This window comes from Dipodomys merriami, unplaced genomic scaffold (genome assembly GCF_024711535.1).
Source record: "Dipodomys merriami isolate MVZ:Mamm:240054 unplaced genomic scaffold, mDipMer1.0.p SCAF_3, whole genome shotgun sequence".
NCBI lineage: Eukaryota > Metazoa > Chordata > Mammalia > Rodentia > Heteromyidae > Dipodomys > Dipodomys merriami.
In genome coordinates, this window is record NW_027204492.1 from 32,463,827 (window position 1) to 32,535,915 (window position 72,089).

Consider the following 72,089-nt stretch of genomic DNA (forward strand, 5'->3'; position numbering starts at 1 on the left):
GGTATTGAGACTTGAATTCAGGAACTTGTACACACTGGTCCATTTGCCTGTTCATAGATTGAACTCTACCACTTAAGTAATACCCAGCCTAGCTTTTTGCGGGTTATTTATGAGACTGAGTTTCATGGGATTTTTCTTTCCAGACTGGCTTCCCAGTACAGTCTTGTGGACCTCAACCTCTTGAATCCTTTGTAATTTTTAATTTCAAATACAAATAAACAAATATTTTAAATCTATGCTCTTTAAAATTATTGGGTCTTTGTTATGAGTCTTCGATGCAATGAGGTTATATTAGGTACTTTACTTATGTGTATGTTTAATATGGAGGACAATTTATTTTATATTATGAATTTTATGTGTTTAGTCTTGATATATAGGAAATTTCTTAATTTTTCACACTTAATTTGGGCACTGTCACAAAATTTAAGGTTCTTTTTTGTTTAGATGTGTTATGTACACTAAGGATAATTAATGCTTATACCCCCTCTTTCTTTCTTTAACCTTATGTTGACAAGAATCTCCAGCATATTACCTCTTATTTATTTATTTATTTATTTATTATTTTATGTGCTGGTTCTGAGGTTTTATTTCAGTTCCTAGTTTCTTTACTTAAAGCTAGTGCTCTATTGGTGGGCCATAGCCCCTCTTTTGGCTTTTTTTCTGGTTAATTTGAAATAAGAGTTCTTGTGGGACTGGCTTTGAACCACAAGTCTTAGATATCAACCTCCTGTGTAGGCATACAATATGAGCCATCAGTGCCCAGAAAGAATATTATATTTTAATATCATCTGGTTCATATCTTCATTTTATTTTTACTTTCTGGGAGCAGTAATGGTTCTTTGGTAAGTTATTATTTATTTGATGCTTAGGATATTTTTTAATCAAATTAGGAGTTATTCCACATATTTCTAACATTAAAAAATTAAACTATGATGTAGGATAATATTCATATGTTTGTCACAGAATTTTACTGTCATCTGATAATATAACCCTTTTTTCCTCCAGTGGTATACTAATGTAATTAATTTTGATAAATCAGACTTTCTAATATTTTATTACTCATGCTATGTTTTTCTAAAAATCCTTGTAAAGGTTTTTTAGTCTCTTTAGTTCCAAATTTTAAAGACTGTAATGAAATAATATTGCTTTATAAATATTTTGAAATAAAACATATGTCAACATGATTGCCATTAGGTTTTATTAAAATATGTAATTCAAATCTTTGCTGGAAGAAAGCTTGCTCACTTTAACCCATTCCTACCTTCATTTCTTTACCTCTGAAAAACTCTGTTAAAATACATTCACTCACTTATTTGCTGTTTTATAATTGTTTTATAATTATGGACATTTTATGTCTTTCAATGTCCACATGTATATAAGTTATACAAACTGGTTTTTTTGTCAGCAAAAAAATGAGCTATTTATTCTCATCCTCTATCCTATCAGTGGCATTATCCAAGTGATTTCAGGCCCCAATGGCACCTTTTTGTGTTTCCTAAGTTACATGTCTATTTATCCTGTTGAATGGATATTTGTATTTCTTTTTCCTGGTCCTAGAGAATGAGAGCATACCAATCCAATACAAGTTTCTGTTCTGAACACAACGGTGTCTCTGGGAACATAGGGTTCTTTCCCTCACCATCTACGTAATTCCTTTTCAACTCAGTTCCACTCTGATCTGTCAGTCAGATCTTCATTCCTTAGTTCATTTATTCTTTTGTTATAAGTTAGTTCAAACAAATAATTATCTAATTCAGCTAGCCCTGAAAGCTTCACTAAAGCACCATGATTATGTTAATTTTTAAGTTGTTCAAAGAGCAAATTTCCTTTTTAAAAAAAAGTAATTTCCTTATGTAATTTTATTAAGAGGAATACAACAGAACACACATTAAAACTAATGCAGTAGAAAATGTATAAGCAAAATGATGTGTAGTAAATGGATAAAACACATACTGCTTTTTCTCCTCCCAGATTTATTTTCTACATGGCCTGATCCATCTAGCAGAATAAACTATTAGCAAATTCTTAGTGTGGCAAATCCTTCAAAAAGATGTTTCAATGTGTTATCTTTGTAATCGTCTATGTATATTCTTAATGTAAAATTGTAGTTTTTCTTAGCATATTTTTCAAAGCTCCTCCTATAAAAGCCTATTAGTCAGGAAATATAACAAAGATGAATCAAAGGAATGTTGAGACAGAAGAATTTCATATCTATAAAACACAAGAAAAAATAGTTTCAGAAGACAAATTTTAAAAATGAAACAAGCTGATGTAGTGAATATCTCTTGTAAGCTTTATATCTATATTATATATATGTATATACATATATATATATATATATATATATATATATCTCAACCAGGTAATTACACAGACAAATTTAGGCCTATATTTTCTCTTGTTGTATTTATTGTGCACAGAGAACTTCAAGTGCAACAGAAACAATAAAGCACTGTGTGTAGGCAAGATTGCCAAGTGATATTGAAACATACCTCCTTACTGTAGCACTAATTTTTTAAATAAAATACAAATATTATAATGTTTGATTAATTCAGTGTGCATCAAAGTTACACAAAATCTTTGTATTATGGCTTTGTTTAAATTTTAATTAGTTTGACAAAAGTCACAGTTACTTGGAAGCAGATTTATAAAATAGTTTTATCAGTAGAGAGGATTGTCTTGTTGCTTTTGCAATGTCACAATCTGAGAAAACTGTAATTTACATTCATATAGACTTTTATACAGCCTATCTGCCCCAACAATGAGTACTTCTGAATTTAATTACTTGGTATCAAGAAAGAATCACAGGTATTAATTCTACAATAGCAATTCAAATTACATTTTATCGTAATGGTTAGATAAAATTCTAAATATAAGTCATTCATAACATTTCTGTGGTTTTTAAAAAACCCAGGCAAGACAATACAAACATAAGAAGGCAAACTATTTCTCATTCACTATAGTTAGTGAGTCTTTATTCTTTTATATATTGTGTTAGAATTGCATCACTATAGCGAAATACTTGAGATGATTTGACTGTAGAGGGAAATGGTTTATTGTGGCTCACAATTTTAGTTTCCAGTTCAAGATCAGATGGGTTTATCCCTTTGGGCTTCTGGTGAGCATACCTAATGTCAATGGTGGGGAACAGATGGCAAAACCAACTGTTTATCTCATGATAAGGAAGTAAAAAAGAGAAACAGGAAGGAACCAGAGTCTCATAAAACCTTTCAACATCAAATTCATAAAGAACTTAGGATTTCTTATAGAGTTTCTCCTAAAGTTCCACAGCAACACCCAACAGTGTTCCCCAGGGATTGAGATTTAACACTGAGCTCTTGGGAGGCACATTTAACATTCAAACTATAATACACATAATACCTTTTATTTTATATTTGTCAAATTGTGCTTTGTGATTCCCCTAAATATTGTCACTTATGATATCATTAAAATGAAGCTTCCTTGTTAATAAACCATCAAAATGAATGAAGCCCTGTCATTTACTGCCACATGGTTGAAAATGTGGCCTTGATGTTAACTGAAACAGAGACAGAAAGATGTTCTCTTCCACATCATCAATCATTCAACTTTTTAGCATGGAATAGAATAGTGTTCACTAGATACTGAGAAAGGAAAGGAGGACAGGAAAAAAGCACAGAATAGAGGAATCAGTTCTGGTAACAGAAACATAGTAAGGTAACAATTAGTTAAAACAATTTCTTTTCAATTTCAAAATGCCTGGAAGAGAACAAAATTCTGACCATGTAGCAAAGATTCATGGTTAAAGAGGTGAAAATACTGATTACCTTGATTTGAATATCCCCTATATACATGCATTGATTTGAATATCCCCTATATACAGGCATTGAATCACCATAGTGCATCCAATAAAGCTGTACATGTTAAAAATTGAATAACAAATTTCTGTGTTCTGCCTCAGAAGAACTAAATAAAATTGACATTTTTCTTTTTTTTCATTGTTTAAAATTTATTCTTAATTGACACAAAATTATGCACACTTATGGGGTACTATTTGAGGTGTTTTCAAAAATTTTATTGTAAAGATGTTTCACAGAGAGGTTAGAGTCACATAAGTAAGGCAACAGTAATTAAGAGATTTAGTAATGTTTGGAAACCATTGTCCTAAAAGAATAGGTCTCAACCTGCATTCTCCTTGAGAAAACACAACCATGTTAAATCATATGCTAATGATTCCAAACATTTTATCAGTAGCAAAATTCTCTTTTGAGATCAAATCTATTTGTAGACTTGCTCATTGCATATAACTGACATGTAAGTTCCTGAAGTATTCTTTTCTACCTTTCCATCTGGCTCACAACACACACACACACACACACACACACACACACACACACACACACACACACACACACACACACCACCTCTGGGGTTTTTTTTGGAAGAAATAAATACCCCAGGATTATGTCACCCACATCTCCATAATTATCAAATCCTGTCATTTCCATCTATTCTTCATATTTTAATCTACCCCCGTGTTATTAATAGATACTTCCATTACTCATTGGATGATGTCAGTATCTTAGTTACTGATTTTATTCCTTTTTCTTCATCCCTTCTCAAACACTTGTCCAAGCAACAGCATTGGTAATCATTCTTAAATGCAAATATGAGCGGGTCTGGAGGAAGATTGCAGAGAAGAAGCTGGAGGCTAAACAAGCTCTTGCACAGAAAGCAGTTTGTGTTCCAGTAAACAGTCCTAGGCTAGAGAATCACACCAAGTGTGCCATCACAGTACAGTATTTGGTCAGAGAGGAAAAATCCAGGCAGCTTGCTGAAGGAGACAGATCAGAGCACTTGCTGGTGTCCAAAGCCACAATAGCAGCTGTTGCCAAGGTCATCATATCAACAGAAAGAGCCTGGGACAAAGGCGCCAGATGCGGTGAGCAAGCGGATTTTACTCACCACCAGCAAGAACTGACAAGGAGCACAAATCTTCATCCTGATGATTGCAGACCTGGACTGCCCAGAAACCAAGAGACTTGTGTGAGTACCCCCAAGACATCCTCACTCTTTCTCATGGAGAAGCAGTGGGAAGGAAACCCTTCCCCCACCACTGGAGAAGAACTCCATCTTTGATACTGATAAAGGCCTGGTGGAACAGCTAGCTCCAACTCAGGCCTTAGGGGAAAAAAAAAACAATAGGGGCCATTCAACAAGTCACAGGAACCTGACTTGCCCTGCTCACTTACTCATAGGGGAAAGTTGCCCTTCCCAGGCAATGGGAGCTATGCCTCTGGAGGAGTGACATTTTTGCTGGGTAAAGAGAGCCAGAGGCTGCCTCTTCCCACTGCACCCTAAGCCAGGCAGACTCAGAAACAGGAGGAGCAAAAGAAAAACAGTTGAAACGTAGTAAACGTAAATCCTGAGAATGGCTCCAAGATGGGCTCTGTGAGTGCTCAGGAGCTAGCCCCTCAGGGAAAAGCTACTGATTGCTTATAGGCTTCAACCCTACCCACAACCTAGCCTCATCATAACAATTCCAAACTAGAGGAAAAAGCATTCTCCCTATTTTGTGATAATCAAAACAGATCTCCCTCTGACTGAACTAGCCTGGGAAGAGGATCACAAACTCCTGGGTAAGGCAGAACTTCTTTCTGCCTGTTCAAACAAACTGACTTAAGAAACCAATCACTCCACAGGAAAGTCGAACACCACAAGAAAACCAGAGACTCCACCAAGAGACTGATTATGGACACAGGGGAGATACACCATACACCCCTCCCCCCCCCCGCCGCAAAAAAATCAAAGAAGTCTTTTTTTTACCTAATTTTTTTAATTGTTGAAAAATTGGTTTGCTATTTTTTTGTTTCCTAATTTTTATTTTAGGACTGTGTGTGTATTTTTTTAAATCTCTTTTAAACTTTTGGTCCTTTTTTATTTACATGACGTAATTGCTGTTCTACTAATCCCCAGATACATACCCGTCTTCAATTATTAGACCTTATCCTTCATAGTGTGCACACTTAATTCAAAAATTGGTTACTCAGGGGCTGGGAAGGTGGCTCAGTGGTAGAGCGCTTGCCTTGCATGCTCAAGGCCCTGGGTTCGATTCCTCAGCACCACATAAGCAAAAAGACAAGCCAGAAGTGGCACTGTGGCTCAAGTGTTAGAGCGCTAGCCTTGAGCTAAAGAGCTGAGGGACAGCACCCAGGCCCAGAGTTCAGGCCCCACGACCGACTCCCCCCCAAAAAATTGGTTACTGAATTCATAACCTCTTAGTCTTAACTCCTTTAATAATAGTATTATTTCTTTATACTTATATAATTTTTTAAGTATTCCAATTTTAATATTTTTCTATTTTTAATTTTTCCCTTTTTATAGCTGTCCTCCTCCCGTTCTGTCCTTCTATCAGTATTATTTCTTTATACTTACATAATTTTTAAGTGTTTCTTTTCTAATTTAAATTTTTGTTTTTTCATTTTTTTCTTATTTATCTCTCTTCATTTCATTCTGTTCTATCCATTTCCTCTATAAGGCTTGATTAAATTCACTCTTTCCTTTTAACTCTCCACGTTCCTCTAATCCTATTTTTCCCCACAATTCTCCCAAAACCTATTAATTTCTTGTCTGCTGAATCCCTTTCTGATGTTCTTAGCCCATTCATCTATAGTTGTTTGACGTTGAATTAGATTGTATCTGTTGAACTATACTGCATCTGCAGCCGTTTTGACTGTGTCAAACAATATGTGCAACTACAGGACTCTGATTGATGCTTGCCTTAATATAGGGTTCTTGTGCAAAATTTGTGATACTTTCATACCAGATTGGCAGAACAAGCCAGAGAAACACAAAAAAATTACAAGTCCAGGTACGTCAACTCACACTCATGACAATCAGGTGACAAAATACTTAATGAATAATCTAGAAGAGATGGAGCTGGGAAGGTGGCTCAGGGTTAGAGTGTTTGGCTTGCATGCATGAGGCCCTGGGTTTATTCCTCAGCACCACATGATTAGAAAAAGCTAGAAGTGGCTCTGTGGCTCAAGTGGTAGAGCACTAGCCTTGAGCTGAAGAGCTGAGGGACAGCACCCATGCCCAGAGTTTAGACCCCAAGTGTGGGAAAAAAAGAAAAAATCCAGAGGAGATTTCCCATAAAGCTCTAAAAACACTACTAGTAAACATGGTGAATGAAAATACTGAAAGCTTGCAAAATAGTCAGTGTGAATATGATAGGAAGCAAGAAGAGGCTAAACAAAGATTAATACAGGATCTTTGTGAGCATGATGAGGCTAAACCAAAATTAATACAGGATTCTCGTGAGCATGAGGAAGCTAATCAAAGATTAATGTAAGAATTGTGTGATCAGACTGAGAATAAACAAAGAGTAACACAGGAATTGTGTGAGCATGAGGAAGATAATCAAGGAGTAATACAGGAGTTGCATGAGTGGGATGAGAATACACAGAGATCAATGGAGGCATTCATGCAATCCATACACAGACAGCTGAAGGAATCCAGGGAGATCACAAAAGGAATGCTGAATGGAGACCATCACAGGGAAAGGGAATCCACTGAAACCATAACCAATCCACCAAAAGATTTGAGAATCAACATTGTAATCCGATTTAAGGAAGTAAAGAAGTCCATGCAAGATCTAAAACAAAGCTCCAACAAACGATTTGAAGTCATCAAGGCCTACCAATTAGAAGGAAAAGAAATAAAAACCAAAGTAGAAAGATTTGACAGGAGGTTAGACCATGCAGAAAATCAAATCTCATGGATTGAAGACAACCTAAATATTATAAAGAAAGAACCAACAACTAGCCAGGACAAATCCAAGAAATAGGATACATCTATTCAACATTTAGAAGACACCATCAGAAGGCCTAATTTGAGGATAATGGGTGTAGAGGAGCACCGAGAGACAGAAGTTAATGGTCTAGGAAATTTGTTTAACAGGATCCTACAAGAGAACTTTCCAAACATGCAAAAAGTAGCCCCATTCAGATACAAGAAGCCTTTAGAACTCCAAATAGACCAGACCAAAACAGGACATCTAACTGTCACACTATAAGCCACACAGGCTCAATTCAGACCAAGTAAAGCTTTCAATCACCTATAAAGGGAAACCAATAAGAATAACCTCAGATTTCTCAGCAGAGACAATTAAAGCAAGAAGAGCCTGGAATTATGTATGCCATGCCCTAAAAACAAACAACAATCAACCAAGAATACTCTACCCAGCTAAACTCTCCTTCATAACCGAAGGTCAAATAAAAACCTTCCATAGCAAAGAAAAACAACCTCCAACAAACAAGCCCTACAAAAGATACTTAAAGATATCCTACAAATAGAAAACCAACAAGAGCACAATAAAGGCCAAGAAACTATACCCAAACGGAGAAGGGATTGTAGGGGAAAAACAAAGGAGGCAACAATGCTTGACAGGAAATATGCTCATTACTTTGCTCACCGAACTGGATTCCCTCTGTACAGTATTTTTACAATAAAAAAACTTATTAAAAGAAAAGAAACTGAAAAAAAGAAAACCAACAAGAGCACACTAAAGGCCAAGAAAACACACCCAAAATGAGAATCCAAGAACCATCGGAAGAACCCAGTTGTCACAGCCTCCAAGAAGGTGGATAACATGGCAGGAACTACCAAACACCTATCAGTACTAACTCTCAATATTAATGGACTTAACTCTCCAATTAAGCGACCGACTGTCTATTGGATTAAAAAGCAAGATCCTTCTATCTGCTGCCTTCAAGAGTCACACCTTGCCCATAAAAACAAACATATTCTTAAAGTGAAAGGCTGGAATAAAATCTACCAAGCAAATGGCCAGCCCAAACAGCTGGGAGTTGCAATCCAATATCAGATAAAATAGATTTCAAATTAAAATTAGTGAGAAGATATAAAGAAGTAGCTACATACTAATAAATGGATCTCTCTTTCAGGAGGATATTACAATTTTAAGTATCTATTCACCAAACAATGGATGAACCAAGAGTACTTTCCCTCACATCTCACATAGATCCAAAGACATTAATTTTTGGATCATTCCTTGGACATTAACATACCACTATCCCTACTAGATAGATAAACTCGGTAAAAACTCAACAGAGAAACTGTAGATCTAAATAACTGCATAGATCAACTAGATTTAACAGACATCTACCAAATATTTCATCCAGCAGCATCAGAATACATGTTCTCAGGAGCACACGGAATTTTTTCCAAAATGGACCACATTTTAGATCACAAAGCAAACTTGTCCAAATTCAAAAACATTGAAATTATGCCCTGCATTCTCTAAGACCACAAGGCAATAAAATAAGAGCTCAAAACCAAAAGGCATCAAAGAAAGTCCTGTAACACATGGAGGATGAACAACACACTGTTGAACCACAAATGAATCATGGAAGGGATTAGAAAGGAAATTCAAATGTTCATGATATTCAACAAAAAAGAACATACAAATTACCAGCTCCTCTGGGACACAGCAAAAGCAGTATTCAGAGACAAATTTATAGCTATGAATTTCCTACATCAACAAATTGGAGAGACTTGAAACCAACAATGTAATGAGACATCTGAAACTCCTTGAAAAAGAGCAGGAAGCTAAACCCCAATCCAGTAGTCAGAAACAAATAATTGAAATTAAATCAGCATTGAATGAATTAGAATTTTAAAAAAACATAAAAAGAGTCAACAAAACAAAGAGTTGGTTCTCTGAAAAAATTGACAGACCTTTAGCAAATCTTATCAGAAAAAGAAGAGAACACACCCAAATAAATAAACTCAGAGATGAGAATTGAAGCATCACCAAAGAAACAACAAAGATTTAGCACATTATAAGGGAATACGTCTTAAACCTTTATACTAATAAGTTTGAGAATCTGGAAGAAATGGACATTTTCTCAGCAAATATCAACATGCTGAAAGTAAACCAAAATGAGATAAACCAACTTAACAGACCCATATCAGTCATCAAACTAGAAATAGCAATAAAAGACCTCCCATGTAAGAAAAGTCCAGGTACAGATGGATTTACAGCGAAATTCTACAAGGCCTTCAAAGCAGAACTCACATCAATACTCTTCCAACTCTTCAATGAAATTGAAAGAGAAAGTTCACTACCGAACTCATTCTATGAAGCCATCATAAGCCTCATCCCAAAACCAGGCAAGGACTCATCAAAGAAAGAGAACTATAGACCCATTTCATTGATGAACATTGATGTAAAACTTCTCAACAAAATTTTGGCCAATCGACTTCAACAATTCATCCAAAAAATTACACACCATGATCAAACAGGATTCATTTCCAGGTTGCAAAGCTGGTTCAATATACGCAAATCAATTAATATAATTCATCACATCAACAGGAGCAAGGAGAAGAACCACATGGTTATCTCAATAGATGCAGAAAAAGCATTTGACAAGATCCAACACCCCTTTATGATGAAGGTTGTGGAAAAACCACTCCTCTTTCTTCTCACTGTATGTTCATTTTGTCCCAGTATTACAGAACTACTATCAACTTTAAGAACAAGCCTCATTATCTCCTTTATCATAGCATATTTCAAGCTATTTTGACCTTTTGTGTAGTTTTCTTCCCATCTATGCTTTCTTTATTCCTATATTTACAATGCTAAGCACAGTTGTCAGTACCTATGATCAAAATTCATGTTGAGTAAATAAATAATGGGTAATTTATCACTTATTGATATTCATTGTGTTTAAATAAAAAGGTTCTAGAAACAGAATTTCTGTGTTACACTCTGGCCTTCAAACAATTTGCTTTAATATGTCTGTGCTTTAGCTCTGTAATAGTTATAATGGTTAAGACTTCTTAAGATTTTTGGAAAAAACAAATGGCAAAATTAACTAAATTTAATGGAATGAATATTGTCTATTATGATTCTTTCATGTTTTAGGTATTCTTCTTTGATAGACCTTATATTTGTATTGATCTCAAAAATGTATTTCTCTTCTCTCAACCATCATCTCGGAAAAGTCAAATTTATTTTAGTCTAATAGTGATGGATGTCTTTTTTATCATATTTTATTTTATTTTATTTTATTTTTTTGTGAACATGCTGTACAGAGGGGTTATAATTACATGGGCAGGATAATGCGTACATTTCTTATCAAGCATTGCAGCCTCCTCCTTTGTTTACCCTTCACATCCCTTCCCAGCCTCCCTCCCCTCCCCCCTCCCAATCCTCCCCCCTCCCCCCCACACCAACGTTGTAAACTCGTTTTCGACATGACAACTTGTACTTCTTATTGATGCAACAGGTCCACCTGTATTCTTAAACGACTTGTTTTTCCCCATCTCCTCCACAAGTTATACTGACATCAAATATAGTGAAAGCAGGGGTTATACTGTGGGGGAGGGACATACAAAGCAACAAAGAAATAATCTTATAAATGAGTTAGAAACAAATGCATGAAAGAAAAAAAACATTAAAATACATATCTAAGGGTTCATTTTCCTAACATCACATTATCTGACCTTTTCCGCTTGAGTCATACATATACTAGATATTGCAAATAAGGGAAACCATGGGACCTATGTTTCTTTGGGCCTGGCTTACTTCACTTAATATAATTTTTTCCAAGTTTTTCCATTTCCTAACAAATGAGGCAATGTCATTCTTTCTGATGGAGGCATAGAATTCCATTGTGTATATATACCACATTTTCTTGATCCATTCATCTCCTGAGGGGCATCTGGGTTGGTTCCATATCTTAGCTATGGTAAATAATGCTGCAATAAACATAGATGTGCAGGTAGCTTTAGTGTGGTCTTGTTTGTAAACATTTGGGTAAATGCCCAAAAGTGGGATTGCTGGGTCATAGGGGAGCTCTATGTGAAGTCTTTTGAGGAACCTCCATACTACTTTCCAAAGTGGTTGAACAAGTTTACATTCCCACCAACAATGAAGTAAGGTTCCCTTCTTTCCACATCCCCTCCAGCATCTGTTGTTGTTAGAGTTCTTGATTTTTGCCATTCTAACTGGAGTGAGGTGGTATCACAATGTTGTTTTGATTTGCATTTCTTTTATGGCTAGGGAGTGATGGATGTATTAACTTAAACTCTTGTACTTAAAATTTCTCTGAATCTTTCTTAGCCTGACATTGTTAAATGTGATTAGCACAATTTTTAATAATACTACTGGTGAGTTTATAGATTCAAAAAATGTTTTTTTTTCTACAGAATTTCATGATAGTAACAACACTTTCTTACATTTGTAACTATATTAAGATTTTGGGACAACATCTTCAGGGAATTGTCTGCTACATCTTCAAGACCATAATAATCTCCTACAGGCATAATTGATAGCTCTTACACCATATCTCAGATCCTGTGCTCCAATAAGCACTTGCTGATAACAGAAAGAATTTCTATTATTTGTTTTAAAGAAAATTAATAAATGGCTTATCTTTGGGGCAGACTTATACCAACATTGTATTATTTCTCACTTGGTTGCTTCTTAAAAAGATTTGTTAGGGCCAACAAGTAAGTTTTATGAGAGAAATGGGAATTTTATATAAATTTGTACATAAAAGTTTATGAGGTTTTATGAGACATATGACTTGAATTCTTATGTTACTTGGAATATTTTAGAGTGTAGATTATTGTTTCTGTGAGCTTGAAAAGAATAGTTTCCTAAATAAATACTACACTTTTATAACTATACAGTAGTATTTTGAATGACAAATTTTGAGGGAACCTCAGAATCTTCGACTGGAAAAGATGTCAGAAATTATGTATTGCCCTATGTACACACAAGGAAAGGTGACAAAGATAAATGAGTGAAATGATATCATACAACTGTCCAAATGTCAAGATAGACTGTTAACCAGAGTTTCTAGGAACAACTTGTTTCCGATTATCCTCCTGCACTAATTCCCAGCAGACCAATTCAAACAAGAATGGAGTGACTGATGCTTAGTGTCACATAATTAAACTGAACCTTGAACAGTCCAGTTTTCTAAAAAAAATCTAGAATATTCCAGTCAACCTGAGTTAACCTAATAAGTCTTCTCTATTTTAACTCTATAAAGAAATCACTTGATAATAAAATTTTTTACAAAAGAAACTTCCTGACAAATTTGTGATTTCTTATTTATATTTGTCAGTATTTTTGTGCCTTTAAAGATAACCTACTCTGCCTATCTCTCATGGGAACATTCATTGCATTACACAATGTGGTGATACATAGTTCTAAAATTGCAAATATAAGCCAATTATAGCTTTAAAACTAAATGTATTTTAATTTTATCTCTTAGCAAAACCTATTGCTATGATATTAAACAGTAATCAATAATCAATTGATTACAATAAAACATCAATGGTTAGAAAATAATAAAGAAGTGATGATATAGAAAAGAGAATTCTATAAAAAAGAAGAACATGATCAAATTAATCGTATCAATGGATTTAGCAAGGGATATATAGATATTTAATCTTGTTAAGAGTTCCAATATCAGAAGACCGGAGGAAGTTGGTGGAGATCTAGCTGGGCTATATATGAGCTCTCTGCAAGAAATCGTTTTTCACAGTTTAGGGAATAATCCACTACTGGAAAATCACACCATGTGGGCTGTAATAGTACAGAGTTCTGACTAGTGAGGAAAAATTAAGGAAGTTTGAACCAGAAGACAGATTTGAGCACAAGAGGTTGCCACAGCTGCCAGGAGCTGACATGAAACCGGCAGGAAAGACTGAAGCAAATGGCCAGAGACAGAGGGCCACATCTCTTTTCCCAATTCCAGCTTTGACTGGATAATCAGGAGTGGAATTCCACCTCTTGCTGACCATTGGCGTAGATGAGAATGGGCCAAAAAGCCAAGGGAAACAGTGAGTATCCCCACTCCTTCCCACAGAACAGTTCAGGAAAAGCAGCACACCTCCTCCTCCACTGGAGAACCACGCCATATTGGATACTGGCATATACTCTACCATAACAGCGAGCAAACAACTCAGGAAACAAAAGCAACAGGCAGCAACATTTTTCTTCAGGGCAAGCAACTGGACCTGTGAGAGTCAGCTTCACCCAGGGGAAGGCTGCCCTGCCCAGAACTCCTCACATCCAAGGCGGATTAACCTTCACTACCAGTGAGACCAAAGAGACATCCAAGAACCCTGCCAGCAGTAAAGAAATTCCACCAATACCTCACCCAAACTGGCAGCTCAGCCCAACGCAGGAATCTCACTAAAATTCATTAAAATAGTGAATAAACAGGACAGTCTACAAAAGCTGAGAAAGGTTACAGGTTAGTGGCCCAAAGTGTCTCCCCACTTTGGGAAAAGCCATTGACTCCAGACAAACCCAAACCCCAACCACACTCAAGCTCAGTCCCAGCAGCAACAAACTACAGTCTCCAGCCACCTCATCACAGCAGTACAGAGGGGGAAAAAAAAAGCAGATCGTGATCTTTATTCTGGGAAGAAGGTTGCAAAGTCCTCAAGACTGTAAAGCAGAACTTTTTGCTGCACACCAAAACAAGCTGATTTGAGAAACCAACCAAGCAACCAGGAAAACCAACCACTTACAAGCAGATCAAAGACTCCATCAAGGGAGTGGAAGGCTGATTTAGGGAAGACATAAAGAGTCCCTAAATAAATAGAAGATAGTTTTTTTCCTCCTCCCCCCCAATTATACATTTTTTCTTTCTTTTTTTCACTTCTATAATTTTTTTTTGCTTCTTCTCTTTTTATTTTTTGCAACTAGTTCATCTCTCTATTACCTTTTTTTATGTCAGTTTTTTAATGTATTTTTGTTTTCTTGTTTTTTTCTTTTTGCAACAATCCTGTTGGGTTTTTTCCTTCCTCATTTCTGTTCTGTTCACAACTAGATACACATCCTACAGTGACCAATAAGCTTCTGCCATAACTGTGTATAGACTTAATTCAGAGCATAGATTGATTATTCAGTTCCCTACTGCACAATATTGCTATTCTTAATTTTAATATTACTACAACATACATACATACTTGTTCTAATTTTTCATTTCTTATGTATTTTTTCTTCTGTCATGTTTGTTTGTGTTTTTATTGTCTTTTTTTGTTTTTTTTTGTTTTAATTTTTCTTCTTGCTTAGAAGTTAGTTCAAACTCCCCTCCTTGTGTTCCTTTCCTTTGCTACATCCTTATTATCTGATTTTTCTCCTCCTATATTTCATTGTATATCTTAATCTTTCCCCTAACTACACCTTACCCATTTACAATTATTTCTACTCCTTTATTCCTTCTTTGTTTTCTTTACTCTGTTGATCCCCAAGAGTGAAATCTTGAGCTAGACTATATCTGCAGTAAGTGAGACCATGCCAAAGTGGCTCAAGGTGTTATCCTTTCAGCCCAAACCATCTTAAACCTCAGAACAAAGCTATGCACTGATTACAACTGTTATAATCCCCACTTCTGAAATATAATACCCCTCCATTGACTAACATAAGCAGAGGTAAATAAGTGAATACTTATCTACGATTGAGAACCTCTAAGATCAGTGCAAAGGTACTGCCCGGGTGTGGATTTTTGTCTTAAAACTGTGCTCAGTGGTGGTATTGGGCTTACTTACATATCCAATAGAGGAGAGAGAGAGTGAAATACCTATTTGGATTTATACACATCCAAAGTCTACACAACTGCAAAGTTCTGAGTTGGTGCTTATCTTAAAATTGTGTTGTGGTCAGTGACTGGATATACTTTCATCGCCAAAAAATGAGAGTTATAGGGAAAACACCTATCTTTGATTGACTGAGAACCTCAAAGTCTGTGCAACTGAAGGGCTTGCCATAAAATTGTGTTCTGGTGGGGAAATGGAGATATTTTCAATTCAAAAAAGGAGAAATAGAGTGAAAATACCCACTTTGAGTGTGAACCTCCAATTCCTGTGTAACTACAGGGCTCTGAGTAGGGACTTAGAATTGTGCTTTACTGTGTAATTAACATAATCTCCCCCAAAGGGTGATATACTGTGGAAACTCCCAGTGTCAATTGCAAACACCCAAAGTCTGTGTTAAAACTGGGTAAGTGGTAGTGTTCTTAGATGTGTGTTCTGGGTATAGGATATATTAGATAGGATATAATCACACTCCCAAAAAGGTGAGATAGAGTGAAAATACCCATCATTGATTGTAAACTCCCTAAATCTGTGCAACTACAGGGTTCTGGGTAAGTGCTTATCTTAGAATTGTGTTCTGGTATGTAATTGGATATACAGTCCCTCCAAAAAATGATGTGATAGAGTGAAAATGCACATTATTTATTATGAAACCTCCAAAGTCTGTGCAACGACAACACTCTGGGTTTGTACTTGGGTTCTAGAGGGAAATTTGATTTGCTATCACTCCCAAATGGGCAGAACAAGCAAAAGAAGCACAAGCAAAATGACAAGTCAAGGAATTTTACCTCCCATCCAGCATAAACAGTCAATAGAGCAGTTAATAAAAAATGCAGAGGATACCTCTCAAAATGCTTTACAAACACTACTGGTAAACATGCTGAAAAAAGAGATTGAAAGCCTACATAAGGCTATCCATGACCACGCTGAGGCAAACAAAAATTAATAGAGGAATTCATGGAATCCACAACCAGAAAGCTGAATGAATTCCAACAAAAAAGGGAGTCTATTGAATGTATAGCCACTCAAATAAGGGATTTGAGAGTGAACACAGAAAACTAAATCAAGGAGTCAAAGAAATTCATACAAGATCTAAAACAAAGCTTCAATAAATAAAATTGAAGCCTTTAAAACTGAGCAATCAGAAGGAAGGGGAATAAAAAAACAAAGTAGAAAGTCTTGATGGTAGGCTAGACCATGCAGACTGCTGAATCTCTAGGATTGAAGACAGCCTACACATTATAGAGAAAGAACAAACAAGTATTCAAAACGAATTCAAGAAACATGATAGATCTATTCAGTATATAGAAGACCTCATCAGAAGGCCTAATTTAAGGATAATGAGTATAGAGGGGGGCTAGAAACAGAAGCCAAAGGTGTAGGAAATTTATTTCATAGGATGTTAGCAGGAAGCTTTCCAAATATGCAAAAATATAGGGTAATTCAGATACAATAAGCCATTAGGACCCCAAATAGACCAGACCAGAACAGGACATTCCACTGCCACACTGTAATCCTCACAGGATCAATAGAAACCAAGGAAAGGATCCTCAAAGCTATCAGGGAGAAAAGATCAATCTTTTAAGAGAAATCAAGCAGAATAACTTCAGATTTCTCAGCAGAGACCATGAAAGCAAGAAGAGCCTGGAATGAAGTATACCATGCCCTAAAGACAAACTATTATTAACCAAGAATATTGTGCACAGCTAAACTCTCCTTCATAACAGAAGGACAAATAAAAACCTTCCACAACAAAGAAAAACTTAAACAATATGTCTCTACCAAACAAGCACTACAAAAGATATTTAAAGATTTCCTAAATATACAGAACCAACGAGAACATGATGAGGGTAGAGAAACAGCCCCCAAACAAAGAATCAGATAACCTTGGGCAGAACCTAGGTGACACAGCCCCAAAAAGGTAGATAATATCACAGGAACTTCCAAACACCTCTCACTCCTAATTCTCAATATTAATGGACTTAAATATCCAATCAAATGACATAGAATCTCTAGTTGGATGAGAAAAAAAACAAACAGGACTCATCTTTCTGCTATCTTCAAGAGACACAACTTCCCCACAGAAACAAACATATTCTGAAAATGAAAGGCTAGAAAAAAGTCTACCAAGCAAATGGCCCCTACAAATAGGCTGGAGTAGCAATCCTAATATCAGATAAAATAGATTTAAATTAAAATTAGTGAGAAGTGATAAAGATGCACACTACATACTAATAAAAGAATCTCTCTTACAGGAGGCTGTAACAATTCTAGATATCTATTCACCAAATAACTGAGCACCCAAATTTATCCAAGAAACATTAATTTCCCTAAAATCACACATAGATCCAAAGACATTGATTGTTGGTGACTTTATCACACCACTTTCCACAGATCTAAAAACTGCATAGATCAACTAGATTTAACAGACATCTACTGAATATTTCACTCAGCAGCATCAGAATACACATTTTTCTCAGCAGCACATGGACCATTTTCCACAATAGACCACATTTCGGGTTATAAAGCAAATCTGTCCAAATTCAGAAACATTGAAATTATGTTCTGCAATCACTCAGGCCACAAGTGAATAAAACTAGAACTCAACACCAAATGCCACCAAAGAAAATCCTATAAAACATGAAGGCTGAACAACACACTGTTAAACCATGAATGGGTCATGGAAGAGATAAGAAAGGAAATTCAAATGTTAATGTATTTAACAAAAATGAACATACAAATTACCAAATCTTGTGGGACATGGCAAAGTCAGTACTTAGTGGACAATTCATACTTCTGAGTTCTTATATCAACAAATTGGAGTGATCTCAAACTAACAATTTATTGATGTACCTGAAGCTCCTTGAAAAAGAGCAACTAACTGAAGCCCAATCCAGTAGACTGAATAATAATTAAATTTTATTAATTTATTAATTTAAAAATTAAAATTAAACAAGAATTAAATGAATTCAAGTCCAAAAAATCCATAGAAAGAATCAAGAAAACAAAGATTTGGGTCTTTGAAAAAAATAAACAAAAATGGCAGACCATTAGCAAATCTTAATAGAAAAAGAAGAGAATACACTCAAATATACAAACTCAGAAATGAAAATGGAAACATCACCACAAAATAAAACAAGATACAGAACATTATAAGGGAATATTTCTCAAACCTTTATACTAATAAGTTTGAGAATCTGGAGGAAATGGAAGAATTTCTAGCAAATATTGATATGTCCAAACTAAACTAATATGAGTCAAACCAACTTAACAGACACATATAAAGCATCAAGTTAGAAGCAGCAATAAGAGATCTCCCATTCAAGAAAAGGCCAAGACTGGATGGGTTCACTGTTGAATTCTAAAAGGCCTTCAAAGCAGAACTAACACCATACTGCTCCAACTCTTCAATGAAATTGGAAATGAAAATTCAATACTCAACTCTCTATGAAATCATCATAACCCTTATCCCAAAAACAAATAGGGACTTATCAAAGAAAAAGAATTATAGGAAGAACTATAGAAATTTCTCAACAAAATTTTGGCCAATCAATTTCAACAATTCATCAAAAATCATACACCATGATCAAACAGGATTCATTCCAGGGGTGCAAAGCTGGTTGATTACACAAATCAATTAATATAATACATCACATCAAAAAGAGTAAGGATAAGAACCACATTATTATTTCAATGCATACAGAAAAATCATTTGACAAGATCCAACATCCCTTTTTGATGAAGGCTCTAGGAAAACTAGGAATCCATGGAACATTCCTCAATACAATAAAGTCAGTATATGAGAAACCTACAACCAGCATTATACTTAATGGCGAAGAACTAAAGCCATTTCCTCTAAAATCAGGAACAAGACAAGGATGTCCACTCTCTCCACTCTCCTTCAGTTTAGTATTAGAATACCCAAATAGAGCAAGAAGACAAGATGCAAACATAAAGGGGATCCAAATCCGGAAAGATGAAGTAAAATTCTACTTTTTGCAGTGACATGATGTTGTATTTAAAGCACCCCATGGACTCCACTCCCAAGTTACTTAAGCTGATTTGAAACTTTGGCAAAGTAGCAAGGCATAAAATTAATCCTCAACAATCAATGACTTTCCTGTATACCAATAATGAGAAGAGCACATCTGAAAATAAAATACCTAGAAATTAAACAAAGAAGTGAATGACCTCTATGATGAAAACTTTAAAAACCTGAAAAAGGAAATTAAAGCAGAATAAAGGAAGTGGAAAAACCTCCCATGCTCCTGGATTAGGAGAATTAATATTGTGAAAATGGCAATACTGCCAAAGACTATCTACAAATTCAATGCAATACCCATCAATATTCCGTCATTCTTCAATGAAACAGAAGAAGCAATCCAAATATTTATATGGAACAATAAAAGACCCCGAATATCAAAAATAATACTTAGTAGAAAGAACAGTGCTGGAGAAATATCAATAGCATGGTCTGGGAAGGTGGCTCAGTGGTAGAGCGCTTGCCTTGCATGACTGAGGCCCTGGGTTCGATTACTCAGCACAATATAAGCAAAAAGAAAAAAGCCGGAAGTGGCACTGTGGCTCAAGTGGAAGAGCACTAGCCTTGAGCTGAAGAGCTGAGGGACAGCACCCAGGCCCAGAGTTCAGGCCCCACGACCGGACACCCCCCCAAAAAAAGAAATATCAATAGCAAATTTCAAACTACTACAAAGCCATAATCATCAAAATTCCTTGGTACTGGCACATGAACAGACCTGAAGAGCAATGGAATAGAACCAAAGACCCAGAAATGAACCCACAGACCTAAAACAATGTAATCTTCGACAAGGGAGCTAAAAAATAGAATGGAAGAAAGTCTTTTTAGTAAATTGTGCTGGCAAAATTGGTTAAACACCTGTAGAAAATTAAAACTAGATCCTCATATATCACCCTGTACCAGAATCAAATCCAAATGAATCAAAGACCTCGAAGTCAAAGCAGGCACCCAGACAACATTACAGGAAGAAATAGGAGAAACTCTAGGGCTCCTTGGCATAGGACAAAACTTTCTTAATAGAGACCCAGAAACACAACAAATCAAAGAAAGGTTGGACAAATGGGATTGCATGAAATTGCAGAGCTTCTGCATGGCAAAGGACATAGCTAGCAAGATCAATAGAAAGCCCACAGAGTGGGAGAAGATCTTCACTAGCCATACAACGGACAAGGGTTTCACGTCTAAAATATACCTGGAACTCAAAAAATTAAATCCCCCAACAACAAATCTTCAAAGAAACAACTGCCCAATAAATAAGTGGGCTAAAGTCTTAAAGAGAAAATTCTCTGAAGAGGAAAGAAGGATGGCCAATAGACACATGAAGAATTGCTCAACCTCCCTAGCCATAAAAGCAATGCAAATCAAAACAACATTGAGATACCACCTCACCCCAGTTAGAATGGGTAGAATCAAGAACCCTAATAACAACATATGCTGGAGGGGATGTGGACAGAAGGGAACCTTACTGCATTGTTGGTGGGAGTGTAAACTTGTTCAAACACTTTGGAAAGCAGTATGGAGGTTCCTCAAAAGACTCCATATAGAGCTCCCCTATGACTCAGCAATCCCACTTTTGGGCATTTACCCAAATGTTCACAAGCACGACCACACTAAAGCTATAATTTTATTTTTTGTTGTTTCCTTTGTATGTTATTTGTACTATGGCATATCCCCTGTTGTCACTGCACGTTATTTTGCTACCCCACATATTTTATATACATTTGTCTAATCTGGGGAATGGAAGGAGATAACAAAAAGCTGAAACAAGGACACAGGATGACCCATTGCAACACAGATACCCACAGGACAATATATTGAAGTGAACTTTATAATTTATGGTGGGGACAAGGGGATGGGGTGGGGGGGAACAGTGTGGAGGTGAGGGAGGGAAGGGATAGTGGGACAACAACAAGGGAAGGGGTAACAATGATCGAGAAGTAGTGTACTCATTGCCTTACTCATGTAACTGTAACCTCTCTGTACAGCATCTTTACAATAAAATAAAATTTAAATTTTAAAATTCCATTATGAAGGTACACAAAACAGTACCCTTACATCTTTAAAAATTATACAACCAGAATATTTTTTGTAGGAATAATACATAAAATTAATCTTAACATTTCAATGAGAGACTTTTTTTCTTCTAAGCATTCTTGTATAATTCTTATTATAAATAATCCTTTACCTTATGAAATTGGCAATTATGTTCTGAGTGTGTCTATCAGATTCATAGAAAATTCTTTCTGAAACATTAGTTTCCTAGGCCCTCAGCATATACCCTCTTTCAGAAGTATAAAATCACAATTTATGGGAATAGGGACATGGATTTACATTTTATTGTTACATAATACCTTTCTTCCTCTTCATTATATTGCATTATAATGTCTGAGTCCCAACATTAATTTAAGAAACATTTACCAACATTCATAGAATCAGTCAGAGTGAAAATCCACTATGAATTTTATGGATATGAACTTCTATTTAACCAAATTTCTAATTTAATATGTGTCAATTTCAATTCTTACTATATTCATTATAAAATGGTTAAAAGTTGTTTACTACTTTAGAAAATTGAATTAAGAAAGGGATGTATCTCAATGCTAGAGCGCCTCACTAAAATGCCTAATCTCAAGCACTGTAAGTACATTAGTAAATAAGTAAAAGTAAATTATGCTGCATACATCTAGTTCTCTTGAAGACTCTGAATTCTGTAATGCCATACTAGATAATCTTCTGGTATTTTGCCATTGTCCAGAATGAGAGAAATAGAGTTGCATCTGTCTGGTAACTGTGTACCCCAGAATCCAGGGAGGAAAATCCCTTGGCCATTTTAAATTTAAAATAAAAAAGGAAATTAATTTGCTTTGTATTTTTAATATGAACATATTGCTAAACCCAAGATTTTAATTTGCTCCAAACATCTTCTCATCTTTCTCTTCCAGCCACTTGAGAATAAATTAATGTACAAAATTTCAATGTACAAGAAAAATATTAATTTTGCTGAAACAACAAATTTTGTTATTATTAATTAGTATAACATTGCAGTTAAAATTTGTAATAATTGCTTTAATTATCTAAAATTTTAAAGTAATATGATCTAAAAACTAATCTTTCTTGATGAAGTTCTGAGTTTAATAATACCAATGTGTTTTTATGAACATCCCAATAATTACTATATACCTTACGAATTTTATTACACAACTTCATAGTCAAAACTTTTTTTTGCTCCTAAAAATTAGATACTATTGATCTCCTTTCTGTTTTTATAGTTTTACTCTTTCAAAACACCATATAAAGTTCCATAAAAAACTCTTGAAAGTGGATTCTGTCACTTAGAATACCATGTCTGAAATTCATAGTATTTTGTAGATCAGTAGATCAAGCCTTTTAATTGTTGTTCCATTGTTTGTTTTCTCTTCTGTTCACTTCCTAATCTAATGTAACATGCAAATGACCATGTGAAAGTTTTTATATGAACATATTTCTATTTATCTTGGCTTAATCTGTTTCACGAATTTTCAGCTAATCTTTGTATAAAGTGAAATTCAAGGTGCATTGATTAATATGTGAATGTTCAATTTTCCCAACAGCATTTGGTGACATACCTTTCATTTCTCCATTGGATCAATTTTGCCTCTTTGTCAAAAATTAATTGAAGTAAAATGGTACATTAGAACTTCCATAGTCTCTCACCTCAGAAAAACATTCATATTTGTTGAAATTTATTTTTTATTTTAAATTTTATTGTAAAGTTGATGTATTGAGGGCTTACAGTTATGTAAGTCATGTAATGAGTACATTTATTTTTGAACAGTGTCACCCCTCTCTAATTTTCTCCCAGTTTTTTCCCTCTAGAATACTCAACCCCAAAGTTATATAGTTTGTTTCTAACATAGAATCTAGTGAGTATAACTGCTGAATTGATTAACACTTTGTCCCACTGTTTTTTTTTTAATTGTGAAAATACCGTACAGAGGGGTTACAATTACATGAGCAAGGTAATGAGTACATTTCTTATTAAGCATTGTTGCCTTGCCTTTGTTTCCCCTTCCCATCCCTTCCCATTCCCCCTCCTGTCCCCCCCACACACATCCAGGGCCAAAGTTGTAAAGTTCATTTTTCGACATAATGTCTTGAATATTTCAATGTTTCAATGGGTCCACCTGTATCCTTATTTAAACAATTTGTTTTTTCCCTTCCCTTCCACAAATTATACCAACATCAAATACAATGAAAACAGGGGCTATACCATGGGGGAGGGACATACAAAGCACCAAAAAATATAAATATGTTAGAAACAATAACAAGAAAGAAAAAACTCATTTGAGTTCTTATGTTGGGGTTCATTTCGCCTAACATCAACTTATCTGACATATTCTGCTCGTCTCAGACATATACTAGTTATTGCATATAAGGGAAACCATGGGACCTATGTTTCTTTGGGCCTGGCTTACTTCCCTTCATGTAATTTTTTTCTAAGACTTCCCATTTCCTAACAAATGGGGCAATGTCATCCTTTCTGATGGAGGCATAGAATTCCACTGTGTATATATAACACATTTTCTTGATCCCTTCATCTACTGAAGGGCGTCTGGGTTGGTTCCATATCTTAGCTATGGTAAATAATGCTGCAATAAACATAGTTGTGCTGGTAGCTTTAGTATGGTCTTATTTGCGATCATTTGGGTAAACGCCCAAAAGTGGGATTGCTGGGTCATAGGGGAACTCTTCACTAGCCATACAACAGACAAGGGTCTCATATCTAAAATATACCTGGAACTCAAAAAATTAAATCCCCCAACAACAAATCTTCAAAGAAACAACTGCCCAATAAATAAGTGGGCTGAAGACTTAAAGAGAAACTTCTCTGAAGAGGAGAGAATGGCCAATAAACATATGAAGAAATGCTCAACCTCCCCAGCCATAAAAGAAATGCAAATAAAAACAACATTGAGATACCACCTCACCCCAGTTAGAATGGCTATAATCAAAAACTCTAATAACAACATATGCTGTGGGGGATGTGGACAGAAGGGAACTCTACTGCATTGTTGGTGGGAGTGTAAACTTGTTCAACCACTTTGGAAAGTAGTATGGAGGTTCCTCAAAAGACTCCACAAAGTGTGTCTCACTGTTTCTGTACTTCCTCAATCTCTCCCCAAATCAGATAAAACATATAGATTATTAAGAATTGAGAAATAAAAAAAATGGCAAAATGGAACAAAGCAAACAAAAAAGGAAAAATGACCTGCAAACATCACAATAAAAAACCTCTTGTTTCTATTTCTTAGAGTTCATTTCAATAAGCATCTTTTATATGATCATATGCACATAGCTAGTGACCCCTTGTGTTCCTCTTGTAAAAATATCCTTCTTTGTTCTCACTATGCAAATGATTAGAGTGCTGTTTAATTACTCATGCCCAAGTAAAATTATTTGTTTTTCATTATCCATTAGATTTACCTGTAGATTAATAAGCATATTAAAATTATTATAAACAAGGGAAACCATGCAGCCTATGCTACCTTTGGTGTAGCTTACTTCATTTAACATAATTTTTTGCAAGTCATTCCAGTTCCTTATGAATTGGGCAATTCCATTCTTTCTGATGGAAGCATAGAATTCCATTGTGCATATATATGACATTTTCTTGATCTATTTTTCCACTGAGGGTCATCTGGGTTGATTCCATATCTTAGCTATGGTAAACAATGCTGCAATGAACATGGTTGTGCTGCTAGTTTTTATTGTGGTCTTGGACACAGCAAAGGCAGTACTAAAAGGAAAATTTGTAGATCTGAGTGCCTACATGAACAAATTATAGAAATCTGTAATCAACAATTTAATGATGTATCTTAAGTTCCTTGAAAAAGAGGAACAAGCCAAACCCCAAACCAGTAGATGGAAACAAATAATCAAAATTAAATCAGAAATAAATGAATTAGAAACCAAAAAAAAGCAATAAAACATAGTTCTTTTTAAAAAATTCACAAAATTGACAGACCCTTAAGAAATTTGATAAAAAAAGAAGAGAACATACCCAAATAAATAAAATTAGAGATGAAAATAGGAGCAGAACCTTCTGAATACTTTGCAAACATTTATGCCAACAAATTCTAGATTCTGGAGGTAATAAAAGAATTCTAAGCAAATATTGATATACCGAAATGAAACCAACTAAGAAAACTCATAACAACTAGTGAAATAGAAATGACAATAAAAGTCCTTCCATCCAAGAAAAGCGAAGAACAAGATGGATTTACATTCATACTGTATAAGGTTTAAAGTGGAGAATTCACTTCAACATGCCTCAAACACTTCAATGAAATGGAAAGGGAAAGATTACTACCAAATTCATTCTATGAAGCCAACATAACCTTCATAACAAAAGCAGATAGGGACTCATCAAAGAAAGAGAACTAAAGACCTCTTTCATGAATACTGATGAAAACAAAAACAACTTCTCAATAAAATTCTGGACAAAAGAATTCAATAACTAACAAAATAATATCATACAATATGATCAAACTGGAATCATTCTGGGGATGCAAAGCTGGTACAATATATACAACTCAATTAATGTAATTCAACACATCAATAGGAGCAAGAACAATTACATGATCATCTTGATAGATGGAGAAAAAGCGTTTGAAAAGACCCAACAACCGTGTATGATGAAAGTGCTGGAGAAGCTTGGAATCCATGGAACATTCCTCTATATAATAGACTGTATATGACAAATGTACAGTGAGTACCATAGTTAATTGTAAAAAGTTAAAATTATAACCTTTAAAATGAATGAGACAAAAATGTCCACTCTCTTCCATATAGTATTGGAGTTCTTAGCTAGAGCAAATATGCAAGCAACAAACCTAAAGGGGACCCAAACAAGGAAAGAAGTTAAATTCTCCCTCTTTGCAGATGCCATGATTCTGTATTTAAAGAACCCCACAGATTCCTCTCCCAAGTTACTTAAGCAGGGTATAAAATTAGCAGGGTATAAAATCAACCTGCTAAAATCAGTAGCTTTTCTGTATGCCAACAATGAGAAGATTGAGGTTGAAATCAAGAAAGCAGTTCCAATTGTAATAGCCTAAAAACCCTAGGAATTAAACAAAATGTGAAGAAAATTTATAATAAAAACTTAAAAACCTGAAAAAGAATATTAAAGCAGATTTAAAGAAATAGAAAAACCACATGTGCTCCTGGATTGGAAGGATTAACATTGTGAAAATCTAATACTGCCAAAAACTATCTCCAAATTCAGTGAAATCCCAGCAAAATCCGAGCAACATCTTTCAATTATATAGAAGCAATCCAAAAATTCATATAGAATAATAGAAGACTGCAAATAGCAAAAACAATCCTCAGCAGGAAGACTAGTGCTGGAGGAATATCAATACCAACTTTCAAACTGTATTAGAAAGTGGTAAGAATAAAAACAGCTTGAAATTTATGGTACTATTTGAAAGCCATAGTTCTAAGGTCATACAGGACACAGAATGATTGTGCAATCATTCTAAACATGTAAGTGTCCCCTGTTCTTCTTTTATCAGTTAATGTGTTTATTGTCCACTTAGTCAACAAAAATAAAATCCCAGAAAGCATATCAGAATATTTTTTCTTTCCCATTTGTTTTATGATCCAAACCAACTCCATCTATTCTCTCTTCTAAACATGGCACAAATCTGTCCCTTCATCATCCTCATTGATGAGAGTCAACTGAATGCCTTATTATGTTTTAGCTTATCTATTATACAGAGTTTTTATGTTGGCCCTCAGCTTCTTTTCATACATATCCAAAATATCATTCATCTTGTAATTATATCTGTAAAACTTGTATTTGTACATAACATTCCCTTTATAATGCCTTAATGAATAATTTTCAGGAACAAAATGAAATAAAAGAAAGAACATGAGCAAACTCCTGTTTCCCAAATGAAAAAAAATCTTATGTAAGCCCAGTAAACAAAGCAGAAAATATTCAATTAAACTTGGCATAAAATGCCATTCCCAGACCCGTTCATTATAATCTCCCCAACTGTAGGGACCCTATTTAAGAATAGTATTTGCAAAAGCCATATTCCAGGCTTCTTAAGCATAATTTCCATTGGCAGGGCATAGGAATCTGAATTTTATCCAACTGCCAAATGATTTTTATAAACAAGTTTGAAGAACCTTGGGGTTAAGGAAATTATCAAATACAAATAATTGAAAATAGGGCATGACAATTTCCCCTTATTTTTCTTTCTAATTTACATTTTTATGTAGTGTATGTTGTAATGGCATCAATCTATTAGTCATTCATTGAATTTTCTACATTCTGCGTTTTTAAAATGTATGTTCACACAAAAGTTCTTTTTCCATAAATGCTTTTCCTTCTCCTGTCCACCAGTTTACTAATATTCTATCCTTTAAGAACCAGAAAAAATCCTTGACTCTTTCCAGTAGTTAACACATTGTAACTCTTACTGTCTGCCCTTAGTTTGATGAGAAGTACTGTGCTTGCTTACTATTTATACATTTTAAGCACATAACACAATATATACTACATAATAACTACTCATTAAATATGTGTTAAATAATGAATGAATTCATGAATAAATGAGCAAAGTCATGAATAAATGAACAGCCAAGTTCAGCCATATCTTTTTAAAGTATGTAATTATTCATGTACAGGAAGATAACATGCTTACATTATTTACCTGAATTTTATTTTAAAACATTTCAAATGGGATAGAGTTATTGTTATGGGTCAATATCAATGTATAGTCTACGTACAGTTAGCTAACATTCAGAGTACTCCTGTTCAGAGATCCCCATCTCTGTGGTAGTAATTAGGACATACTATATACTCTTTAAATTCTATCTAGATGTGACGAAGAAGGTTTTTAAAAATTATTGTGTAAAATAGATTTTAATTCCAGAAACCAGAATAATTCAAATTTTGTGGTTGAATTAGAAAGTTGCATATCAACCTGTTTATTCTATACAAAGATGTAGGAAGCACAAAATACTCAAGACACTGGATTAATGATAACCCTGCATAACCTGTTCCTGTTCTTAATATAGGAATATATTCTCTTATATAATTACAAGATTTGTGGATCCTAACATCAGACTACTGGTGCATCAATTTCTGGATAAAACATTCATGCTAAGTCAAATCTAAGGAAAAATGGAGAAGAACACAAAATACAAGGTTGTGTGAATTTTTAACTGATAGTTAATGTTTTTTTATATAAAATTGTCTCCGATTTCTTTCCTTATTGTGAAAATACTGTACAGAGGGGTTACAATTACATGGGCAAGATAATGAGTACATTTCTTGTCAAGCATTGTAGTATCCTCCTTTGTTTCCACTCCTCATCCCTTCCCATCCTCCCCCCCACACACACCCAATCCTCCCCCACACACCAAAGTTGTAAAGTTCGTTTTAGACATAATGACTTGTACATCTCATTGTTGCAACCTGTATCCCTATTTAAAAGATTTGTTTTTCCCCTTCCCCTCCACAAATTATACCTACATCAAATACAGTGAAAGCAGGGGTTATACTGTGGGGGAGGGATATACAAAGCAACAAAGGAATAATCTTATAAATGTGTTAGAAATAATCACATGAAAGAAAAAACTACATATGAATACATATTTTAGGGTTCATTTCCCTAACATCAGCTTATCTGACCTTTTCTGCTTGACTCAGACATATACTAGATATTGCAAAAAAGGGAAAACATGGGACCTATGTTTCTTTGGGCTTGGCTTACTTCACTTAATATAATTTTTCCAAATCTTTCCATTTCCTAACAAATGGGGCAATGTCATTCTTTCTGATGGAGGCATAGAATTCCATTGTGTATATATATCACATTTTCTTGATCCATTCATCTACTGAGGGGTATCTGGATTGGCTCCATATCTTAGCTATAGTAAATAATGCTGCAATAAACATAGTCGTGCTGGTAGCTTTAGTATGGTCTGTTTGTGAACATTTGGGAAAATGCCCAAAAATGGGATTGCTGGGTCATAGGGGAGCTCTATCTTGAGTATTTTGAGGATCCTCCGTACTGCTTTCCAAAGTGGTTGAACAAGTTGACACTCCCACCAACAATGAAGTAAGGTTCCCCTCCACATCCCCTCCAGCATCTGTTGTTGTTAGAGTTCTTGATTTTTGCCATTCTAACTGGGGTGAGGTGGTATCTCAATGTTGTTTTGATTTGCATTTCTTTTATGGCTAGATAGGTTGAGCATTTCTTCATGTGTCTATTGGCCATCCTTCTTTCCTCTTCAGAGAAGTTTCTCTTTAAGTCTTTAGCCCGCTTATTTATTGGGCAATATTATTCTTGGGAAATAGATGAGTGTATGGGTAATATAGTCTTCTTCCTCTAGAAATTTTGCGTAATAAGAAACTTATTGTTTTCAATTAAAATATAATTAATATAGAAGCATATTTTACTTGTAAAATTAAATGATAAAACATGCATTGAAGTCTGAAATTGATAATACTAAAAATGAAGTTAATTGAAATACCATTTATTTATCTTTTAATAGTTCATTATCAATAAATATCAGTAGTAAAGTGGACTTTACTTCAAGTGGCAAATACAATGGAATATTGTATTGTAAGTATAAAGACAAATAGGAGGTACTTTCCTACCATTTAATCCACCTTCTTGGGGGCTGCAGCTACTGGGTTCTTCCTATGGTTCTTGGATTCTCAGTTTGGGTGTGGTTTCTTGACCTTTATTGTGGTTTTGTTGGTTTTCTATGTGTAGGACAACTTTAAGGATCTTTTGTAGGGATGGTGGAGATATATTGTTTCAATTTTTCTTTGCTATGGAAGGTTTTTATTTGACCTTCGGTTATAGAGAAGAGTTTAGCTGGGTAAAGTATTCTTGGTTGATAGTTGTTTGTCTTAAGGCGTGGCATACATCATTCCAGGCTCTTCTTGCTTTGATTGTCTCTGCTGAGAAATCTGAGGTGATTCTAATTGGTTTTCCTTTATAGGTGATTGATCTTTTCCCCTGACAGCTTTAAGGATCTTTTCCTTGGTCTGAATTGATCCTGTGTGGATTATAATGGGATGGTGGAATATCTTATTCTCGTCTGGTCTATTTGGAGTTCTAAAAGCTTCTTGTATCTGAATAGGCCTATCTTTTTGCATGTTTGCGAAGTTCTCTGCTAGGATCCTGTTAAACAAATTTCCTAGACCATTAACTTCTGTTTCTAGGTGTTCTTCTATACCCATTATCCTCAGATTAGGCCTTCTGATGGTGTCTTCCAAGTGTTGGATAGACCTATCATATTTCTTGGACTTGTCATGGATGGTTGTATGTTCTCTCTCTATAATATCTAGGCTGTCTTCAATCCCCGAGATTCGATCTTCTGCATGGTGTAACCTGCTGTCAAGACTTTCTACTTTGTTTTTATATTTCTTTTCCTTCTATTTGGTCAGCTTTGATGGCTTCAAATTCTTTGTTGAAGCTTTGTTTTAGATCTTGTATGGACCTCTTTACTTCCTTAATTTGTTTTTCAGTGTTTATTCTCAAATCACTTAGTTGATTGATTATGGTTTCCTTGGATTCCCATTCCTTCTGTTGGGTTCCAATCAGCATTCCCTTTGAGGTCTCCCTGACTTCCTTCAGCTCTTTTTTAATGGATTCCATGAATGTCTTTAGTGATCTTTGTGTATTCTCATCCTGCTCTCTCAATTCCTGTATTTCTCTTTGCTTTGCTTCCTCACATTCACCCTATTCCTGTAGTTCTCTTTGAGTTTTCTCAGCCTGCTCATGCCATTCCTGCCTTTCTCTTTGAGTGATCTCAAGCTGCTCACGTAATTCCTGTATAAATTTTTGAGTAGCTTCCTGATGCTCATGATATTCCTGTATTAACCTTTGGTTTGCTTCCTCTCTCTCCCTATCACGCTTATACAGAGTCCTTATTAGGTTTTCAATCTTTTCCTGTATTAACCTTTGGTTTGCCTCCTCTCTCTCCCTATCACGCTCAAACAGAGTCCTTTGTATGTTTTCAATCTTCTCATTTACCATGTTTGCCAGCAGTGTTCATAGAGCTATTTGGGAACTCTTCTCTTGATTATTCATTATATCTTCTATCCCCTGATTATCATGAGTGGGAGTTGAGATAACTGGACTTGCCATTTTCCTTGTGTTTTTCTCGGCTTACTCTGACCATTTGGGATGAAAGTAACACCAGCTTTTTGCTAGCACACTATTTTAAGGCAAGCATCAACCAAAGTCTATAGTTGCACAGTCAAAAGTCTGCAGATACAATCTGGATGAACAGATATATCTATTCAACATCAAACAACTATATATTAATGGCCTACGAACCGCAAAGAAGAATTTGGCAAACCTTCAATTATTAGTTTTAGGGAGAGATGTGGGTAAAACTAGGAAGAAAGGAATGTGGGAAGGCACAGGGAGAGTTAACTAAGTCCTAATCTCAAAGCGGGAAATCGGTTGGATAGAATGAAAGTAGAGATAGACAATAAAAGAAGAAAGAGAAAAAGAAAAAAGAGACAAAAAAATAGAAAAGCAAAATTTAAAAATTAAAAAGTGCAATGCTTAATAATTATGCAAATTTGAAAACGAAATGTTCAGAGAAGAACATGTATATAATGAGAGAAGGGGAGTGATAGAAAGGAGATGTGAAAAACTTAAAAATAAAAATGCTTAAAATATTATATAGGTTTAAAGAAGTAGTAATGCTATTAAGGAATTTAAGTCTAAGAGGTTTTGAATTGAGTAAGAAATTTCTGGATTAAGTGTGTAAACAATTGGGGATAAGTTCCAATAATCGACTACGGGTATATGTGAGGATATGTAGAACAGCAATTAAGTCACACAAAGAAGAACAAAAGGGAAGAAAAGGCGAAAAGAATGAGAAAGAAAGAAAAAAAGATCAAAAGTTCAGTAGAGCTAAACAAAAAACAAAAAAAAAACACAAAATTTTTAAAAAGAAAAACATTGAAAAACACACATACGTATACCCCTGAAATAAAAATTATAAGAATCAACTCCAAATGGATGAAAGACCTTGAACTCAAAGCAGACACTCTGAAAACATTACAGGATGGAATAGGAGAAACCCTAGGTCTCCTTGGCTCAGGCCGAAACTTTCTGAATAGAGACCCGGAAACACAACAAATCAAAGAAAGGTTGGACAAATGGGATTGCATAAAGTTGCAGAGCTTCTGCAGGGCAAATGACATAGCTAGCAAGATCAATAGAAAGCCCACGGATTGGGAGAAGATCTTTACTAGCCATACAACAGACAAGGGTCTCATATCTAAAATATACTTGGAACTCAAAACATTAAACCCCCCAACAACAAATCCTCAAAGAAACAACTGCCCAATAAATAAGTGGGTGAAAGACTTAAAGAGAAACTTCTCTTAAGAAAAAAGAAGGATGGCCAATAGACACATGAAGAAATGTTCAACATCCCTAGCCATAAAAGAAATGCAAATCAAAACAACAATGAGATATCACCTCACTCCAGTTAGAATGGCAAAAATCAAGAACTCTAACAACAACAGATGCTGGAGGGGATGTGGACAGAAAGGAACCTTACTTCATTGTTGGTGTGAATGTAAACTTGTTCAACCACTTTGGAAAGCAGTATGGAGGTTCCTCAAAAGACTTCACATAGAACTCCCCTGTGACCCAGCAATCCCACTTTTGGGCATTTACCCAAATGTTTACAAACAAGACCACACTAAAGCTACCAGCACAACTATGTTTATTCAGCATTATTTACCATTGCTAAGATATGGAACCAACCCAGATGCCCCTCAGTAGATGAATGGATCAAAAAAATGTGCTATATGTACACAATGGAATTCTATGCCTCCATCAGAAAGAATGACATTGCCCCATTTGTTAGGAAATGGAAAAACTTGGAAAAAATTATATTAAGTGAAGTAAGCCAGGCCCAAAGAAACATAGGTCCCATGGTTTCCCTTATTTGTAATATCTAGTAGATGTATGAGTCAAGCAGAAAAGGTCAGATAATGTGATGTCAGGAAAATGAACCCTTAGATATGTATTTTAATGTTTTTTTCTTTCATGCATGTGTTTCTAACGCATTTATAAGATTATCTCTTTGTTGCTTTGTATGTCCCTCCCCCACAGTATAACCCCTGCTTTCACTATATTTGATGTCAGTATAACTTGTGGAGGAGATGGGGAAAAACCAGTTGTTTAAGGATACAGGTGGACCTGTTGCAACAATGAGAAGTACAAGTTGTCATGTCCAAAATGAGCTTTACAATGTTGGTGCGGTGGGGGGGGGAGGGAGAGGACGGAGAAGGATTGGGATTGGGGGGAGGGGGGAGGAAGGGATGTGAAGGGTAAACAAAGGAGGAGGCTGCAATGCTTGGTAAGAAATGTACGCATTATCCTGCCCAAGTAATTGTAACTCCTCTGTACAGTATGTTCACAAATTAAATAAAATTAAATTTAAAAAAAGTAAAAAATTGAAAAACACACACACATATACCCCTAAAATAAAAATTATAATAGAAAAAAAAGTTACTAGAAAACAATTTTTTAAAAAGTTAAAAATTAAAAATTAAAAAAAGTTTTAGAACAAAAATTTTTTATAAAAGGTACAAAAAAAAACTTCTTTGATTTTTTTTTTTGGGGGGATGGGAAGATCCTATATCTCCCTTGTGTCTGTAACCAGTCTCTTGTTGGAGTCTCTGGTCTGCTTGTGGTGTTTGATTTTCCTGTGGCTTGGTTGATTTCTTACATGAGTTTGTTTGAGCAGGCAGAAAAATGCTCTGCTGTAACCAGGATTTTGTGATCCTCCTCCCAGGCTAGTTCAATGGGAGGGAGATCTGCTTTGGGAATCACAAAAAAGGGAGATGGCTTTTTCTTCCAGTTTGGAGGTGCTGTGATGAGGCTAGGTTTTGGGTAGAGTTGAGGCCTTTCAGCAAACAATAGCTTTTCCCTGAGTTGCTAGCTTGTGAGAAACTCACAGAGCCAGCCTGGATCCATTCTCAGGGTTTATGTTTACCTAATGTCAATTGATTGTTCAGGCTGCGAAAAGGGAGGGGCCGCCTCTGGCTCAGTTTACCCAGTGAAGAAAGCCACTCCTGGGGCTGGCAGCCTGAGCTGGGTGACTTTTCCCTGGGTGGAGCTGAGTCTGGCAGGTCAGGTTAGGTTTTTGTGACCTGCTAAATGACTCTAGTTTTCTTCCAAGGCCTGAGTTGGACCTAGCTGCTCATCCAGGCCTTTGTCCATATCAAAGATGGAAATCTCTGGTAGTGTGTGTGGGGGGGAGGGGTGGCTTTCTCTCCTCTGCTCCCTGAGGAGGAGTAAGGACTTCATGCTTCTACTCAAGATGAGTCCTGGTTCCTGGGTCATCTCTGGTCTGTGAACTGCAGGATGAAGATGTCTGCTCCTTGTCGGTTCTTGCTGGTGTTGAGTAGAATCCACTCGCCCGACGGGTCTAGCTCCTTCGTCCCAGACTCTGTGTTTCAGTGCAGTGGTGGCTGCTGGCAAGTGCTCAGATCTGTCTCCTTGCCTGGATTTTCCCTCTCTGGCCTAACTCTCTATACTGTGATGCCACACTTGGTGTGATTCTCTGGCTTAGGACTGTTCACTGCAACACTAAAACTGTTTTCTATGCGAGAGCTTGTGTAGCCTCCAGCTTCTCCTCCACCATCTTCCAGGAACTCCTGATCGTTAATGTTTTTAAGTGTGGCAGAATGCAGCCTGGGGTTTGATTTCCTTGTAATATGCCATCTGTTAAGCACCTACCTATATTTCCTCTCTACAACTTTTTATCTTAAAAAGTTTTGAACTTACACAAATGTTACAAACATGATATAATGAAATATCACATACTTTTATACCTAGATATATTATTTTTCACTTTTTGGAATACTGAATTGGAACTAAGGACTTTGTGCTCTCTGTGCAACTGCTCTACAACTTGAGTCACAAGCCTAGCACCTTGGCTTCAACTCTTCAGAGAAAGTTTAGGGCTTTCACCTGTCCTGGAATAGATCTGCTAGTTAATAAAAAAGGACACACACACAAAAGTTCTCTTTGTCTCCCTCTCTCTCCCTCTACCTCTTCTCCCCCTGTCTCTCTCTTTTTCTACCTATCTATCTATATCTATCTTCTATCTATCCATTCAAATATATTGAATTATGGTTATTTCTTTTAACTGTTTAATTTTTCTAACCTAAAATAGTTACCTAATAATTTTCTATTTTTGTTTCTTTTTCATTATTTTTCTTAGCCTACTCTACCTGTTCTGCAAGTCTATCAGTTTGAACTAGCATGATTATTTCATTATGCTTACTTTTAAGGTTTGCATTTGTGATATAAACTGCACATATATGATGTTTGTCTTCCATAGTACAGTACTTAATGAGGTAATTTTATCACGTTACTGGTAATTTTAATTTCAAATACTTAGATAATGTGGTTTGGAGAGATTTCTCTTATAGAAATCTTTTTCTCCTTTATAATTAGTATTATGTCAAGCATTTGCTTGTTGATAATATATATTTTCGACTAAAGAAATTATATTATTGTATTTGTGGGATATTGTTTTTCAAATTTTATCATTCACTTCATTACCTAAAAATTTTACGATGATGAATCCCCTTATACCTTTTAATATAACTCTATACTAGTGGATTTTTTAATATTTAATGCATTTCAGCCTGTTGATATCATTATTATTTTTGATGTACAAATTGTCTTCTTCAGGCTTCTTCTCAGGTCTTTTCAACAAATCTCCACAATTTTAATATTTCTTTGTATTTTAACTCAGCAAGGCAGTCCTATCTCGCTACATATTTTCCTCCCTGACATGGAATAACTCATTTCATTTAGAATATTTCCTCAAAAGTATATATTGAAAACATATTTCAATACTAACTCAAATTTTACTCTCAACTTGATTAAAAGTAAATCCATTTGTTTATTACAATATACAAATGGATTTCTCTAGCTTTCTCAGTCTCATGTTGCTAAATTAGACCTTTACCTGTGATCTTATCTTTTAGTGCCAACAGCAATAAACTGACAAAGCATTATAAGAACTCGATCTCAGGAATCTAAGATCTGGATGACCTAATAAAAATTAGGGTGGAGATATGGCTCAAGTGGTAAAGCACCAGCTTAATAATTGTGAGGTCCTGCATTCAAATCTCATTGCTGCCAAAACTACTTAATTTCAGGTCAATATATGGTAGCTAATCCTAGTGTGCTATGACTTGAGAGGTATGAGGATTAAATAAGAGAATTCAAGTAGAACTACTAAAATAACTTTAATTTAAGCGTTTAATTGCTTATCTGACACTTTCAAAGAGAGATGTTTCTCATAATTTATATTTATGAAGTACAGATACACACATATTTTCCAAGTCCTCCATCAGTTCTGGGACAGTACTGTTTAATTAAATATGAAAATATCTTTGGAGACAAACTTAAGATATACTGGATGCACTATGTAAAAGCCATAAGCACTCTCACTTCAGGTCATGTCAAGTTTTATAGTCACATTAAATTAAGTAGTATTAGATTTTGCCTCTAAACACTTTATAAAAAACGTAAGGTTTTAATAGCAGCTATTTTATAATTGTGAGCACATTGAAGATCTGTAGTTCTTTGAATGAGTAACTTTAGGATTTCCTTATTATTCAAGAAAGTTGTGGCTACTCATTAAAGGTTTATGAGAGTTAGAAAAATTTCATAGAAAATTTTAAGGAAAAATTGTTTACACTGTATTGACTACATTGAATAACTAACATTAGCTTCATAAACCTACCTAATCAGTATGAATACAAATACTAGTTGCTTAGAACTCTAAAATGCATAAAACAATTTTTTTAATTTGGAATACATTACCTATAATTCTTTTTTAAAAGATACATGAATACCTTCCTTTTATCTGAAATTATATGATTATGTGTTTATTTATCATTATTATTATTCTATGTCTATTTCACTCACTACTGTACTTGTACCTAGCACAATACCTCACTATCTCTAGGCATTTCAAATACATTCATGAATGAAAATAAAAAAGAAGACAAAGTGAGGGAAATAAATATAATTTTATACTTATCTTCAAAACGTAATAATGTAATGGGAAGGGGAAACAAAGGAGGAGGCTACAATGCTTGATAAGAAATGTACTCATCTTGCCCATGTAATTGTAACCCCTCTGTACAGTATTTTCACAATAAAAAAGGAAAAATGAAGAAAAATAGTAATAATGTAAAACAATAATTCAGAGTGGTGATATTTCATTACTGTATTTTCATTCAGATTTTTCTAAAAATCTACTCTCATTGGTCTGGACTATTCTTGAAAAGAGGAAGGGATTAGGTTAATTTGAATAAAAGCAAATAAATCATTTCAGGATGCCATTTCTTTCTTTCTTTCCAGATTTTTAAGCCAAAAAATGAATTATGACAAAAAATCATCATACTTTGATCCTATCCTTTTCCACTTTTTTTTCCATTTTATTACTGGACACCAGTGGCTCATGTCTTTAATCCTAACTACTCAGGAAGCTGAGATCTGAGGATCATGGTTCAAAGCCAACCCGACCATTCTGACTGGGGTGAGGTGTAATCTCAGTGTTCTTTGATTTTCATTTATGGTCTTAAATGTTGAACATGTGTCTGCTGGTGTTTTTTACTTCCTCTTCTGAGAAGTCTCTCTTTAAGCCATGAGCTCATTTATTTAGGTATTTGTTACTTTGAGGATTATATTTTTGAGCACTAAGTATATTATGAATATTAGGCCTTTGTTTGTTGTATAGCTGGCAAAAATCTTCTCCCATTTTGTGTACTTCCTTTTCAGCTCTTTAACTATATCCTTTAGTATGCAAAAAATTTTATGTTTCATGCAATCCTATTTATCAAGTCTTTCTTTGATTTGTTGTCTTTTTGGATCCTTATATAGAAAGTTTTGATCTGTGCCTAGGAGCCTTAGTGTTTCCCTTACCTCTTCCTATAATTGTTTCATGGTTTCTTTATTATTATTATTATTATTATTATTATTATTGTGAAAATACTGTACAGAGGGGTTACAATTACATGGGCAAGATAATGAGTACATTTCTTATCAAGCATTGTTGCCTCCTCCTTTGTTTCCCCTTCCGATCCCATCCTCTCCTCACCCCCCCACCCAACCTTCCTATTGAGGTCTTTGATCCATTTTGAATTGGTGCTAATACAAGGTGATATATAAGGTTCTAGTTTTAGGTTTCTGCATGTGGATATCCAGTTTTGCCAGCATCATTTGTTGAAGAATGTAACTTTATTGCAGCCTATGTTTTTGGTTTCCTTATTAGATGGCTATAGGTCTGTGGGTTCCTTCCTGGGTTTTGTATTCTGTTCCACTGGTCCTCAGGCCTATTGTTGTTCTATTTCCATGTCAGGCCTATTTCCATTGTGATGGCTTTGTAATAACTATCACAGGGGAATGTAAGCTTGTTTAACCACTCTGAAAAGCCTTATGAAGATCCTCAAAAAACTGGGCATTGAACTACCTTATGACCCCGCAATTCCACTCTGGAACATTTATTGAATAGAGCACAAACAAACATATAGTAAAGCCACAAGTACAACCATTTTCATTGTGGCACTATCTACCATAGCAAGTTATGGAATCACCCCAGATGCCCTTCAATGGATGAATGAATCAAGAAATATTATCTATCTATCTATCTATCTATCTATCTATCTATCTATCTATCTATCTATCTATCTATCTAATGGAATTTTACTCATCCATTCAAAAGACTTATTTACTCATTTGTAAGGAAATGAAAGATTTGGAAAAATTGTATTAAGTAAGCCAGACCCAGAGAAAGAAAGGTTGCATAGTTTCCCTCACTTGTGATAGGAAGAATGTGACTATAAATCTATAAGTAAACGCACTGGGTGGTAAGCAAGTGCTTAAAAATAAATTAACTGAAATATAATACACTTTATGGAGAGCTCTTATAGCATAATTCTTTAAAAAGGCCAAATCAAAGCCCAACAAAATAAGTACCAGAAAAAAGGGTAGGCAAGGGAAGAGGAGGGGATAAATCAAGGGAATGAGGAACAATGCAGTCAAGACTTCATTGTATATACAGCAAAATTAAGAAAAATAAGGCAATGGGTAAGCTGAAGAGGAATGTAAATGTTGAAGGGATGACAGATCAAGATGCATTGCATGCATAAATTAATTTTATTAAATAGAAAACATATGCCATATATAATGTCAAAAATTAAGGAAAGTGAGGTCAGGGGTGGGTTGGGAGGGATAAGTGAGAATGTTGAAAGGACTGACATTGATCAAGATGCACTCTATTCAGAAACTGTTTTGTTAAATGCCGACTCTTTGTACAACTACTTAAACAAAATATATAAAGAATAAATAAAATGTACCATATACATTGTTTAAATCTTGGGAAATCTTTGATCATTGGAATAAATTAGGATAAGTAGCATTTCATAACATAAATCTGGAAATGTTTCCAAGAGGAACTCCATTATCCATTTGAGATCTATGCATAATTTTTTATTTGTTCAGAACCACTAACCACATTTTTTGATTTTGAAATGGAAGTAGATTTTTTTCAAGCAATCTAACTCTATTTCCTTAAAAATATATTAACAAATTGCCATGGGTGTCTTCATCATATATGTACTTGGTTACATTCAGTTTACCACTCAGCATCCTGATACTGTCATTTTATTATGTCTTTTTAAAATGTCAGTTTTTACTTCATTTGTCTTAATCTTAACACCTCTTAGAATTCTTTCTGGGTTCTGGAACCCACAAAGCATTTTGGCTTACTATTGCACATTTGCCATCTAGTGGTTAAAGTAGGAAATTGCAGAATTAAGCATCCAGTTGAGACCATACCTCATCCAGTTGAAAGATCATCTTCAGAGTTTGTTTTTCACACACACACAGACACAAACACACGCTTGTATAAAGCACATACTATCAATGATACTCAGTAGAGATTGTGATACTCAGTAGAGATTGATAGGATTGTTTTTCAAAATGTATCCAAGTTCATTTAGAATAAGCTGTATCAAAGGGATGGTGGACTGAGAGAGATCACTCAACAATGCTATTACCCCCAATGTTATTACCCCCAAATACAATGTTCTTAATTTATATTAGGATAAAGAACTTTAATATTGTGGAAAGAGACAAGATGGCTTAGAATCCCTATGTGGTGTTGTAACAGAAAATCTGAAGTGTGGTACTTTATAAAATAAGAAGATCAATTTTCTCATAATTGTGGCAATGAGGAAGTTCATCGGGTATGGTAAGTGTGGCACTCTGCATCCAAGCTTACATCTTCATCCTTTACAGGAGAGGAGCCTTGTGTTCTCACATGGCAGAAGGTAGAATGGCTAGTTTCCCAAATGCCTCATAGAGCATCTTTTAAAAGGACTTTGATCCCTTTATCTAGCATAGATCCTTCATGGCCTATTTACACCTTCAATATCATATTGGCAACCCCAGAGTTTTGTAGGAGACACATTCAAATCATAGAAGAATGTTAACTTTTTTGCTTAATAAGACTAAGTTCTTGTTAGATGATTGCTTCAATATCAGTTCTAGACCTTTAATGTGTCCTCTTGCAAATGTTACTTTTTTCTCCCTGAAGGCAGTCTGAGATAACTTTTACTTAAATAGATTATGTGATTACAAAATTACAGTCATTTACTCTTGTGTAGAATTATATAAATTTGCTAAGATTCTATGTGTTTTCAATTCATCCCAATATGATCAAATGATCTTTGGGACTATGATTCATACAAATTGTACATAAGACTTTTTCTAAAGACAGAGGATATTGTAATATTTTTGGAGGTGAATAAACACATAAATGGAATGGTTGAGGTAAAGGAACATTCTCTCAAAAATAAGTAAAATAATTAAGAAGTACACTGATGCTTAGATTTGTCAAGAATTTTGTCATTAAACTCACAAGGCTCAGGAAGAATGAAGAAATTATTAAAAAGTGGATGAGTTAGAGCTAGTGCAGTAGTCTCAATAACAGCAGAATTATCAAGCACTCTTAAGCTTCAACCATTTCTCTGTAGCTAGTTACACATATCATTTGTATAAATTTGCAAATCATTAAAAGGAAAAATTCTATAAAAAGAAAAATACGGATGTCTTCCTACCACCAATTCAAAATATGTTGAAATGTGTATTCCAAAATTATTCATCACTAAACATTCTTTTAAAAAGAAACTACTAAATGCATTGAAAATTCAAACAAATATGTAACTTTGGACCCAGAAAATCTATTGCTTGAAGCTTTTATTTGATTATAGTCACAAAAGTGTGACGAGATGTGGTTGATAGTAATGTTCTACAACATGGTTTAAAATAGCAAAAGACCATTAATGATCTGTTGATGATAGTATCCTTAAGGTAACTTAAAGCAGAATTCTGTTCAAAGGAATGGTATGCATATTTCTGTGTACTCTGTAAGTTATAATCAGTGAAAAGCAAAATGGTATTTCTTTCTTTCTTTCTTTTTTTTTTTTGCTGGTACTGGTGATTGAACACAGGGCCTGGGTGCTATCCCCGAGCCTTTTTATCCTCAAGGCTAGTGCTCTTCCAGTTGGACCACAGCTCCATTTCTGGCTTTTTCTGAGTACTTTATTGGAGCTAAGAGTCTCCTGGACCTTCCTGGCCAGTCTGCCTTCAAACCATGATCCTCAGATCTCAGCCTCCTGAGTAGCTAGGATTACAGGCATATTCCACTGTACCCAATTTAAGGCATGGCATTTTTATAAACATGGAGTATATATACACATACATATATATCTGTATGGTGTCAGGCATTCATTAGAATAATTTTAGGAGCCAGGAACCAGTGGCTCACGCTTGTAATCCTAGCTACTCAAGAAGCTGAGATTTGAGGATCGCGGTTTAAAGCCAGCCCAGGCAGGAAAGTCGGTGAGACTCTTATCTCCAGTAAGCCACTCAGAAAACCAGAACTGGTGCTATGGCTCAAGTGGTAGAGCACTAGCTTTGAGCTGATGAGCTGAGGGACAGAGTTCAAAGGCCCAGAGTTCAAAGCCCCATGACCGAAGGCGGGGTGGGGGGGACTGAGAATAATTTCAACTGCTGGACCTTATTATATAAAAATGAAATCACTAACAAAGAATAACTGTATTGAGTATAACTATAAACTTCTTAACATCTTCAAAGCCTATTTTAATATGGAAACTTTGTCCTTGATTTTTCCTCTATCTGTTCCCTGCTGAAAACTGAGGATTATTTCATTCCATTTAAGCATTCATCCCAATATGTGTGGCAGAGGAAGTTCCATCAAAAACTGTTAAAAATAAGCCAAGATGAGTCTAGTGTGGACTCCAAATAAAGAAGCACTAAGTGCAGGAGTGATAGTCCAAATCATTTAATCAACTTAACTCTTAACAATTTTCATAATTTACATGGACTTATAATGAATTGTGAAAGAGATGTTCTGCCTACTTCAACAGTTTTTAAGGGATTTTTGTCTAAGGGCTAAGTTTATTCAGTGTTTTGAGCAACAATCCAAAAACCATATCAGTAACTAGTCATGTTCAAGGTTCCAGTCTAGATCCCAGCTCTGTGGGCACTCTATGATTTTCAGTTAGGTCACAGAAAAAAAGGGAGGGGGAGGGAACACAATAGCCAATTAATAGGAACAGCCAAGGTGCCCAACAACTGATGAACTGCTAAAGAAAATATGATGCATACATGTCATAAGTTATTACTCAACCATTAAGAAAACTAAATTTATATTATTTTCAAGAAAATGTTTGGAGCAGGGAATCGTCATTTTGAACATATAAATCAAGATGAAAAAGACAAACACTACATATTTTTGTTAATTTTCAGAATCTAATCTTTAAAACTATGTGTATGCATGCATACATATATATGTATAAACACACACAATATTGTATGCATACATTCATATATTGAACTTGATTATAGTTATGTGACTAAGAACAAAGGGGAGGAGAAAGAAAGAAAGAGGATTATGGAGAATAGATTATATTACAACACACTGCATCTATGTATGGATTTGACTTAAGAAAATTCACTGATAGCTGTTGAACATTAGGGGTAGGAGAAAGGGAAAGATCAATATAAGGAATTATTAAAGATTACAATATGAGTGTGTGTGTATGTGTGTGTGTGCTAATGTTAGTAAAATACCATTGTGAAATCCCTTCCTACAACTAGTATACTCTAAAACAGATGACAGCAAACTAAAAAGGCACTGTTGGGGTTGGAATGGAGAGAGTGAATGAGGGTGAACATGGTCAGGGTACATGTTATGTATATATGAAAATGGAACAATTAAACTAGTTGAATTGTTTTAAGGAATTGGAAGGGACGATAAGTTTCATCAGAGTATATTATGTGTATGTATGGAAATGTCACAGTGATCTTCTCCATAAAAGTAATGTATGCTAGTAAAAATCTTTAAAACTTAAAAATTATAAAATGTAGTGAGTATGTGAGAGAGATAGAATGAGAGAGTGAAAAATAGAGAGGGAAGCAGGAAGGGAGGAAGGAGAGGAAGGGAAAGCAGGAAGAAGAGAGAGCTTAAGAACCCTATGAATAATAAATAAAAACATCGTGTTTACTTTGTTTTGATTAAACTATATTTCTATTTAGCTAAGTCTGGAAGTACAACATTTTTGAGACCCAGGGTGAAGCATTTGCTTGTGCCATCAAAGGGAGGCCCAAATTCAGTTGCTAGAGGTTTCACCCCACATTCTGTTATACTTATGAGCTTTTTTAAAATTTACCTTGAGTGTCTGATTCCATAATGCTGCTCAACTCGCTATGATTAATAATCATTCTGAGAATTTGAGCGCATAACACTTACTGATTGCTTGCTTAATTACATGTATTATGCTAAGTACTGATTAATCTCTACAGCTACCCTGTGAGATATGTACCATCATGATCCTCACTTTACAAATGAGCAAAGGATTTTGGTCTTTTATGTGGAACCTATCCAAGCAAAACATCTATGACCTGGATTCTCTTCCCTTATTCTTTGTTTGTATTAAAATGTCTCTGGCCTGTGTATACTCATTCAGGATTGTGTACATTTTTTCCAGAGTGATATATTTATCTGCATGAAAGTATTTGTGCTTGATTGGAAGTTTAGCATTTTCTTGCTTGAGAATATTTACTTATTTAAAATAAAGTTTCTTCAGACACAGCATATTTTAACTTATTCAATAATTAACCAATTTACATGATGGGTACTAGAGATTTTTTTGGAGCTTAAAGTTTTGTGGAGCATATAGACATTAATCAAATAATTTATAGATATATGTAACAGTAAATAAATGCACTGAAGATAAAACAGGATGAACAGTGCCACTCTGACAGTTTGAGTAATTAGGGATTGTCTGAGAAACTAATGCACACATCTATGTAATTAAATAGAAGTAAATTAAGTGAATTAGGTTTGGGGTTATTATATCCATAAGAAAAGAATCTGCAAAGACTCAAGTATTGGTGGGATTCTTGTAATGCAGGAAATGAATAAACAGGAATGGCTAGAACATAATGCTGACATGATGATAGTGAGTCAAGAGACAAGAGAAACAGAGGAAAATCATGTATGTCATCTAAGAGAAGTTGAATGGAAAAGTATTATTTCATTGTGTCACAAATCAGGTAAATACCATAAGAGAATGTGAGGAAACAATCTGAACTAATACTTTGAGATTCAGAAAAGCCTTCCTAGCAAATGTGAGCTGTGAAGAGTGAAAAAGTATTAACTAGAACAGAAATGGAGATAATGGTTATTAGTGTTGCAAGGATTGGGACTAACCAAAGGCCTCATAGATGAGAGCTAGCATGGCAAGACAAATGTACACAAAATGGCTTTACTGAAATAGTGATGTAAAGTATTGATCTGTCTAACAGGGGAAAATGTTATGTACAAGGGTGGTTGTGTGTGTGTGTGGGGGGGAAGATTCCTGGGATAATTGAGGCTGAAACAACATAAATGATGCTAGTGGCAATGAGAGAAGAAAGTAATAGGTGTATAGATATTAAACAGAAAGGTGACTACTTAGTGAATTATAGTGGGAAAAAATTAAGGAAGCCTAAGAAGCCAAGTTTCCTGTAGGGGTTACCAAGTGGTCTAAAACAGTTTTCAGTGCATTTCAATAGAAGAACAAAATAGGAAGGATTAGAGCATTAATTTATACCCTGTTAGATGTTATATACCTCTGCAGGGAGTAAGTGCATATGACCTACTGAGATGTACATTTGATTCTATAATCTAGACCCATGATGCAAGCTAGTGTTAAGATTTTGGCATTGTTGGAATATTGAAGTTGGGAAAGTGGGTGCAAGAGCTCAGAGGGAATGTGCAGAGGAAAAATAAGGCTTAGGGGAAAGTTTTGAAAATAATAAGATTTAGAAGATGGAAAGGAAATAAGTCTCTGAAGGAAAGTAATTGGCTGAAGGAGAAAAACTAGGAAAACTGAATGATACAAGATTTAAAGGAGACAATATAAAAAGAATGGAATGATTAGCATTAATTAATGCCATAGAGAATTAAGGGAAATACAGAGGAGTGTACATTAGATATATAGCAAAGAATTTCTAGGTGACTTTTATACAAGAAATCTCATACACATGTTGAAAACAGGAGTAGTGGGTTTGGGAGTAATTAGGAGAAAAGGAAGTATAGGTTTTGAGACTAGATAACCCAGCTATGAAATTTGGTTATAGTAAAAATGGTGACAGGAATGTGTCATTCTAGAAAGGTTGAATGACAAGAAGGAGAATAGTAAAGATAGGATCCTGAAAATGGGAGACAATAGGAAGCAATTTATACTTGAAAACTCTGTTGTAAAGAATTCAGTGTGCCAAATGGAGAGGAGAGGAAGGTAGTTCAAAATGAGCTAAATTGCTGCCTTTTCCCAGGCATGCTGGGGTATGTGATAATTTTGTTTCTGTGCCCTTGAGGGTATCTGTTTATTTGGTATATAGGGGAAAGTAAATGGACCTGATATGTGGAACCCCTAGAATCTGAAATTAAACTTTGGTGGACCTGCCAGGAGAAAATGCAATATTTAGGTATTGGCCATTCACAGCTCATTGACTCTGGATAAAGAGGAAAATAGAATGGTTTCATGAAGCTGTTGAGTTCACTTTTATTCCAGGGACTTTTTTTTCTTTTTGTTTTTTGGTCAGTCATGAGGCTTGAACTGGGCTTGGGTGCTGTCCCTCAGCTCTTCAGCTTAAGGTGAGCGCTCTACCACTGGAGCTACAGCGCCACTTCTGGTTTTCTACTGGTTTATTGGAGATAGGAGTCTCACGATCTTTCTTGCTCAGGCTGGCTTTGAACCGTGATCCTCAGATCTCAGCCTCCTGAGTAGCCAGGATTACAGGCGTGAGCCACCAGCGCCGGGCTCCAGGGATTTTTTTCTTAGTTGTGGTTTTCCACTTCAGAGTTAGCACCAGCTGCTTCCTACTATCACTTTGAGAGGCAGAAAAATGAGAATGTGAACTATAGGGGTCTTTGGAATTTTTTTATTGTAAAAGTGATGTGCAGAGGGGTTCGAGTTACATAAGTCAGGTAATAAGTACATTTCTTTTGGAACAGCATCACCCCCTCCCTCATTTTCTCCCAGTTTCCTTCTCAAATCCCCCAAACCCCAAGTTCTAAAGTTTATTTCCAACATAATGTCTAGTGAGTATCACCGCTAAATTAGTTCACCCTTTGTCCCACAATTTCTGTGCTTCCCTGTCTTTACCCTGATCAGGTAAACTTACAGACAAGACAGAAATAATTCAAGGTATAGAAATAAGAAACAACGACTAAATGGAGAAAAAAAGGAAAAAATGAACTATAAACTGCAATATAAAACCTACTGTTTCCATTTTTTGGAGTTAATTTCAGTAAGAATAATTTCATATGGTCTTATGCTATTTAACCCTTTCGATCGTCTTCTAAGAATATCTTTCTTTGGTCTCACTGTGTGAATGTTGAGTCTTGTTTAATTTATCATGCCCAAGTGTAATTTTTTGTCTTTTGCTATCCATTGGGCTTACTTGTCAATTTATAGGCACATTCTAATGACTACAAATGAGGGAAAACATACAGATATGTTTCTTTGGGTCTGGCTTAATTCATTTTATTATAATTTTTACCAAGCATTTCCATGCCTTATGAATGGGACAATGATATTCTTTCTGATGGAAGCATAGAATTCCATTGTGTATATATCACCCATTTTCTTGATCCATTCATCCATTGAGGGGTATCTGGGTTGATTCCATATCTTGGTTATGGTAAACAATGCTGCAATGGACATGGTTTTTGTGAGGCCTGGTTTGTGGTCAATTGTATAAATGCCTAGGAGTGGGACTGTTGGGTCATAGGGAAGCTCTATGTTTAGTATTTTGCGGAACCTCCATACTGCTTTCCAGAGTGGTTGAACAAGTTTACATTCCCACCAACAGTTTAGTAGGATTTCATTTTGGCCACATCCCTGCCAGCATCCCTTATTGAAAACGTACACTAACAGATACTATAGGGGTCTTGAAGATTGAGATTGCTGGGTTCTCCCAGATTGGTGCATTATAGGCCTTCATAGCCATTTATACATTCCATTGAATTAACTGATCTTTTGCAGTTTGTGTGATAAGGACATTTCAACCCTTTTTTGGGGGTCCATTCAGAGCACTTGAGTTCATTTGATAAGTTTGTGCTAGCAATTAGGAAAGGAATGTAAAGTACAAAGAGGAGCCAGGATGTTTGTGTTAGAAATCCCTTTTCTGATTTGCTTAAGAATGAAAACTGCTAAGGCTATCTTGTCCTATAAAAAATTCTCTCTGACCAGTCTACTAAAAAGAGAATTTTATCATATTTAATTTCTCTAGTTTCAGAAGTGAAAAATGCATTATCCTTTGCCAAATTTTCATTTTTCAAAGACTTCCCTCAGATGCAATTGGAAGTTGAAGAGGTACATGTTGAATTAAAAAAAAGAAAAACAAAAAACAAAAAAACCTTCTGAGTTAGTATAGAAGACTCAGAAAGACACAGAACAAAATAGGCTATTAATAAAATATATAAGCAAATAATCATTTAGCAGTCAAATTGCCATGAGCATTTATATTATTCCTTTCTTGTTATTGATGCATCAATATATACATATCTTAGATACTTCTATTGTGGAGAACTATAATGTATCTTAGAAATTTATAATTACTATGTTTTAAAGATTTGTGATCTAAAACTATTTTAAATATGTACCTAAACCATAATTTTTATGTGCTCCATTTCTTCTCTGTGCTGTATGCAAATTCAATGCCTACTGAGGATCTCACATTCTATTCATGCTCTAGAAAGCCTAGGATCAGATTCTAACCCTTCTATCTTTATACAAACTACATAAAAATGTCTGTGAATCATTTTTATTATTAATTCTAATAAATTAAAGAGTAAACACTTTGGTATAAACCATTTGTTTGAAGTCAGAAAGACCAGAAAAGACAAATTGTGATTTCTCTAAAGAAGAAATTAATTAAATTGAGGTTTTGTGTGTGCATGCATGCAGGCCAAGAATAAAACTCATTTTCTCAGCTTCAATTTCTATCAGACTCATAAGAAAAGCAGAAAAAAATTCTAAGAACACAACAAAATATTATTTGTTATGAAAAGCCAATTAGAAATGCCAAATAAACACTTTTGGTAAAATGATTGCAATTCATCTTTCTTGTCAATATTCTTCAGTGTGTGTTATAATAGTCTGAGTGTATGAACTATAAAGTTTCCAAAAAATAATATATTCTCTCCCACTTGTACCAAATGAATCAAAATGTCTGGTTAATGGTAGAGATAAATATTTGTTTCATTTACTTATTTTGTTCACATTTACTAAACAGACTCTCTACCACTTGAGCTGTTCTTCAAGCCCTATTTAAATTTAATTATTTTTCCGTTAGTAGCTTACATTTTTGCCTGGGGCCTGACTCTGATTCTGTATTCTATCTGTGGCTCCTGTCTAGTCAGAATTACAGGCATGCATTACCAAACTCAGCCACCCATCTTGTTGGATGAATTTCTGTGAAATTTTATCAAATGTAATTAAAATTTCAATATTGATAGTTTTGTAAAAGCACATACCCCTTTGCAGCTTGTGGTTGAATAAGTAGGGAGATAATTTTACCTAAATAATATACTAAAATTGGAGTTTTAAACATTCATAGAAGTGTATAAAGCATCATGTACAAAAATTGAAGAAAACATAAGACAAAAGTTTCTTCTATGTGATCTTAGAATTTTTTCCTAATTCTTTTTAAAACTGGCATGCATAGAAAATACATTTATACTGCCACTTTTGACTTAGAAATGTAAACTAGTAGAAAGCAATTATTTTGGAAATTCTGGCAAAAGTTCAGATTTACTAAACAAATTACTTGTTACACATCTTCGGCTTATCTACATTTTTTGTCCATATGTTTGTATGGCATTGTGCCCACTCATTATAAAATATGCCAGTTTTACAGGGCACTAGTTATTCAGAAAAGATGGATACAGATGGCTTATCTTGAAAATGGCTTCAGTATTACTGCATTGGAGAAAACCACATCTCTGTCATATCTCTCATTGACAACCTATGTTTTCCTAATTGTATCTGTTGTGAGTGTATCTATGCCTGCATATATAATCTTTCATCATCAAGGCCAGAACCACCTTAAGGTTTATGTTATATTTAGTGCCCTTCTCTGAAATACTACAAACTGCATGCAAAACTGATTAAAAGAGTTGATATTGCTATTTGAAGAGAAGATGAATATGATTCACAATATCAAATGATAAATAGAGAAGGGAAGAATAAGTTGCACATAGTCTCTCCACCCATGCAGCATGTAAGCTTTTCATTTGGAAGAAACACAAGAAAGAAATGACTTCAGATGGATCTTATGTTTATATAATTTGTATGAGTCAGAAAGAAAGTATGGCAATTGTTCAAAAGTAAAGGTAAACCTCTTTCATTTATGAGGCTAGGAATACAATAGCTTACCAATTTAATGATAACTTAGTATGAAAACTATAGACTATTTTTGGCTGTGTAGAATACTTGGCATGACTCTTCCTCTTTATGATAAAATTAATGAGAAGATTTGTTAGAAGAATAAACACATCTGTACTTACAAATATTTAACTACTTATTCAGGAGATCATATAGTGGGTAACCCAAATGAACAGTTTTGAACTGTAATGTATTCAGAATCTCCTGCAAACTGTTCTAAACACAGTTGATGTGACTTTTCTAAATGGGCAATTTCAGGAGTAATGATAGCAAATGTTGGAAAAGAATTCAATTAGAACAACTATACACACAGCAAAATACCCTCACAAGAGCTGAGGACTACAGCAACTGTGTGGAACATAGAAGTAAGAAAAGATACATTGAAGAAGATGGGAGGGGCAGCTTCACATTCATGACATCATACCTCCCTAAGCTTGAGCAGCATAAATGAGGAGAAATATCTTTCTCATAGGGGATGAAGAGTTAAATGAGTATACAATGTGATCAAAGACATCCAGTACCAGGCTATCCCCTGTGATCTCCAAATGCAGGAAACATCCTTCAGTTCAAGACTTTAGGCTGGCCCAGTGAACCAAGGTTGCTTTAATTCTAGGGTGCCATCCACAGCCCTGGTTCCCAGGTTGGCCAATATAACACCTGACTTTCTAGACTTCCACACATAGACTTAACCTCCAAATTTACCCATTGACAGATGGCTCTTACAAAACCATCCACCAATCCAACTTTCTTGGACACAGTCACCAGATATCTTTCTGGAGACTTAAACCTGTCCTCATAGACATATTTGGCAGGCCCAACTCAGTGATCCTATTTGCCATGCCAGTTATATCATTGGAAAGATGCTGCTTTATTCTAAAGAACTCAGTTTCCTGGCCAGCCACCATAACATTAGTACCCAGCCTTTCCTATGTGGCCCTAGGCACAATGTTTCCCCACTCACTATCCAGACACTGAGTCCAAATATATGAAGACTTCAACATCATGCTTTTTCCTGACCCTATGAGTCATCTCACTTGGAAACTCAGAGGCTTTCCTTCCAAATGACTTTCCTTCCAAAGACTAGAAGAGGTGACTACTAATACAAGTATGGAGATACCATCACAGCAATACAAGAATTATGAATAAGCACAGAAGTAAAGTAACACTAAAGAAACAAAAGAAACATACTCCAGATTCTAGAGGATTGAAGATCTGTGAACAGTATGAAAAAAATTCAAAATAATCTTCTTAAAGGAGCACAGTGAAGTACAAGAGAACACAGAGATTACTGAATGACGTCAGTAAAAGAATACCTGAACAAAATCAGAAATACTACAAAGAGAAACAAATCATAAAAAAATATACAATTCTTATAGTCACAGACTACAGTGATTTACATCGAACCATTACAATGAGCCATTAGGTCAATAGAATTTTAGTAGTTGGTCTATGCAGTTCTTTAGATCTGAGGTTTCTCTGTTGAGATTTTGCCAGGTTGACCTATCCAGTGGGGATAGTGGTCTGTTTAAGTCCCCAACAATCAATGTCTATGAATCAGTGTGAGATTTTAGGGAAAGTGGTGTTTCTTGGATAAATTTAGGTGTTCTGTTATTTGGTTAATAGATATTTAGAATTGTAATATCCTCCTGAAGGGGAGATCCCTTAATTAGTATGTAATAACCTTCTTTATCTCTTCTTGCTAATTTTAATTTGAAGTCTATTTTATGTGATATTAGGATTGCAACTCCTGCCTGTTTATGGGGCTGTTTGCTTAGTAGATTTTATTCCAGTCTTTCACCTTTAATATATATTCTTTTTTGTGGGCAATTTGTGTCTCTTGAAGGCAGCAGTTAGCAGGATCTTGCTTGTTGATCCAATTAAATAATCGATGTTGCATAATTGGAGAGTAAAGTCCATTAACATTGAGAGTTAGGACTGAGAGGTGTTTGGTAGTTCTTGCCATGTTATCCACCTTCTTGGGGGCTGTGCCAACTGGGTTCTTCCTATGATTCTTTGATTCTCTGTTTCTTGGCCTTTATCGTGCTCTTTTTGTTTTTCTATGTGTTGGACATCTTTAAGTGTCTTTTGTAGGGCTGGTTTGGTGGAGATATATTACTTTAATTTTTCTTTGCTGTGCAAGTTTTTTATTTGTCCCTCCATTATGAAGTAGAGTTTAGCTGGGTACAGTATTCTTGGTTGATAGTTGTTTCTCATTAGGGCACAGCATATATCATTCCAAGTTCTTTCTTACATGGGCTTTGCTGAGAAATCTGGTTATCCTGATTGGTTTCACTGTATAGGTGATTGATCTTTTCTCCCAGACAACTTTAAGTATCCTTTCCTTGGTTTCTATTGATTCTGTGTGGATTACAATGTGACAGTGGGATGTCATGTGCTGGCCTGGTTGACTTGGGGTTCTAAAGGCTTCTTGTATCTAAATGGGCCTATCTTTGTACATGGTTGGGATGATCTCAACTAGGCTCCTGTTAAAATAAATTACCTAGACCTTTCATTTCTGTATCTAGGCCCTCCTCTATACCCATTAGCCTTAAATTAGGCTTTCTGATGTAGTCTATATATTTTATAGATCTAGCATGTTTCTTGGATTTGTTTTGAATACTTGTCTTTTCTTTCTTTATAATGTCTAAGCTGTCTTCAGTCCCAGAGGTTCAATTTCAGCTTCTCCTCTGCCATCTTCCCCCAGACTCTCTAAGGCATATTATTATCAAGTTTTTGAAACTCAGAAACTTTGAAAGCAACAAAGTAATTTTTTTACTGGGCTTGAAGGATCTATCAAAGCTATTAGCAAACTTCACAGCAGAAAAGTTGACTAGGAAAGAGTAAAAGCATATGTCAAAAGTGACAGAACAAAGAAAACGCTCACCGAAGAATCCTATATGTGACAAGCCTGTCCTATTGAAATGAAGGAAAGTTAAAACTCTTCTAGATTTAAAAAAAGCTGTGGGAGTTTATTAGTGTTGTTTGTTTTACAAGAAATTCTATTTATCTCGCTAGTTGTGTTCATTGCAGAAACTCTTCAGTTTGATGAAATCCCATTGATACAGTCTTTCTTAGATTGGTTGTGATTTGGGGTCTTAAGTTTCAGCCTGTGTCAAGGAGCCCAAGTGTTTCCCATATCTTTTCCTGTAATATTTTATAGATCCAACATTGAGGTCTTTGAACCATTTGGAATTGATTCTGGTGCAGGGTGATATATAAGGATCTAGCTTCAGTTTTCTGCACTTATAAAGCCAATTCTGCTATCGCCATTTGTTGAAAAAGATGTCTTTCTTCCATGCTGTGTTTCTGACTTGCTTATCAAGTATTATGTGGCTATAGGAGTGAGTTTACTTCTGGTCTTCTATTCTATTCCATTCGTCCTCAGGCCTGTTCTTGTATCAGTACGAAACTGTTTTTGTTACTACAGCTTTGAAATAGAGTTTGAAGTTTAGTATTGGCATTCTTCCCACACTCTTTTTCCTGCTAAGGATTGTTTTGCTATTTGGAGTTTTTTTAATTATTCCATATGAATATTTGCATTGCTTCTTCTATATCACTGAAGAATGTTGTCGGGATTTTAATGTGTATTGAATTGAATTTATAGATACTTTTGGGCAACATTGCATTTTTCACAATGTTAATCATTTCTATCCAGGAGCATGGAAGTTTGTTCCATTTCTTTAAATCTGCTTTAATAGTTAGCAAGATAAATACAAAGCTCACAGATTGGGAGAAGATTTTTTACTAGCTATGCATCAGACAAGGGCATCATATCTAAAATACACTTAGAGCTCAAAAATTTAACAATCCCCCCAAACAAATCCTCAAATAAACAAGAACCCAATTAATAAATCAGCTGAGATTTAAAGAGAGACCTTCTCAGAAGTAAAAATGGCCAATAGAAACGTGAAGAAATGTTCATCTCTGGCAATAAAAGGAATGAAAATGAATACAACATTGATATTCTACCTCACCACAGTTAAAATTGTCATTATCAAGAAAATTAAAAGTAACATGCTAGCAAGGATGTGGCCCAAAGAGAATACTATTACACTGTTGCTGGGAATGTAAACTTGTTTAACAACTCTGGAAAGCAATATGGAGGTTCCTCAAAATACTAAATGTAGAGCTTTCCTATGACTCACCAATCCAGTCCTCAGCATTCATACAATTGACCACAAACCAGTCCACACTAAAGCCATCAACACAACCATGTTCATTGCAGCATTGTTTACCATGACCAATATATGAAATAAACCCAGATGCCCCTTAGTGGATGGATGGATCAAGAAAATGTGGGATATATACACAATGGAATTCTATCCTTCCATCAGAAAGAATGGCATCGTCCTATTGATAAGGTGTGGAAAGACTTGGTAGAAATTATACCAAAATGAAGTAAGTCAGAAACATGTTTTCCCTCATTTGTAGTAATTAGAATGTGTCTATAAATTGACAAGTTTTTTTTAATCGTAGTGTTCGCAGTTCACTTTTTCTTCTGTTTTCCCCCTTATTGTCATTTTTTTCCTTCTGTATCTTTTGTCTTTTATGTAAGTTTACCTGATTTGGGGAGGGGAGGAGGAAGCACAGAAATGATAGGGCAAGGGTGAAGTAATTCAGCAGTGATACTAGACATTAAATTGGAAATGAACTATACAAATTGTGTAAACCCAAGAGGAAAAACCAGGGAGAAAATGACGCAAGGGTGTCAGTGTTCCCAGAGAAATGTACTCATTACCTGACCTATGTAATTATAAACCCTCTGTATATTACCTTAACAATTAAAATTTCAAAAATAATATAAAATATATTAATGAAATTCTAAATAGCATTTTTCTAGTTACAACAGAAATAATCTAAAGAAGATGGAAGTCTTTGATAGTATAAAATATTCTGAATGCAAGAATATAATCAAATTCAAAATATTGTATTACTGCAATGTTGTAACATAAAATTATTATATGTGATTTCTTTAAAAATTAAAAATACATTATTTAGCCATCTTCTGGTATGAAGGAAATAAAATCAAAGGTTACCTATTTGGCTTTTTTTTAGTTTAGTTTTGGACATGTGGATTGATGGATGAAGAATGCATTGGAGCATTTTTTCAACTATTAAAAAGCATCATGCTAAGTCAAATTATGGTTATCATGGTAACTACAGCTATGCATACTGCATTGCCTACTTGAAATTTACTGAGTGCTTACCTTAAATTTGCTTACTTCAAAAATGTAGTGCATATGTAAATTAGACTGTGCTAATCATTCATTTTATAATGTATTTATGTATTATGTACCACAGCATATTCCAGTACCACAACATATTCCAATTTTTATTTTCCAATTATAGCCTCAATAAAACTGGCAAAGTGGAAACTGTTAATGTGTGTTATTTCTCCTGGTTGTCCTTTCACAATACTTGGTAGATTAGATGGAGGAATTTAACAATTGTGCAGCTCCTTCCCATCTCATAGTTGATTCATTGTGTTGGCAAATGTTAACTTACAGATAAGCTGATCTACTTGACAATATGTCTTATTTCCCTTCAGTTTTTCCAGAAATGTTCACTGATTATCTTCTATAACAAGAAATAATGGAGGTCCTAATCATGGATTGGATAATAACATTTCTACTTTTTGTTGTTTATCCTTAAGCAAATTGCCTAAGTTATTTCATTATTTCACCATTTATAAAAATAGACAATCAAAATACTCATCTCATCAGATTTCTGCAAATGTTTAAACAGAAAAATATAATAGGACATAGTAGATTTTCTAATATAAAGTAGAAATGAATATATGGTGTATTTCCATTGTAGAATTATCTACAATGTTATGAGAAATTTCATTCAAAAGCATTAAAATTATTTGTCTATCAACGTTTTTATAGTTTATAGCAGGTTTATTTACTTACCAGTAATTATGCCTAGATATTATACCCCATTCAAAAGGAATATGAAGTAATATGTAATACAAAAAGTTTCTTGGGGATGGGAAGAAGATGGCAGATGAGAAGTGAGCAGCTAAACAAGCTCTTGATAGAAAGCAGTTTTAGTGTTACAGTGAACAGTCCTAGGCTAGAGAATCACACCAAGTGTACCCTCACAGTACAGAGAGTTTGGACAGACAGGGAAAATCCAGGCGAGGAGACAGATCTGAGCACTTGCTGGTAGCCACAGCTGCAGTGGCAGTGGCAGTGGCCATATAGCCTCCATACCTACAGGGAGAGTCCAGGACAAAGGCACCAGACATGGCAGGCAAGTACATTCTACTCAACACCAGCAAAAACTGACAAGGAGCAGATAACTTCATCCTGCACATGGCAGACCAGAGAGGGCCCAGGAACCAAGACTCTGGTGTGAGTAGAACCCTGACATCCTTACTCCTTCTCAGGGAGCAGAGGAGGGAAGGCCACCCCTCCCCCACCACTGGAGCTCTCCATCTTTGATACTGACAAAGGTGCAGCTGATCATCTAGCTCCAACTCAGGTCTTGGAAGAAAACCAGTCATTTAGCATGTCACAGGAACCTAACCTGACCTGCCATGCTCAGCTCCACCCAGGGGAATGTCACCCAAGCTAGGCAGAGGCAGGCAGAGGGGCTCTGAAACCGGAGGAGTGACTTTCTCAACTGGGTAAACAGAGCCAGAGGTTGCCCCTCCCCACAGCAAACAATTGAATTTCAGTAAACATAAACCCTGAGAATGGCTCCAGGCTGGGCTATGTGAGTGTTCAGGACCTAGCCGCTCAGGGAAAAGCTACTATTTTCTGAAAGGCCTCAATCCTACCAAGAACCTAGCCTCATCACAGCATCTCGGAAACTAGAGGAAACGGCCATCTCCCTCTTTTGTAATACTCAAAGCAGATCTCCCTCCCACTGAATTAGCATAGGAGGAGGATCACAAAATTCTGGGTAAGGCAGAGCATTTTTCTGTCTGCTCAAACAAAGTGACTTAAGAAACCAATCAAGCCACAGGAAAACCAAACCCCACAAGCAGACCAGAGATTCCACCAAGAGACTGATTATGGACACAGGGGAGATAAAGGATCTTCCCATTCCCCCCACCAATTCTACCACCCAAAAACGTGAAGAACTTTTTTTTTGTACTTTTTAAATTTTTAAAAATTGTTTACTATTAATCTTTTTTTCTTTCATAATTTTTATTTTAGGTGTACATGTGCATGTGTGCTTTTTTAAAAATCTTTCTAAATCTCTTCTGACCTTTTGGTACTTTTTATTTATTCTTTTCATATTTTTTCTTTCTTCCTTTTTTGTGCGACTTAATTGCTATTCTGCTAATCCCCAGATATATACCCATTGTTGAATATTAGGCCTTACCCACATGTGTGCATACTTAATCCAGAAAGTTATTACTCAATTCACAACCTCTTAGGCTTAACTTCTTTAATAGCAGTATATTTATCTTTATACCTATATAATTTTCAAGTAACTACTTTTAAGGATTTTTAGTTTTTACATTTTCATGTCTCCTTTCTATCCCTCCACTCCTCTCATCCTATCCTTTTCTTCTCTCAATATCATTTCTTTAAACTTACATGATTTTAAAATTTTCACTTTTTAAATATAAATTTGTGTTTTTCCATTTTTTCTTTTCTTTTTTAAAAAATCTCTCGCCTATCATTCTGTCCAATCCATTTCCCTCTCTGAGATTACGACTTGGATAAATTCACTCCCCTGTAACCTCTCCACATTCCTCTAATCCTATTTTCCACCACATTTCTCCCTAAACCTAACAATTTCAGGGTAGCAAAATTCTTTGCTGTTCTTAGCACATTAATCCATAGCTGTTTGATGTTGAACAGATTGTATCTGTTGAACTAGATTGTATCTGCAGCCATTTTGATTATGTAACTACAGGACTCTGGTTGATACTTGCCTTAAAATAGTATTCTAGCACAAAACTGGTGTTACTTTCATACCAAATGGGCAGAACAATCTGGAAAAACAATAAAAATGGCAAGTCTGGGTATCTCAACTACCACTCATGATAATCAGGTGACAAAACACTTAACGTATAATCCAGAGAAGACTTCCCAAAATATTCTACAAACACTACTGGTAAACATGGTGAATGAAAAGATTGAAAACCTGCAAAAAAAATCATTGTGAGCACCATAGGAAGCAAGAGGAAGCAAACGAAGGACGAATACAGAAATCTCATGAGCATGAAGAAGCTACTCAAAGATTAATCCTGGAATTACATGAGTAGGTTGAGAACAGTCAAAGATAAATAAAGGAATTGCATGAGCAGGCTGAGAACTGTCAAAGACAACTACAGGAAGTGCGTGAACATGAGAAAGCTAATCAAAGAGTGATACAGGAATTCCTAGAGCAGGATGAGACTAGACAAAGATCAGTAGAGGCATTCATGGAATCCATAAACAGACAGCTGAAAGAATTAAGGGAGATCACAAAGGGAATGCTGAATAGAACCCAACAGAAGGAATGGGAGTCCAAGGAAACCATAACCAATCAACTGAGTGATTTGAGAATAAACACTGAACACCAAATTAAGGAAGTAAAGAAGTTCATACAAGATCTAAAACAAAGAATTTGAAGCCATCGAAGCCTACCAAGTAGAAGGAAAAGAAATAAAAAACAAAGAAGAAAGTCTTGACAGGAGGTTAGACCATGCAGAAGATCGAGTTTCAGGGACTGAAGATAGCCTAGATATTATAGAGAAAGAACATACAACTATCCAAGACAAATCCAAGAAATATGATACATCTATTCAACATTTGGAAGACACCATCAGAAGGCCTAATCTGAGGATAATGGGTGTAGAGGAGTACCTAGAGACAGAAGTTAATAGTCTAGGAAATTTAACAGAATCCTAGCAGAGAACTTCCCAAACATGCAAAAAGATAGGCCTATTCAGATACAAGAAGCTTTTAGAACCCCAAATAGACCAGACCAGAACAGGACATCCAGCTGTCACATTATAATCTGCACAGCATCAATTCAGACCAAGGAAAAGATCCTTAAAGCTGTCAAGGAGAAAAGATCAATCCCTTATAAAGGGAAACCAATTAGAATCACCTCAGATTTCTCAGCAGAGACAATCAAAGCAAGAAGAGCCTGGAACGATGTATGCCATGCCCTAAAGACAAACAACTATCAAGCAAGAATACTGTACTCAGCTAAACTCTCCTTCATAAATGAAGGTCAAATAGAAAACTTCCATAGCAAAGAAAAACTGAAGCAATTTATCTCCACAAAACCAACCCTACAAAAGATACTGAAAGATGTCCTACACAAACAAAACCAACAAGACCACAATAAAAGCCACCACACCCTAATTGAGAATCCAAGAACCATAGGAAGAACCGTTGCCCCAGCCCCCAAGAAGGTGGATGGCATGGTATGCACTTCCAAACACCTCTCAGTCCTAAATCAACATTAATGGACTTAACACTCCAAATAAGCTACATAGACTGTCTAGTTGGATTCAAAAGCAGGATCCTTCTATCTGTTGCATACAGGGTCATACCTTGCCCAAAAAAACATACACATTTTGAAAGTGAAAGGCTGGGACAAAATCGACCAAGCAAATGGCCCCCATAAACAGGCGGGATTTGCAATCCTAATATCAGATAAAATTGACTTCAAATTAAAATTAGTGAGAAGAGATAAAGTTCGCTACATACTAATTAAGGGATCTCTTCTTCAAGGGGATATTACAACTCTAAATATCTATTCACCAAACAGCGGTGCACCCAAATTGATCCAAGAAACACTACTTTCCCTCAAATACCACATAGATCCAAAGACATTTATTGTTTGGGACTTTAAAACACTACTATGCCCACTAGATAGATCAACTCGGCAAAAACTCTACAGAGAAACTGCAGATCTAAACAACTGCAAAATCAACTAGATTTAATATACATATAGTGAATATTTCACCCAGCAACATTAGAATACACAGTTTTCTCAACAGCACATGCAACATTTTCCAAAATACACCATATTTTAAGTCACACAGCAAACTTGTCCAAATTCAGAAACATTGAAGTTATACCTTGCATTGTCTCAGACTACAAGGGAATAAAATTAGAACTCAATACCAAAAGCCACCAAAGAAAGACCTGTAACACATGGAGGCTCAACAACACACTGTTGAATCACCAGTGGTTCATAGAAGAGATTAGAATGGAAATTCAAATGTTCATGATATTCAACAAAAATGAACACATAAATTACCAGCTCCTCTGGGACAGCAAAGGCAGTACTCAGAGGCAAGTTTATAGCTCTGAGTTCCTACATCAAGAAATTGGAGAGATCTGAAACCAAAAATTTAATGAGACACCTGAAACTCCTTCAAAAAGAGCAGCAAGCTAAAATCCAATCCAATAGGTGAAAAGAAATAATTATAATTAGAATCAAACAAATTAGAATCCAAAAACACCATAGAAAGAATCAACAAGACAAAGAGTTGGTTCTTCAAAAAAAATGAACAAAATGAACAGATCCTTAGCAAATCTTATCAGAAAAAGAAGAGAACACACCCAAATAAATAAACTCAGAGATGAGAATGGAAACATCACCACAGAAACAACCAAAATTCAGAACATTATAAGGGAATACTTCTCAAATCTTTATGCTAATAAGTTTGAGAACTTGGCAGAAATGGACTTTTTCCTAGCAAATCTCGACATGCTGAAACTAAACCAAGATGAGTTAAACCATCTTAACAGGCTCATATCAATCATTGAAATGGAAACAGCAATAAGAGACCTCCCATCCAATAAAACCCCGGACCAGGTGGATTTATAGCTGACTTCTACAAGGCCTTCAAAGCAGAGCTCACACCAATACTCCTCCAACTCTTCAATGCAATTGAAAGAGAAAGTTCACTACCAAACTCATTCTATGAAGCCATCATAACCCTCATGTCAAAACCAGGCAGGGACTCATCAAAGAAAGAGAACTATAGACCCATTTCTTTGATAAACATTGATGCAAAACTTCTCAACAAAATTTTGGCCAATGGACTACAACAATTTATTACAAAAGTCATACAGCACAATCAAACATTTCATTTCAGGGATGCAAAGCTGCTTCAATATATGCAAATCAATTAACATAATTCATCATATCAAAAAGATAAGAACCACATGGTTATCGCAAGATGCAGATAAAACATTTGAGAAGATCCAACACCCCTTATGATGCAGGTTCTGGAAAAATTAGGAATTCCGAGAACATTCCTTAATACAATAAGGACTGCATATGACAAACCTACAGCCAGCATTATACTTAATGGTGAAAACCTAAAGACATTTTCTCTTAAATCAGCAATGAGACAAGGATGTCCACTCTCTCCACTTCTCTGTAGTTTAGTATTAGAATGCCTAGCTACAGCAATAAAGAAGATGCAAACATAAAAGGGATCCAAATTGGGAAAGATGAAGTAAAACTCTTCCTCTTTGCAGATGACATGATCTTGTATTCAAAGAATCCCACAGACTCCATTCCCAAATTTCTCAAGCTGATTCAAAACTTTGGCAAAGTAGCAGGGTACAAAATTAACTCTCAAAAATCAATGGCTTCTCATATGCCAACAATGAGAAAAGCGTGGCTGAAATCAGGAAAGCAATTCCATTCATAGTAGCCCCACAAAAAATAAAATACTTAGAAATTCACTTTTAAACAAAGTAGTGAAGGATCTCTATGAGGAAAACTTTAAAATTCTGAAAAATGAAATCAAAATAGAATTTAGAAAGTGGAAAAACCTCCCATGCTCCGGGATTGGAAGGATCAACATCATGAAAATGGCAATACTTCCCAAGACTATCTACAAATTCAATGCAATACCTATCAATATGCCCCCCCCATTCTTCAAGGAAATAGAAGAGGCAATCCAAAACTTCATATTGAACAATAAAAGACCCTGAAAGCAAAAATGATCCTCAGCAGAAAGAACAGTGCTGGAGGAATATCAATACCAATTTCAAACTCTTTTAGAAAGCCACAGTAATCAAAACATCTTGGTACTGGCACAAGAGCCAACCTCAGGATCAAGGGAATAGAATTGAAAACCCAGAAACGAACCCACGGATGTATAACCATCTAATCTTCGATAAGAGAGCTGAAAAAAAATAGAATGGAAGAAAGATAGCTTCTTCAGTAAATTGTGCTGGCAAAACTAATTAATTACTTGCAGAAAACTTAAGCTAGATCCTTATATATCACCCTGCACCAGTATGAACTCGAAATGGTTCAAAGACCTCGGAATCGAAACAGACACTCTGAAAACATTACAGGATAGAAGAGGAGAAACCCTAGGTTTCCTAGGCAAGGTGGAAAATTTCCTAATAGATACCCAGAACACAACAAATCAAATGTTGGACAAATGGGATTGCATGAAATTGCAGAGCTTCTGAATGGCAAAGGAAACACAAATCCAAACAACATTGAGATACCACCTCACCCCAGTTAGAATGGCTATAATGATGAACTCTAATAACAACAGATGGTGGAGGGGAGTTAGACAAAAGGGAACCCTACTGCATTGTTGGTGGGAGTGTAAACTTGTTCAATCACTTGTATGATTAGTATGACTAGTATGAAGGTTCCTCAAAAGACTCCACATAGACTCCACATTGATACAGCTATCCCACCTCTTGGCATTTACCCAAATGATCACAAACAAGACCTTACTAATTCTTACCAGCACAACTATGTGTATTGCAGTATTATTTACCACAGCTAAGATATGGAACCATCCCAGATGCCCCTCAGTAGATGAATGGATCAAGAAAATGTGATACACACACACACACACACACACACACACACACACACACACACACACACACACACACACACACACACACACACATACATACATACATACATACATACAATGGAATTCTATGCCTTCACCAGAAAGAATGACATTGTCCCATTTGTTAGGAAATGGAAAGACTTGAAAAAAATTATATTAAGTGAAGTAAGCCAGGCCCAAGGAAACATAGGTCCCATGGTTTCCCTTATTTGCAGTTACTAGTATATGTCTGAGACAAGCAGAAAAGGTCAGATAAGTTGATGTTATTTGAAATGAACCACAAGATAAGGACTCAAATGATTTTTCTTTCTTGGTATTGTTTCTAACATATTTATAAGATATTTATTTGTTGCTTTGTATGTCCCTCTCCCACAGTATATCCCCTGTTTCCACTGTATTTGATGTAGGCATAATTTGTGGAGGGGAATGTGTACCCATTGCAACAATGAGATGTACAAGATGTTAAGTTGAAAAATGAACTTTACAACTTTTGCACGGGGGGCGGGGGCGGGGTTGGGGGTGTGGGGGGGTGTGGGAATGGGACGGGATGTAAGGGGAAACAAAGGAGGAGGCAACAATGCCTGATAAGAAATGTACTCATTACATTTGTAATTGTAATTGTAACCCCTCTGCACGGTATTTTTACACACAAAAAAAGAGAAAATTAATATTGTCAGACATGGTGATGCATGCCTGTAATCCTAGCACTCAGAAGGCTAAGGAAGCAGGATCTTGAGTTTAAGGCCAGTTTGAGTTATGTAGTGAGACTTTGTCTCAAAAATTAGCATTTAGTGTGTCAAGGGCATTTTCTTGTGTGTGTTTATTCCTGCCAGCACTGAAGTTTGACCTTTGCCTTGGTGCTGTCCCTTTGCTTTTTTGCTCATACCTCCACTTCCAGCTTTTGGTGTTTAAATACAGGTAAAAGTCTCTGGCTTTTCTTTAATGTGCTAGTCCTGGGACTTGAGCCATAGGTATACTTCTTCTTTTTTTTTTTTTTGTTTGTCAATCCTGGGGTTTGAACTTAGGGGTTTGGGTGCTGTCTCTGAGCCTCTTTGTGCTCAAGGCTTGTGCTTTACCACTTGAGCCACAGTGCCACTTTTGGATTTTTCTGGGTCGTTTATTGGGGATAAGAATCTCATGGACTTTTCTGCTTGGGCTGGAGATCCTCAGGAGTGAGTCACTGGTGCCCAGGAAGAGTCTCTTGTTTGTGTCTTTAACTCAAAATGGAAAGAACTCAATTCCAAAATGTTCCCTATCTTCAAAGCTTATAAGGCCTGAACCATGTCTCCAGGCACTTCTTTCTGGCTTTTCAAGTTGCTTTATAAATGCCTATATGGCTGTCCTTTCTTGGTTTCACTAAGGCCCTTACTGGGTAGGAGGATTGTCAGTGAGGGGTGTGGGCTCCTTTGTTCGGAGGCCCCAGCAGTATAGGTCTGCACTGCAATTATGTTTGTGTGAGGGTTGCACCATGTGCTGTGCACACTAACATGCTGTCACAACTCATTCCTGCCAGAGGTTGCTTACCTTGCAAGGGCAAACTGGTCCAGGCCCCGATTGCTTTTGTCCTCTGCCTCAGTCTTGTCCAGACTGAAGCTGTCACTGCATCAGAAAGCTGCAGGGAGCTCATTGATGGAACCTGTAAGATTATTCTCGTGCACTGTGGTCTACTCTTCCTCCTGCAGAGTGTCAGCCTGAAGGGATCCAAAGAATCCTTCTACATAAGCACATATACAAGATATCCTATTGATCTATAGCAGAAATAAAACATTGAAAGTGAAAAAAAATGTTTCTTTAAAATTAATGAGAAATTCATAACATTGTAGATAAGAAAAACGTCAAGGTACACAATAGGTAATTCTAAGACAACTATTTTAATAAATGTATAGAATTACTCAACTTATGAAAGAAATTATTTTTTTTGAAATTTACTTTTTTATTGTGAAAATACTGCACAGAAGGGTTACAATTACATGGGCAAGATAGTGAGTACATTTCTTATCAAGCATTGTAGACTCCTCCTTTGTTTACCCTTCCCATCCCTTCCCATCCTCCATCCTCCCCCATCAAATCCTCCCCCCCAAGTTGTAAAGTTCATTTTTGACATGGCAACTTGTACTTCTCATTGTTGTAACAGGTCCACCTGTATCCTTATTTAAACGACTTGTTTTTCCCCTTCCCTTCCACAAATTATACTGACATCAAATACAGTGAAAGCAGGAGTTATACTGTGGGGGAGGGACATACAAAACAACAAAGAAATAATCTTATAATTGCGTTAGAAACAAATGCTTGAAAGAAAAAAAACATTTAAAATACATATCTTAGGGTTCATTTTCCTAACATCACCTTATCTGACCTTTTCTACTTGACTCATACATATACTAGATATTGAAAATAAGGGAAATCATGGGACCTATGTTCTTTGGGCATGGCTTACTTCACTTAATATAAATTTTACCAAGTCTTTCCATTTCCTAACAAATGGGGCAATGTCATTCTTTCTGATGGAGGCATAGAATTCCATTGTGTATATATACCACATTTTCTTGATCCATTCATCTACTGAGGGGCATCTGCTTGGAACTCAAAAAATTAAATCCCCCAACAACAAATCCTCAAAGAAACAACTGCCCAATAAATAAGTGGGCTAAAGACTTAAAGAGAAACTTCTCTGAAGAAGAAAGAAGGATGGCCAATAGACACATGAAGAAATGCTCAACCTCCCTAGCCATAAAAGAAATGCAAATCAAAACAACATTGAGATACCACCTCACCCCAGTTAGAATGGCAAAAATCAAGAACTCTAATAACAACAGATGGTGGAGGGGATGTGGACAGAAGGGAACCTTACTTCATTGTTGGTGGGAGTGTAAACTTGTTCAACCACTTTGGAAAGTAGTATGGAGGTTCCTCAAAAGACTCCACATAGAGCTCCTCTATGACCCAGCAGTCCCACTTTTGGGCATTTACCCAAATGTTTACAAACAAGAACACACTAAAGCTACCAGCACAACTATGTTTATTGCAGCATTATTTGCCATAGCTAAGATCTGGAACCAACCCAGATGCCCCTCAGTGGATGAATGGATCAAGAAAATGTGGTATATATACACAATGGAATTCTATGCCTCCATCAGAAAGAATGACATTTCCCCATTTGTTAGGAAATGGAAAGACTTGGAAAATTATTTGCAATATGAAAGAAATTATTAAATATAAAATGCCAATCTAAATGAGATATGTTTTGCCTAAAAATTAGACAAAGACTGATAGAACTGATTTTTGACTAAAATATCAAGAAAAAGAATTGAACCTATACATCTGAAAAGTAATATAAACTTGGTACTATTTCTGTAGTAGGCAATTTGGGAATAGCTATCACATTATAAAAAAAACATAATTTTACCTCCCAAAATTGTTTGTACAATAGCACACAGTAAACACAATATGTCCAACTAAAAAAAAAACCTAAATGGTAACAACAAATTCATACTCTATTATTCTGTTTTTCCTTCCTTCTGCTCTCCTCTCCTTTTTATTTCCTTTCTTTTTTCTTTCTTACTTTTTTCTTTTCTCTCTCCTTCCTTCCCTTTCTTTCTTTCTTTTTCTTTCTTTCTTTCTTTCTTTCCTTCCTTCCTTCCTTCCTTTTCTTTCTTTTTCTTTCTCTATCTCTATTTCTTTCTTTCTTTCTTTCTTTCTTTCTTTCCTTCTTTCCTTTCTTCCTTCCTTTTCTTTCTCTCTTTCTCTCTCTTTCTCTCTCTCTCTCTCTCTCTCTTTCTTTCTTTCTTTCTTTCTTTCTTTCTTTCTTTCTTTCTTTCTTTCTTTCTTTCTTCCTCCCTTCCTTCCTTCATTCTTCTCTCTTTTCTTCTATGTCTCCTTTCTGTCCTTTTTTACTTCCTTCCATCTTTTTCCTTCTCCCATCTTTGCTTACTTTCTTTCCTCTCTCCCTTCTTTCCTTCTTCCCTTCCATAATTTTCTGAGATATGGTCTACCTATCTTTCCCAGACTGACTTCACATTCCCATGCTATGTTTTTAGCCTCTGTTATAGTTGGGACAACTGATGTGCTCTGCCAAGACTCAGTAAGTTTCCAAATTATCACTAAACATTTTTGGAATGTAATTTATAGTATTCTAAGAAGTAAAAAGTAAATAATTATATAGCATACATATTTTATAATAAATTTTATAGAGATATAAAACTTACATAAATTAGGATATAAGAACTGTCATTAGTGTATACTAATTACACAAAATGGTTTCATTGTAATATCTTCATATATGCATATATTTTGTTCAAATTTATCTTTTCTACAAATCTGTCCAAACCTCCTTTGTATTAAAATTTTTAATGTACTTCATTATTTTTTTCTAGTCAGGGAAAGCATTGTATTTAGTGAAAATATTGCTGTGATTCTAATAGTGTCACTAACTTTATTCTTCCAGAACATTAAATTGTAGCCTAAAAATGTTTTAAAAAATTCAGTAATTACTATTCCATTGATGTTCTTATAGGGAATAACTGAATAATTGTTGCAGGTTTCCAAATCTTTTTAAAAAATTTAGAGAGACATTTATCAAAATGCATAAATTCATATATCTGCTTTATTTACTCAGCAGCAAGCAGTATGAATAAAATTAAATGAAACAAGATTACACTGGGGAACATTTAGGCAGTGAACTTCCAGTCTATTCTAAATCAAAGAGTTGGAAAGGTTAACCCAAATACAGTATAATTAAATATTTAGTTTGTTGTGTTTTATCTCACCGTATGCATTCATCTCTGTCAGATTTAGATAGTAAGGTTACAAAGTTCATTTTGTCTTCTAAAACATTTCAAACATGATATTGACCTAGAAGTCATTATGTAAATGTCAGAAGATAAAAATATGCTTATTAAAAATTACTTGTTTCTCAATAGTAAATAGAATTAAAAGAATCCTATGACACTTTTTCATTTTGTTTCCTGTATGTTCTCAATTTACCTTGCACTTGAAAAGATTCAGATAGTAGTGGATAAAAGTAAACTGGAAGCAATCCTAATCTAACTCAGCTCCACTTTCTGAGCAGTTATGCAGATGAGTGGGATTTTAGAAAGAGTGATAAGTAGAAAGGATTTTCAGAATGTTTCATTGTTTTGGATTCAATTTCCCATCTCACAATGTCATGGATTAAACTTTAACATAATTGGGAAAGAGATGACACTTTTCTCAAACATTTTCAGTAGTTTTCTTACACATTTCTATCCAGCTTCATATTCAGTATCTTCTGTGCTGGAATGGCCAATCCATCTATTTCTCCTACTTAATATGTAATCGAGATGCAATACTTTCCCTTAAAACAAAACAGTAAGAGTCAAAAAGATTTCTCAGAATAACTTAGTTACTTAGTATGTAAGATATTCTACTTCATAGAAAAAAGAATGACATAAAGGAGAAGTAAAAGTGTAATTAAAAAACTACAATAACTTACAAATTGCAATTTTGGAAACTGTGATTTTTGTATAGTATGGGTCCAGAATTTTTAGAGCCCATCATATCAACTCCAGATGTAGTTAATTGTCTTAATGGATAAAGGTGGTCCTTAAGTAATTCCACACAAATTTAGTTGTATTTTCTTTACGAAAATTTATTTTGATGTTCTTGTTTCATTGGAAATAAAAATTTCTACATGTATGCATTCTAAAATTAGCGATTTTAAATTGTGTAGAAGGGCTAGATGAAAGAATTTGTATCTTATTATTAGTAAGACTTTCAATCAATACATAAGTTGTGTAGTTGGGGGGAGAAGGAGGAATCATGGAGGTGGGGAGGAAAGAGATAGTAGGGGAAAAACAAAGGAGGGGGTAACAATGCTCGATAGGAAATGGACTCATTACCTTACTCACGTAACTGTAACCCTCCATACATTATCTTTAAAATAAAAATATATATTTAAAAAGTTGTGTAATTATATTTATTAACATCTTCTATAATTTTATTATTGATATTTTGTCAATTTTAGGATAAAGATTGTACATGCATTTCTCCAATCAATACTTAAGGTTCTTGTTTATATTTTTGAATGGTTTTCTATTTAATTTTATAGTTATATATTGACATTGTGTCCTTCTATCATCCTAAATCAATTTATTCTTACCATGTTGGCTGATTTCTTAGAATTATCTACACAAATATTCACATGACATATCAGTAGTTTGTCTTATTTGTTTTTATTGATTTTGATTTTTTTCTCTTGATTTTTTTCTTTCAGTCATTTCAATACAATGATCAGGATCTCCAGACAATGTTATATAACATATATTTGAGTGGTTTTTCCATTGTTCAAGGGAAAGAGGTCTTTATAAATTCATCATTATTTATACTATTATATTATCTTTAAATGTTATTTATTAAAGAGAAGTTAATTTTCTGAAAGATTTTTTTTCAGGGACAAATGTTGACTTTCTATAACATCACATGATGATTTGCATTAATTGTTTTTCAAAGATAAAGACAATCTTGCATTCCAGAATAAAACAAACCCTACTACAATATATTATCCTTAGATAATTACAATATATTTTCCTTATATGCCTGCCTCTGCATATATACATAGAAGAGGCTCCATTATTGCTCTGTGGACATTATTTCATGTGTTTCCCAAGAAGTTTTCTTGAATTGTAGCCCCTTGTACCTTGTAAGGATTAATTTTCTAGAGGTGATTACTCAAAAATCTCTGTCCTAAAGATAATTTTCTTTGTTCTTTTTGGTATTTGACTTAGTCCTCGGTTAATTTTACTTTTGTTCCTTTAGTCTATTTAGTTTGAATTGATGTTCATCTTCTTTAGTTTATTAAAGTAGCTCAGGCATCTACAAAGTTTTCTGTGAAGAACCATGTAGTAAATATTTTAGAATTTTAAAGCTTATGGTATGTTTTGTGGCTACTCAGCTCTACTATCATATCACAGGAATACTATAAAGAATTATGGATGATTCTGTTTTTTTCCTAGATGATTGTGTTTTGATAAACTTTATTTACCAGAATTGATGGTAAGCCTGCTTAGGCATTCAGGGAATGTCCTTTCTAATATAGATTTTGAAAACTATATATTTTTTGTAAGTATTGCTTTAATTATATTTCATAAGTTTTGTATTTGGTATTTCAATCACTTTACTCACTATGAGATATTTTGTCTATTTTCTCCTTTGAATTCCTTCAGTTAACCATTATCTGAGAAGACTAATACTTAATTCTCAAATATGCAAAATTTTCCTAAATATTTTACTGATGTCTAATATAATTTGTTCTCAGTCAGAGAATACACTCAGTGATTTCAACTCTTTTAAGTTTAGGAAGATTTTTCTTATGTCCCAGAACATCGTTTATCCTGTTGAATGTAACTTGTGCCCTTAAAAATGAATACTGCAATTGTTGAGTAAATAACAATGAAGTCAAACTATTTGAAAATGTGATTTATGCAATCCATGTACTGACTGAATTTACGTGTAAGCTACTAACTTTTTTAAACATCTATTATTATTATTGTTGTTATTATGTTTAGTTGTACAAAGAAGTTCCTATTCTACAAAACAGTGTATGAATACAAGGTGTCTGACAACATTGTCACCAGTCACTCCTAACCCATCCCTTCTCTCACGTTTTTTAAAAAATTGAGATTAGGTGACCACATAAATTTCACATATTTCACAGCATTTTGGAATAGTGATAACTAAAGTCACAAACATATTTTAAACTTCATAAGGCAAATTGTCATTATCATAGTCTATAATGTTTGTGAATTCTATGAGCTTTGACAATACAATTATTTCTTCCACTTCAGGTGATCTTTACATTTCTTTCCTTTTGCTTAGTGTAAGCTGTTCTCTCTTTCCCTCTCATTCCTCCCTTCCCATTGTTGTCTTTGTGTTGCTTAGTTCTTTTTCTTCTATGTCCAGTATAGCTTCTACGCCCCTTTGTTGTATGTTGTTTCATTCCTACTTATTTTGTGTCCTCCTCCTGGCTTCCCTCCATTGCATGCATATATACATATATATATATATATATATATATATATATTATATATATGGTCAAGAACATGAAGTCATTTAGCAATGATATGACAAATGAGTGGCTGTCCTTTGTTTCTTGAGTCCTGTTTACTTTGTCATATCTCCTTGCATTTTGGCTTTAGCATCCACATATCAGGGACACCATGTGCCCTTTGTCTCTTTGTTCTTGGCTTAACTAGCTCAAAACAATTCTCTCTAATTCCATCCATTTCACTGCAAATGCCATTATTTTTTCCTTTTTAATAGCTGCATAATATTGCATTGTATATAGGTACCACAATTTTTGGAACCACTCATCCGTAGTGGGGCATCTGGGTTGTTCTCACATTTTGGCTATTGTGAACAGTGCTGCAATAAACATGGAGGCACATGTGTCCTTGTATACTCATTCCTGTTGTTCAGGGTAGATGCCTAGGAATGGTATGGCTGGGTCTTAGGGAAGGTGTATATTTAGCTTTCTGAAGTAC